Raw genomic sequence first — 72,089 nt, 5'->3', positions numbered from 1 at the left:
ACGTAGGGCAACCGAGCGCTCAACGTTAAAGCCCAGCTGCACGGGGTTTTCCGGTCATGAATCCACGGGTCCGCCTGTAGTCCCTCCTCCTACCACTAGGACCCAGAGCTTCAACGTTGGAAAGTCTGCCTGCCCCCTTGGTTGGCATCAGGGTTGAGACACACACCTGGATCTCTTGTCCACTAGTCTCTTCCTAACCTTTTAGTCTAGTTTTTGTTTGTCGACGAAATTGTCAGTATATTTAGTCTTAGTTTTAGTCATCATAGCTTAGTTTTCATTTAGTTTCCATTCGTTTTAGTCAGTGGAAAAAGGTAGTCGACGAAAATGTTTCGTCTTAGTTTTAGTCGACGAAAACAACACTGCCCTGAAATCAATCTGACTTAGTTCTGCTAACACACACACACACACACACACACACACACACACACACACACACACACACACACACACACACACACACACACACACACACACACAAAACAAAACAACCTCAATCCAGCGCGCCGTACTGTCTGTCTGACAGGTTGAACATTCAGGTCGTCTCCGATCTGACAACCAACCGATCCAGTGGATCAAATGGACCTACAAGCTCACATTGTGAGCTTGTAGATCTGCTATAGGTCCACTAGTTTGTGTCCCCCGGGGGGGAGACATCACATGTCTCTGTGTCCCCGGACACACACACGTGCACACGCACACACACGCACACACACACACACACACACACACACACACACACACACACACACACACACACACACACACCACATGACATGTCTCCTCTGGGTCGCAGGCTAAAAAAACAGAAGTTTGGGAACCACAGAATTCTAACGCAGCTCGCCAAGAGATACATATAAGGACTCTACCGACACACAGGTGGACAGTACAGTACAGTACAGTACAGTACAGTACAGTACAGTACAGTACAGTACAGTACAGTACAGTACAGTACAGTACAGTACAGTACAGTACAGTACAGTACAGTACAGTACAGGGCAAAGTACCTGAAGTTGAAATCTTTCATCAGATGTCTTGTTGTCCTGTGAATCCAGAGAGAGAGAGAGAGAGAGAGACACACACACACACAGAGACCCTGTCTCTAATGTGCGTTGGGGTAGCTCGTCCCCAAAGCCCCCTCCTGAACACAATAGTCTGCCCCACACACACACACACACACACACACACACTGACAGCTCACCTAGGCAACACGGGCCGTACCAACGCCCTCTGTGACAACAGAGGGGTGTGTGAGCCCAACCATCTCATCCACTCCTCCTTCAAACAACCTGACTTTACCTGACTGAAGCTCAGCGCAAGTCTTACTTTTTATTAACAACTTGTAAATTAAGTATTTGTTTCGATAGAGTGAAGCAGCGCTCCCCCCTCCCCCCCATGCTCCCCCCTCACTGTGCCCCCCCCCCCCCCCCCCTCCAGCCATTGGCTTTGTCCATTCCACAAAGCCGAGCCCACGTATGGCTTTACTCCGCTGATAATTGGATTGAGCTGTTAATCCGTTCTGAACGGGAACCCCTGTTGGTGTTTTAAGCATCGTGTTATGCTTTAGCTATTGAAAAATAGCAGATCTACAAGCTCATAGCGCGGCACAGAGTGCCGCGCTATGAGCTTGTAGATCTGCTATTTTTGAAAAATCGTGAAAATGTGGCGCAAATTTGGAATATATATTCTTTCAGAGTTTTTAACTCTGAAAGAAATCTTGTTTCTGGGGAGGGGGGGGGGGTTCCTGGAACAACATATTTTCAGATGGGGGTCGGCGGCCGAATACATATAATTTTTGAAGTCCTTGACATGAAATAGTTTGAGAACCACTGACAGAAACATGAAGGTTTTTCAGAAAACTGTCGTGATTTAGAAGAGGTTTTGTAGAAGGGTTCCCATCAGGTCTAAATGGTTCCCTTTCAGGTCTAAAGGGTTCCCATTAGCTCTGGATAAATTCTGGCGTGGCACAGCGTAGCGCCATCTGCAGGCCGGTCGGTGTCAGAGACCTGTTGTTTGTGTCTGACTGTGTTTATGTGTGTGTTGTCACTGTTGGACCACTAGGGGCATTCATTCAGAGACCTGTTGTTTGTGTCTGACTGTGTTTATGTGTGTGTTGTCACTGTTGGACCACTAGGGGCATTCATTCAGAGACCTGTTGTTTGTGTCTGACTGTGTTTATGTGTGTGTTGTCACTGTTGGACCACTAGGGGCATTCATTCAGAGCCACTGTTGTTTGTGCCGCGCTACGAGCTTGTAGATCTGCTATTTTTCAACAGCTAAAGTATAACATGATGCTTAAAACACCAAAAGGGGTTCCCTCCCGGAATGTGTCACACCTGGGGCGAGGCCTCTCGTTACACCTGCTTATTTTAGTCTTCTTCAAAACATCAGACGTCAATCATCTGCACGGTGTGACATGTTTATGTTTGTGAAGAACCAACCCTTCCTCATGGACTGAATAGCGTGTCTGTTTTAGGACTATTGACGCATCGCTGCCTCCCAAACTCTCTCTATGAGAAACCCCCCCGGCACCAGGAACAGTCTCTAATGAGAGAAACCCCCCCCGGCACCAGGAACAGTCTCTATGAGAACCCCCCCGGCACCAGGAACAGTCTCTATGAGAACCCCCCCGGCACCAGGAACAGTCTCTATGAGAAACCCCCCCCCCCCCCCCCCCCCCGGCACCAGGAACAGTCTCTAATGAGAGAACCCCCCCCCCCCCCCCCCCCCGGCACCAGGAACAGTCTCTATGAGAAACCCCCCAGACGCATCGCTGCCTCCCAAACTCTGGCTCGGGACCCAATGTGGGTCGCCGTTGATTTATTTCAGACATTTCAGACAAATACATGTCACTAAATTTGACTGAAAGCAGGGAATCATAGCTTCAAATTGACATATTGGTTGTTCAGTTTGACCCACCAGTTTTGGAGATATGGCTTAGAGTAATGCCTTGCAGAGAAACAGCGAGTTGAGAAAACAGGCTTGAAAGGTTCACTTCTGTGGACTCTAACATTACACCTAGCTACATGTTTAAGCATTTATTTCATATTTACATGTCTTCTGTGGACTCTAACATTACACCTACAGGTAGCTACATGTTTAAGCATTTATTTCATATTTACATGTCTTCTGTGGACTCTAACATTACACCTACAGGTAGCTACATGTTTAAGCATTTATTTCATATTTACATGCCTTCTGTGGACTCTAACATTACACCTAGCTACATGTTTAAGCATTTATTTCATATTTACATGCCTTCTGTGGACTCTAACATTACACCTAGCTACATGTTTAAGCATTTATTTCATATTTACATGTCGATCTCAGCTCTGACACTTATTTCAGACATGCTCTAGTATGTGAAGAGTCTGCCTGTGATATTAACTCTTTTTTTTTTTAATGAAAAAAATAAAAGTTTTTCTCCTCTGGTGAAAAGCTGGATTTTGCGCGATGGCAGGCTCTCAGTCAAATCTGGTCACAAATGTCAGAGCTGAAATCGACATGTAAATATGAAATAATTGCTTAAACATGTAGCTATAGGTGTAATGTTAGAGACCCCCCCCCCCCCCCCTCTAAGGACTGAAACAACAGACAGGGCAGGTTTGGGGGAGGACTGAGTGGACAATGACCCCTTTGTCTCGTCCCCCCCAGGCCAAACAGACAGCAAGGGGCCCGTGATCTGTGTGTGTGTGTGTGTGTGTGTGTGTGTGTGTGTGTGTGTGTGTGTGTGTGTGTGTGTGTGTGTGTGTGTGTGTGTGTGTGTGCGTGCGTGCGTGTGTGTGTGCGTGCATGCATGCAATGGTGCGTGCATGCAATGCAATGCATCATCCCTGATGATGTCATAGTGATGTCACAAGACCTGGGCACAATATACAGTATGGGGGCTTTCCCCATGTATGGGGATTCTGAGTGACGAAAAACGCAAGATTCCAGAGATAACTGTTTAACTATGTTAAACTGTTATGTTATAGATCCCATAGTTAACTATGGGATCTATAACACATATATAGGTGTGGTGGTGTGTGTGTGTGTGTGTGTGTGTGTGTGTGTGTGTGTGTGTGTGTGTGTGTGTGTGTGTGTGTGTGTGTGTGTGTGTGTGTGTGTGTGTGGCCCTACCTTCGGACCACCAGGGCCAGCCCACTCTTCACCAGACAGACGGCCTGCTGCCTGGAGCCGCTCACTGGGACAGAGTTCTGTCTCACTGGGACAGAGTTCTGTCTCACTGGGACAGAGTTCTGTCTGGAGCTGCTCACTGGGACAGAGTTCTGTCTCACTGGGACAGAGTTCTGTCTGGAGCTGCTCACTGGGACAGAGTTCTGTCTCACTGGGACAGAGTTCACACTCAGCATCTCCTCTCCGGCCTGGAGAGCCTTGCTGTCCTCCTCCACCTGGACACACACACACACACACACACACACACACACACACACACACACACACACACACACACACACACACACACACACACACACACACACACACACACACACACACACACACACACACACACACACACACACACACACACACACACACACACACACACACACACACACACACACACACACACACACACACACACACACACACACACACACACACAGTAAGTCCCCGACGACACACTGCATCCGTTACCCTCACTTCACGTCAAAAGTCCTAACTATTACTCGAAGTATATTTTTTAACACCGTAGCTTCCACTGTGTATTTTATGAATTAAATTATGGAAGAATCCCAACAGGTGATTTAGTCGACTAAATTGTATTTTGGCAGGCCATGATGCCGTCGTAATGACTGATTTTACACTAGCTGAAAATAGCTCTGCTATTTTCAGCATGCAACCAAGTGTAAAATGACTTATACTGGATCTCTTGTCCACTAGTCCCTTACTAACATTTTAGTCTAGTTTTTATTTGTTGATGAAATTGTCAGTATATTTAGTCATAGTTTTATATAGCTTAGTCTTCATTTAGTTTCCATTTAGTTTTTGTCAGTGAAAAAGGTAGTCGACGAACATTTTTCGTCTTAGTTTTAGTCGACAAAATCAACACTGACTGAAACCCATAGAACTTTAGTGTGTACTGTTCCTGGTCCCGGTGAGTCGGTGAGTGGTGAGCAGTGAGTCGGTGAGCGGTGAGCGGTGAGTCGGTGAGTCGGTGAGCGGTGAGTCGGTGAGCGGTGAGTCGGTGAGCGGTGAGTCGGTGAGCGGTGAGTCGGTGAGTCGGTGAGCGGTGAGCGGTGAGTCGGTGAGCGGTGAGTCGGTGAGCAGTGAGTCGGTGAGTCGGTGAGCGGTGAGCGGTGAGTCGGTGAGCGGTGAGTCGGTGAGCGGTGAGTCGGTGAGTCGGTGAGCGGTGAGCGGTGAGCGGTGAGTCGGTGAGCGGTGAGTCGGTGAGCGGTGAGTCGGTGAGCGGTGAGCCGGTGAGCGGTGAGTCGGTGAGCGGTGAGTCGGTGAGCGGTGAGTCGGTGAGTCGGTGAGCGGTGAGTCGGTGAGTCGGTGAGTCGGTGAACGGTGAGCGGTGAGCGGTGAACGGTGAGTCGGTGAGCGGTGAGCGGTGAGTCGGTGAGCGGTGGTTAGGTGACCACCGAACTACAACAGTCACGAGCCGCGGTGAAGTAGTGATGGGCAAAACGGATCATTTCAGTGAGTGAGCGATTCACTCGACTCCTATACAACCAAGTTACCATTCAAGGCTATACACGGCCAGAACTAGTCTACTCTACTGTTGCATATTTGCATCTCGAGTCGTTGGCAGATCTAGTAGCTATGAGCTTGTAGATCTGCTATTTTTCAATAGCTAAAGTATAACGACACCAGGCCTCTGTGGTTCCTGGTACGGCCATATTAGAACGACACCAGACCTCTGTGGTTCCTGGTACGGCCATATTAGAACGACACCAGGCCTCATGTGGTTCCTGGTACGACCATATTAGAACGACACCAGACCTCTGTGGTTCCTGGTACGGCCATATTAGAACGACACCAGGCATCTGTGGTTCCTGGTACGACCATATTAGAACGACACCAGGCTTCTGTGGTTCCTGGTACGACCATATTAGAACGACACCAGGCCTCTGTGGTTCCTGGTACGGCCATATTAGAACGACACCAGGCCTCTGTGGTTCCTGGTACGACCATATTAGAACGACACCAGGCCTCTGTGGTTCCTGGTACGACCATATTAGAACGACACCAGGCCTCTGTGGTTCCTGGTACGGCCATTTAGAATGACACCAGGCCTCATGTGGTTCCTGGTACGGCCATATTAGAACGACACCAGGTCTCTGTGGTTCCTGGTACGGCCATATTAGAACGACACCAGGCCTCATGTGGTTCCTGGTACGGCCATATTAGAACGACACCAGGTCTCTGTGGTTCGTGGTACGGCCATATTAGAACGACACCAGGCCTCTGTGGTTCCTGGTACGGCCATATTAGAACGACACCAGGCCTCTGTGGTTCCTGGTACGGCCATATTAGAACGACACCAGGTCTCTGTGGTTCCTGGTACGGCCATATTAGAACGACACCAGGCCTCATGTGGTTCCTGGTACGGCCATATTAGAACGACACCAGGTCTCTGTGGTTCCTGGTACGGCCATATTAGAACGACACCAGGCCTCTGTGGTTCCTGGTACGGCCATATTAGAACGACACCAGGCCTCTGTGGTTCCTGGTACGGCCATATTAGAACGACACCAGGCCTCTGTGGTTCCTGGTATGACCATATTAGAACCCCTTCTTCTCACCTACGTATGTCAGCCTCGACAATAGAGGCGCATGATGACATCATCATCATACCCGGGAGTAAAACGCCTACCGAGTGGCAAAAAACGACTTTCTGGTCTTGACAGCCCCGTACATCCAATCAGAAAAGTCCTATCTGATTGACAGCCCATACATCCAATCAGAAAAGTCCTATCTGATTGACAGCCCATACATCCAATCAGAAAAGTCCTATCTGATTGACAGCCCATACATCCAATCAGAAAAGTCCTATCTGATTGACAGCCCATACATCCACACAGAAAAGTCCTATCTGATTGACAGCCCATACATCCAATCAGAAAAGTCCTATCTGATTGACAGCCCATACATCCAATCAGAAAAGTCCTATCTGATTGACAGCCCATACATCCAATCAGAAAAGTCCTATCTGATTGACAGCCCATACATCCACATAGAAAAGTCCTATATGATTAAACGACATTAAACAACGTTAACCATTCCAGGTAAAAGGTGGGGGGGGTCCTTGAAATGAGAGGGTTTAATTGAGACCCACACTGAGGTAGAATCATGGGTGTGATTTTTGAGTGGTGCAACCACTCCCTTACGGAGTTATGTGTGTGGCTTGGTGGCTGGCTGGCCGGGTGGGTGGCTGCCTGGCTGGGTATGAGCACGAAAACAGCATGGTTGTTTTTCACCACCTGTGCGCAACCTAACACACACACAAACACACACGCACATATTAACTGTATATATGATGATTTCGGGTGTGCCAGTACAGTACAGTGACAGTACAGTACAGTACAGTAGAGGGTACAGTAGAGGGACCGGCACACGGTAACTCTTTTTCATTCTCTTTGTCATTTCTCAACCGTTTCGGACGTGGGGCGGCTCGCCGGAAACCGGCCCGGCAACCTGTGCGTTCCTGTGGGTCTGGAACCCCCCCCCCCCGGAACCCCCACACGGAGTTGCACCACTCACTTCACACGGGTGTGATTGTTACCTTAGTGATGAGCAGGGCCTCCCGGTGCTCGCGGCCTCCTCTCAGAGTGAACCCCCAGGGCGCCCTGCCCTTCGGACGCACCTCCACCAGCTCTCCTCCTCCTCCTCCTCCTCTTCCTCCTCCTGCCTCCTCCTCCTCCTCCAGATCTCCTGATGTCCTCCTGCCTCCTCCTCCTCCATGATGAAGATGTGTTCCTCCTCTTCCTCCTCCTCCTCCTCTTCCTCCTCCTGCCTCCAGATCTCCTGATGTCCTCCTGCCTCCTCCTCCTCCATAATGAAGATGTGTTCCTCCTCTTCCTCCTCCTCCTCCTCTCCACTTGTCCTCGTCCACCTTCAGCCACTTCATCCTGACCGCCGACAGCCTCAGGTCAGCCCTGTAGTCCACCAAGTCCATGGTGTGTTTCTGCTGCTGCTGCCAGTAGTGAACCTATAGCCTCAAACATCATTGGGAAGAGCGGGAACCCCTTTTGGTGTTTTATAAGCATTATGTTATACTTTAGCTGTTGAAAAATAGCAGATCTACAAGCTCATAGCGCGGCACCGAGTGCCGCGCTATGAGTTTGTAGGTCTGCTATTTTTGAAAAATCGTGAAAATGTAGTGCAAACCGCAAACGTTTTTAACTCAAATCTTTGCTTCTGGGGGGTCCCTGGAACTACATATTTTCAGATGGCGGTCGGCGGCCAATTACATATATTTTTTGAGGTCCTTGACATGAAAATGTTTGAGAACCACTGACACAGAAACATGAGGTTTTTCAGAAAACTGTCAGGATTTAGAAGGTATTTGTAGAATCGTCCTCAGGTCTAAATGGGTTAAGTTGTATCTACAAGGAAGTACTTCGGAAAAAAGCTGTCAAGATAGCAAATGACCTCCTCCATCCACCCTGCAGGGAGTTAGAACTACTTGATTGATTGATTGATTTATTAACAGTTTGCAGAATTACAGTACATTTCAAGTACAACTCAATACAAAAGACTGTTAACTGTGAGTGGACGACACCATAAAGCATTACACTTGTTTACAATAGGGCCCACCATTTTCAATTCATCAAAACAGGAAATCATCATAGAGGAGGTAAAAAGGGAAAAGAAACATATACAGTGAGGGGAAAAAGGGGTGGTGGTTGATGTTTGTTGTTATGAGACCGAAGACACATTTCCACATTGTGGACAATGAATGAAACTAACTAACTAACTAACTAACTAACTAACTAACTAACTAACTAACTAACTAAATATACTATAGACTGCTTCATTCACAGACTCAGTCAGGAGTTACTATTATCATATAATGGTCCTCCAACCCAAGTCTCGCGTTACCAGACTGTTGTTGCCTCTGCACTTTTCAAACGCTTCCGTTGGAGATTGTAGAAATGAAATGAAATGAAATGAAATGAAATGAAATGAAATCTATATTTACCCAGGGTATCTGGGCTAAGCTCAAGAACTTGTTTCCAGCCAGGCCCTGCTCATAGAACACATTTCATCGTAGTGGTTGATGCCTTGTTCAAGGGCATTTCAGCGGTGGTAATTTTAACGTGTCGGACGGCTGGTTCGAACTGGGAACCTTCCGGTATCTAGACCGCGCCGCTATCCGTTCGGCCACCGCTGAACAGTTGTCTGGCTAAAGTAACGCGAGACTACATGTGGTACTCCTAACTGGACGTGTTAAATGGGTCGTTTTACGTCCCGTCCTGATCGAATCAATGCATGTAAATCAGAGCCCCCCCCCCCCTGCAAACATGATCGCATCATCAATATGGCTACTTTGTTTTTAAACGTATCAAGTGTGAATGAATCCAACTATAATCTACTCACCATGTCATTCTACACGTATACATTATATACGCTTCTTCCACAGACATCCATGATGATCACATAGTTTGTAAACTAGTTTGTAAACAAAAGGTTTATAATAAATCCTTGTGGAAATGTTTCCTCCATCTGTCTGTGTGTGTGAGTTTCAGTTCAACAACAGGTGGATGTGTTGTGACACACAGCAAGTCTTATCCTTTAATTAGTTCCTTCTTTTCTTCATTGACTCATCGAGTCAAACTGATTGATTGATCGCCGCGCGTCACGTGTAGCTTATTATGTTGTTGTTGTTGTTGTTGTTGTACGACTCGAGGATAACAGTTAACAGTAGCCTATAGTCTCTCTCTCTCTCGCTCTCTCTCTCTCTCGAGTCGAGCTGCAAGTGGCATCAATCACACGCACACGCACACACACGCGCACGCGCACGCACGCACACCCACATACACACGCGCGCGCACACGCACACTGGCTACTTTGTGTCTGTTAGTACCAGTGGACACCCCATAGCCCAGAGGGACAGGCGCGCTGCTATTGGCTAGTTACGTTTCCAATAGTTTTATTTATGATGAAAGTTTGGAATCAGCCAATCAGCTGCCTAAGGCTATTGTTAATGAATGAATGAATGAATGAATGAATGGATGAATGAATGGATGAATGAATGAATGAATGGGTGAGTGAGTGAGTGAGTGAGTGAGTGAGTGAGTGAGTGAGTGAGTGAGTGTGTGTGTGTGTGTGTGTGTGTGTGTGTGTGTGTGTGTGTGTGTGTGTGTGTGTGTGTGTGTGTGTGTGTGTGTGTGTGTGTGTGTGTGTGTGTGCGTGCGTGCGTGCGTGTGTGTGTGTGTGTGTGTGTGTGTGTGTGTGTGTGTGTGTGTGTGTGTGTGTGTGTGTGTGTGTGTGTGTGTGTGTGTGTGTGTGTGTGTGTGAGAGTGAGTGAGTGAATGCATGCATGCATTTACTCATACATACATACATACATACATACATACATACATACATACATACATACATACATACATACATACATACATACATACATACATACATACATACATACATACATACATACATACATACTTAGGTATGCGGTCTAGTCTAACTTGGACTCAGGGGGGTGGACGCCTCTGCCTTGCATAGTCCCCAGTGAATAGGCAGGTTGCCCTTCACTGGTAACCTTACTTTGGATTTTAAATATATTAAGGTATTGTAGGCTGGGATTTTACAAAAAAGCCCCCCTTTTAAATACATACAGACATACAGACATACATACATACTTATAAGGTATGCCATCTGGTGGCTAATGAACCAAACACACATTCTCAGAAGTTGAAGCAGTTTTAGAGGACCCACTTTTAGGCCAGTGCAACAGAGCATGCTTTTGCCTTTTTTAAAACCTTACCCATTTTAACCAAATACATACATACATACATACATACATACATACATACATACATACATACATACATACATACATACATACATACATACATACATACATACATACATACATACATACATACATACATACATACATACATACATACATAGAATGAATGAATGAATGAATGAATACAATAAATTAATATAGATTGATCGACTATGTCATATAGTGGATTACACTATATTAATGTATTGTATGGAGTATGGACCATATATTACACTATATTAATGTATTGTATGGAGTATGGACCATAGATTACACTATATGAATGTATTGTATGGAGTATGGACCATAGATTACACTATATTAATGTATTGTATGGAGTATGGACCATAGATTACACTATATTAATGTATTGTATGGAGTATGGACCATAGATTACACTATATGAATGTATTGTATGGAGTATGGACCATAGATTACACTATATTAATGTATTGTATGGAGTATGGACCATAGATTACACTATATTAATGTATTGTATGGAGTATGGAGCATAGCTGCATGGTTACAATGACAGATATAATATATAATATATGGCCATGCATCAATCAATTATAACAAAGAACATTTGTTTTAGGTAACCATGGAGATGGGCTGGCATCTGATCTGGGTAAACGGGTTGGTCACCAGGGCAACCAACGGGCCGATCACAGCGCCTGAGCGGCCAGACCATGGGATCTCATCTCGTCCCAGTCCACACCGTAAATGGTCCACACCATAGATATAGTAGTATTGGGCATAGATATATATATAAACTCGAGATGGCTCAAGGCGGAATTTCTGACGTCGTTCACCCGGCAGCCATCTTACTTCGGGGCTACAGTACAGTATGTTCAATGGCAGCTCAAACAGAAACAGTCATAACTCCCTCAAATCTTGACGGATTTACAAACGGGTTGGTTTATTACAAACGTTGTCAACGTGGCTATGATATCATGATTCTCATGATATCTGCTTATTTTTTTTGTTTTATATGAAGGTCGTATAAAAGCATATAAGTATGCGGACGTCTCTGACGTTTATAACAAACCAAACCGTTTGAAAATCGGTTGAAAATGTAGCAAGTTATGGTCATTTAAGAGTACATGCCCCATAGACACAATGTTATGTGGCCCGAGGTAAGATGGCCGCCACGTAACGACGTCGCTCTCCATTGGCCAACAGCGCGGGTGAGCTATCTAGAGTTTATATATATCTATGGTATTGGGGGTCCACGCCTATATATATACTCTATGGTCCACGCTGGTGTATATGAGCGGCCAGACCATGGGATCTCACTCGTCCCAAGTCCACTGGTGTATATAATATACATCACTGGTGCCCAAACTTGTTCATGTCAAGGACCCCCAAATTGACACTAATCAGCCCGCGGACCCCCAGTGGAAGACATATGCCAGGGACCCCCATAAGAGAAGGTTTTTACAGCTCTAGCAGTGATTCTCAACCCGTTTAATTTTCTCTCTCTCTCTCTCTCTCTCTCTCTCTCTCTCTCTGTGTGTGTTTGACTGTCTCTCCACCACCCAGTTTCCCTGAGGCAGCAGCTCCCCCTGCTGGATGCAGCGCGGTAGAGTCGGTGCTGAGGCTGGTTGACGCCATAGAAACATGAGAAAGTAATAAATCAGCAAACTACAATTTATTTTCATAGGGATTATTCTATGCATTACAATTAAGTAACAGAGAAATCCTTCCGAATTGTACTTATTGCCAGTCCTTGAGTAAATGTAATGTAGTCACGTCACGTTTTTGGTTTACGACTCCAGTTAAATTCAGCCGGGACGTTATAATTACCCCCCTGGTGGGGGGTGGGGGCCCTCAGTTTTAATAAACCTTTCGCACAGCTTTCCAGCTTGCATGGCTTTAATCTCGCAGACGCTTACATTATTTTAATTACAGCAACAATTTCAATAATTTGTAGCCAACTAATGACCGAGAGGAGAAAGCGTGACTGTCGCAGTGTTCATTTGTTCAAAGCCATATAAGGAGCTTTGGCTCCCCATTTGAACGGTGACCAAATCATGGTCACTGATTTGGAATTTTGGAGTCAGCGATTTGGAGACAGTGCAAGCTTTTTCCTGTAGTTTCCTCCTGAAGCCAGGATGGCTGTAGTTTCCTCCTGAAGCCAGGATGCTGGCTGTAGGTTCCTCCTGAAGCCAGGATGCAGGCTGTAGTTTCCTCCTGAAGCCAGGATGGCTGTAGTTTCCTCCTGAAGCCTGGATGGCTGTAGTTTCCTCCTGAAGCCTGGATGGCTATAGTTTCCTCCTGAAGCCTGGATGCTGTGGCTGTAGTTTCCTCCTGAAGCCAGGATGCTGGCTGTAGTTTCCTCCTGAAGCCAGGATGCTGGCTGTAGTTTCCTCCTGAAGCCAGGATGCTGGCTGTAGTTTCCTCCTGAAGCCAGGATGCTGGCGGTAGTTTCCTCCTGAAGCCAGGATGCTGTGGCTGTAGTTTCCTCCTGAAGCCAGGATGGCTGTAGTTTCCTCCTGAAGCCTGGATGGCTGTAGTTTCCTCCTGAAGCCAGGGTGCTGGCTGTAGTTTCCTCCTGAAGCCTGGATGCTGTGGCTGTAGTTTCCTCCTGAAGCCTGGATGCTGTGGCTGTAGTTTCCTCCTGAAGCCAGGATGCTGGCTGTAGTTTCCTCCTGAAGCCAGGATGGCTGTAGTTTCCTCCTGAAGCCTGGATGGCTGTAGTTTCCTCCTGAAGCCAGGGTGCTGGCTGTAGTTTCCTCCTGAAGCCTGGATGCTGTGGCTGTAGTTTCCTCCTGAAGCCTGGATGCTGTGGCTGTAGTTTCCTCCTGAAGCCAGGATGCTGGCTGTAGTTTCCTCCTGAAGCCAGGATGGCTGTAGTTTCCTCCTGAAGCCTGGATGGCTGTAGTTTCCTCCTGAAGCCAGGGTGCTGGCTGTAGTTTCCTCCTGAAGCCTGGATGCTGTGGCTGTAGTTTCCTCCTGAAGCCTGGATGCTGTGGCTGTAGTTTCCTCCTGAAGCCAGGATGCTGGCTGTAGTTTCCTCCTGAAGCCAGGATGCTGGCTGTATGGTATACTCAGGTCAGGTATACTCCCATCATACAGTTGAGCTCATACTTGTTTAACTTATTCTCATACAGTTACACCCATACATATTACTCTTTTAAAAATCTTGCAATAGGTGACCAATCTCTAACAAAGTCAGTAAGATTGCCTCTTAATACATATGATGACCTCTCCATTGGCAGTATCGACATGAGTTTTTCGTACCATAATTTTATGTCAGGGGGATCCTCATCTAACCATTTTTGTAGAATTGTAAGCCGTGCGACATATAGGGCTATTCGTAAAATGTATCTATACCTTAAGTCATAATCAAAGTCTAAGCCCAGTACCAAATTCACTGGGTTTAACTGTATCCTAATCTCAAACACTTTTAATATCTCCCTTTGAACACTTAACCAAAATGTTTTAATTTTACGGCATGACCACATCAAATGGCTATATGTACCAGCATTATTTTTACACTTAAAGCACTGCCCAGAACATGTTGGATCATATTTACTGCGTATAGCTGGGGTGGGGTGCACCCACCGTTACATGTAACCTGTGAATGATCTTGTACTGTGTCTCATGAGTTCTGTTAGAGCTTGTAATTTGTTTTGCATTTAACAAGATTCTTTTCCACTTTGTATCATCAATTTGGAACCCAAAATCCTCTGCCTAGAATGTTTTACTACTTATATTTGGGGTTTTAATGAACATTTGAGAGTATATATAGCTTATCACCGTCTTCTTTAAGGAGGAGGCTTTCATTAATATTTGTTCCAAATTGTTTTCCCTCGTCTCTCTTTTGTAAAATGGTACGGATATAACTCCTAAATTGTAGATACCTGAAGAATTGTACTTGAGGCAAATTAAATTCATTCCTAATTTGGGCAAAGGATTTTAAGGTTCCAACCAGAAAGAGATATTGTATTTTTAAAATACCAGCCTCTTTCCAGGCTCTGAACCCAACATCTGAACATGATTGAGCAAAGTCAGGATTACAAAAAACAGGAGCAAGAACTGAATATGTGTTAGTAATACCAAAATGTTTACGTATTTGATTCCAATATTTCAAGGTATTTCTCACAATAAAGTTCTCTCTTCCCTTGGAGTGAAATGGCTCCGTTTATAAATGGCAACTCAGAAAGAGCGGACAAACATCCAACACCCTCCAAATCAAGAAAAGATGAATTTGTATCATTTTTTACCCACTCTGCTATGTATCTAATTTGTGATGCCCAGTGGTAATACATTATGTTTGGGAGCGCTAATCCCCTTTCTATCTCTGGTACCTGTAATTTCTCTAGTTTAAGCCTAGGACGTTTGCCTTTCCATACAAATTTGCGAATCATACTTTGTATTAGTTTAAAATACTTATTTGGAAAATAATTAGGCAACATCTGCATTGGAAAAGCCTCGGTAATATATTCATTTTGACAATAGCAACCCGTCCAAGTAGAGATATCGATAAGGGGCTCCATCTTTGAAGATCAATTTTTATTTTGCTTACCACTGGGTCTACATTAAGTTTTATTTACTCAAATTTAAGGGAAACATGTATGCCTAGATACTTAAAGCCACTGGGAGTCAATTGAAACGGGATATGTCCTAATAATTCTGTGCATGTTGTGCTTCCAAGAGGAAGTGCTACGGATTTACCAAAATTAATTTTATATCCAGAGAATACTGCAAATTCATTAATAATCTCAATAACAGCTGGGACTGAGGATAAAGGATTATTTAATCTTCATCTTGTCCCTAACACAAACATTAAATGCCATTAACAATACATTTGCACCGTCTGTTTTACATCACCATTACATCACCTATAATCAACATGAGTTGAATATATTAGCGCCCCTCACTTCACATGGGTGTGATTTCTTTTCCTATATATGTTTAACAATAATTTAACTCTTGAGAGCGTAAAATTAAACCAAATGGGGTCCATTTGGTTTCATTTTACGCTCTCAAGAGTTAAAGAAAAGATCTATAAGGGTCCATTTGGTTACCAACTCTCCATTCAGCTGGGGACCACCTGGAACCCCCTCAAGGACCACTGGTGGTCCCCGGACCACGGTTGAGAACCACGGACTGTAACCCTGCAAATAAACAAGTCATGCAGCACCCCTCCTCCTAAACAGCAGGTGGCAGCACCGCTCTAGAAACGGAGAGTTTAGCCCAGTGTTGCCATGTCCGCTTGTTATAAGCGTTATATGTTACTTGTTGTGTTCTATAAAGTTGCTTGTAATTATTGGTAGTTGCTGGTTGCGTTTTTTTGGGGGGCTTGTTTCTAAAGTATAGTTGCTGATTTGGGACTTGCTTCCTAATGGCGTTTAAACCAGTTCCATGTCTTGTCAAGGACCCCCATTAATGTAATAATTTAATAATTGTAATAAAATAATAAAAGGACCCTTAGCCTACATTAACATCTAAACAATTAGTTTGTGCCAGGGACCCTCCAGACCAGCTCAGTGGCCGTGTGGTTAGAGTGTCCGCCCTGGGACTGGGAGGTCGGGGTTCAATTCCAGTGCCTCCCTGCTTGGCACTCAGCATCAAGGGTTGGATTGGGGGGGTCAGTCCCTGCTTGGCACTCAGCATCAAGGGTTGGATTGGGGGATTTTTTCTCACCTAACCTGGCAACGGCCCTGGCTTCGCCCCGGAACAACAACACCAGTCAGAGGTCAGAGTTCACCAGGTCATTCTGCAGTGCGGTGGTATGTCTGTCTGTGTGTTTATTAAATGCTCATCTTTATTCTCTCATCTTTACTTTTACACTCGCTATTTAATGTCGTCTAGTGTTTTTTACCCACGGGACGCGTCACCGTTATTATCGTTATCGTTGTTGTTGTCGTTGGTTTTTATTTGCGCGCCGTTCGGTGTTGTGGAAAAAACGGAAGCTAAAGCTAATGCTAACACGCTGCTGCAGTGATTGAACATGTCTGTGTGCGTGTGCGTGCGCGCGTGTTTGTATCTGTGTGTGCGTGTGTGTGCGTGCGCGCGCGGCGCGTGCGGGGGTGTTTTTTTTGTTTTGTATTTTTTGTTTGTTCCACAATGTGTTTTAATATCAGTGGTTTCACATCATAAGGCCCTTCATTTATTTATTCACTATTTAATCCACGGACCACCGTTTGATGACATTTAGCCTCTCAGACCCATTTGAGCCACGGACCACCATTTGATGACATTTAGCCTCTCAGACCCATTTGAGCCACGGACCACCATTTGATGACATTTAGCCTCTCAGACCCATTTGAGCCACGGACCACCGTTTGCTGACATTTAGCCTCTCAGACCCATTTGAGCCACGGACCACCATTTGATGACATTTAGCCTCTTAAGACCCAAAACTAATATTTTGTTGTCATTGGATAACATTTTGTCCACAGTTCCATCCATGCTGTATTGATGTTGGTACCATTAGGAGAGATAACAGGCAAACACTGATAAAATAACAATTCTTAAACATTCTCTAGTTGTGTAACTTCTGGTTTGTTAAGTAATGCAGATGTTTAACAATAATTTAACTCTTGAGAGCGTAAAATGAAACCAAATGGACCCGTAAATAAGATTTATAAGGGTTAAATATCTAATAATGGTCCATTAGTCCATTTAGTTACCAACTGTACATAATTTAGCTGGGGACCACCTGGAACCCCCTCAAGGACCACTGGGTGGTCTCTGGACCACCTGGAACCCCCTCGAGGACCACTGGTGGTCCCCGGACCACCTGGAACCCCCTCAAGGACCACTGGGTGGTCCCCGGACCACCTGGAACCCCCTCAAGGACCACTGGTGGTCCCCGTACCACCTGGAACCCCCTCAAGGACCACTGGGTGGTCCCCGGTCCACCTGGAACCCCCTCAAGGACCCCAACAGGAACCCCCTCAAGGACCACTGGTTCATTGGTATTTTTCCAGTTTCCAAAAAGGTCCTGATGAAAATGTGAAATAAAGTTTATATTAGCAACAACATTAACCCATTTTGGCCTGACGCCCATTCTAAACCGCCTTCTAAATCCTGACTTAAGTTTTCTGAAAAACTTCAAATATTTATATAGCAGCATCTAATATTTTTAATTTTCGAATACTGTACATACTGTACAGAACCCCAAGAGGGGTTCCCGCCCAGAATGGGTTGAGCAAGACTTTCACAAAGACAAAGCAAAAATACTGTAGACACTAAATTGAAATGAAATATAAAATGGGATAATTATAAAAAAAAATAGACTGAATCTAAAAATATAATAATCTATTAATACTACTAGTCTACTACTACTACTAATAATAATAATAAAAAAAAAAGATATATATATATATATATATATATATATATATATATATATATATATAAAATGCTACTGCCTGTATTCTTCTTGGACAAATAAAAAGATACTCCTATGGAAAGGCTGTATTATTTAATAGTTTAATTTAAGTTTCAACACCAGAGTAGTAGTTGCAGCAAACTGGACATTGGGACTGAATGTCTCCTTCATCCTCGTGTTGAGCTTCTGTTTTCGCCCAAGGTTTTATTTGTGTCGTTTCTTTCAACACGTTTTGCTTCACGGTTCCACAGCCGTCTGCCTCACCTTCTGTGTGCGCCGACTGTGGCGGGCACGGCCCCTCCCTCACTGGGCACGCTGTGAGCTAGCCCCTCCCCTCACTGGGCACAGCCCCTCCCTCACTGGGCACGCTGTGGGCTAGCCCCTCCCCTCACTGGGCACGCTGTGGGCTAGCCCCTCCCCTCACTGGGCACGGCCCCTCCCCTCACTGGGCACGCTGTGGGCTAGCCCCTCCCCTCACTGGGCACGGCCCCTCCCTCACTGGGCACGCTGTGGGCTAGCCCCTCCCCTCACTGGGCACGGCCCCTCCCTCCCTGGGCACGCTGTGGGCTAGCCCCTCCCCTCACTGGGCACGGCCCCTCCCTCACTGGGCACGCTGTGGGCTAGCCCCTCCCCTCACTGGGCACGGCCCCTCCCTCCCTGGGCACGCTGTGGGCTAGCCCCTCCCCTCACTGGGCACGCTGTGGGCTAGCCCCTCCCTTCACTGGGCACGGCCCCTCCCTCACTAGGCACGCTGTGGGCTAGCCCCTCCCCTCACTGGGCACGGTGTGGGCTAGCCCCTCCCCTCACTGGGCACGCTGTGGGCTAGCCCCTCCCCTCACTGGGCACGGCCCCTCCCCTCACTGGGCACGGCCCCTCCCCTCACTGGGCACGGCCCCTCCCCTCACTGGGCACGGCCCCTCCCTCACTGGGCACGGCCCCTCCCTCACTGGGCACGCTGTGGGATAGCCCCTCCCCTCACTGGGCACGGCCCCTCCCTCACTGGGCACGGCCCCTCCCTCACTGGGCACGGCCCCTCCCTCACTGGGCACGCTGTGGGCTAGCCCCTCCCCTCACTGGGCACGGCCCCTCCCTCACTGGGCACGCTGTGGGCTAGCCCCTCCCCTCACTGGGCATGGCCCCTCCCTCACTGGGCACGCTGTGGGCTAGCCCCTCCCCTCACTGGGCACGGTGTGGGCTAGCCCCTCCCCTCACTGGTGCGAAACTGGGTAGTAAAAACAGGGACGCGACCACTGACTAAATATGCAATTTAAGCCTTTTTTAATGCATCTGTGTTGTCACCTTAGCTTTCAACCACTTTTAACCATTATTTTACACTATAGTTGTTGAAAAATAGCAGAACTACAAGCGTGTAGATTTGCCATTTTTGCAATATGGTGAAAGTATGTGAATATAATATATTAAGTCAAACGTTTTTAACTCCTCCTTTTAACAACAGGGTTTTTGGAGTCCCAGAAGTCCACCCGATCCACAAGCTCACAGCGCGGCGCGCTTCTGTGTGCTTCTGTAACGAGCGGGACGCGGGTCCATATGGTTACACCCCCAATGTTAAATTACCTGTGTACTTTTTATTTATTCACTATTTATATATATGTGTACTTTTTATATCGATTATAAATATAAATAACCCATTCAGGGCAAGAACCCCTTTTGGTATTTTAAGCATTATGTCATACTTTAGCTGTTGAAAAATAGCAGATCTACAAGCTCATAGCGCGGCGTGAAAATGTGGCGCAAATGTTTGAATATATATTCTTTCAGAGCAAACTTTTTAACTCAAATCTTTGCTTCTGGGAGGGTCCCTGGAACAACATATTATCAGATGGGGGTCCGCGGCCAATTATATATATTTTTGGGGGTCCTTGACATGGAAATGTTTGAGAACGTTTGACACAAACATGAGGTTATTCAGAGAACTCGCCACTATAGACTGAATTAACCTTCCACTCCTCGCCACTATAGACTGAATTAACGTTCCACTCCTCGCCACTATAGACTGAATTAACGTTCCACTCCTCGCCACTATAGACTGAATTAACGTTCCACTCCTCGCCACTATAGACTGAATTCACGTTCCACTCCTCGCCACTATAGACTGAATTAACCTTCCACTCCTCGCCACTATAGACTGAATTAACCTTCCACTCCTCGCCACTATAGACTGAATTAACCTTCCACTCCTCGCCACTATAGACTGAATTAACCTTCCACTCCTCGCCACTATAGACTGAATTAACCTTCCACTCCTCGCCACTATAGACTGAATTAACCTTCCACTCCTCGCCACTATAGACTGAATTAACGTTCCACTCCTCGCCACTATAGACTGAATTAACCTTCCACTCCTCGCCACTATAGACTGAATTAACCTTCCACTCCTCGCCACTATAGACTGAATTAACGTTCCACTCCTCGCCACTATAGACTGAATTAACCTTCCACTCCTCGCCACTATAGACTGAATTAACCTTCCACTCCTCGCCACTATAGACTGAATTCACGTTCCACTCCTCGCCACTATAGACTGAATTAACCTTCCACTCCTCGCCACTATAGACTGAATTAACCTTCCACTCCTCGCCACTATAGACTGAATTAACCTTCCACTCCTCGCCAGGTATAGCGACACAAAGTGTCAAATAGCTCTCTGAGTGAGTCCAACAGTCGAGCCACATGCGTACACTGTAGTGCGTAAATACCGTGACGCACACAGACAGCCCAATGGCCAATCAAACGGTGGTCCGTGGCTCAAATGGGTCTGAGAGGCTAAATGTCATCACATGGTGGTTCCGTGGCTCAAATGGGTCTGAGAGGCTAAATGTCATCAAATGGTGGTTCCGTGGCTCAAATGGGTCTGAGAGGCTAAATGTCATCAAACGGTGGTTCCGTGGCTCAAATGGGTCTGAGAGGCTAAATGTCATCAAACGGTGGTCCGTGGCTCAGATGGGTCTGAGAGGCTAAATGTCATCAAACGGTGGTCCGTGGCTCAAATGCTGAATAACTAAATAATGGACTTTGATGTGAAGAGGGTTGAAAACCAGTGGTGTAAAATAACTAAGTAATAAGTAATACACGTACAAATGTTGAGATGTTTGTGCTTCACGTGAATAATTCCAATGTCCATATTATGATACTAATAGACTAGTGCTGTTATTGTTAAATATATTATACATTCTGATACTAATAGTGTTGACTTGTTCCAGTTTGAAAGCAGCGCAGCAGCAGCAGCAGTCATGGACACCAGAGCCTTACAGAACCCCTACCCCGACTACGATGGCAGCCCTGCCTCCACACAGGCTCTGTTCGATGCCCAGGGAAAGGTAAGGAAGTGTGTGTGTGTGTCACTGTGTGCGTGTGTGTGTGTGTGTGTGTGTGTGTGTGTGTGTGTGTGTGTGCGTGCGGTGTGCGCGCTGCACATTAATCGTGCAACACTATTTGACTGTCCAATTCATTTTAGTTGCTACAAGAGAGAGACTTTAACCCATTCTGGGCGGGAACCCCTTTTGGTGTTTTAAGCATTATGTTATATTTTAGCTATTGAAAAATAGCAGATCTACAAGCTCATAGCGCGCCACCGAGTGGCGTGCTACCAGCTTGTAGGTCTGCTATTTTTGAAAAATCGTGAAAATGTGGCACAAATCTTTGAATATATATTTCAGAGCGAACATTTTTAATTAAAGTATTGGCTTCTGGGGGGGCCCTGGAACTACATATTTTGAGATGGGGGTCCGTGGCCCAATAGAGATAATTCTGGGGGTCCTTGACATGAAAAAGGTTGAGCACCGCTGACATAGAAACATGGGTTTTTCAGAAAAAAATTAGGATTTAGAAGCCTTTTTTAATCGACCTCAGTCCAAAATGGGTTAAGGCTCGATGCAATCAATGCATAGACATGACAGGAATAGTAACAACAGAAACCAGTGTGATGAAACGTTGGTCTCCCCCCCCCTCCCGTCCCCTCTACACACCCCCCCACGCCCCCTCTACCCCCCTCCCTCCCCCCACAGCTCACGGCGCCGTTCGCCCGCCAGCTGAGCAGCAAGGTGAGCGAGCTGCTAGCGGTCATGGAGAACGGGCTGAAGTCTGCCGACCCCAGAGACTGCACCGGATACACGGGCTGGACAGGTGAGTTACAGACCCGTAAGGGTCCATTTGGTTCCATGTGTTACACTCTCAGATTTACAGACCCGTAAGGGTCCATTTGGTTCCATGTGTTACACTCTCAGAGTTACAGACCCGTAAGGGTCCATTTGGTTCCATGTGTTGCACTCTCAGAGTTACAGACCCGTAAGGGTCCATTTGGTTCCATGTGTTACACTCTCAGAGTTACAGACCCGTAAGGGTCCATTTGGTTGCTTAGAGAAGGAAGTGTCATGGACACTTTCATGGGAGCCAAATCTCGCACCGGAAGTTCCATGAATACAAAGCAGTGAATGGAGCCGGCTGGACCAGCTCATAACAAACATTATTTATGAACCATTGAGACGTTTTGTCATATAATCGGTTCAGGCATATAAAAGAAGACATAATTATCACAGGATGTTTTCTAATCACAGAGTGCACAGTATATCATTTTATCTGAGGATCTAAACGGCAGCAGGTATCGTTTCTGTTCCGAGGGTATCGCGAGATTTGGCTGCCAGGCAGGAAACGGTGGACAGTCTCGCGATACTTGGCACGTTCAGAAACGTACTTTTTGCTCTTTAGATACCTCTAAAAAAATTACACAGTGTACACATCGAAACGCAACACAGAAGACAACAATGTGTTACATGTCTTCTGTTATTTGCCAGAAGCAATTACTTTACAAAAGGTCTCAGTCATTCAGAAATAGTGTTTGTTCATGAGCTCTCATTGACTCCAGTGTATTTTATATATAAATAGAGCTGGTCACTGAGCTCTCATTGACTCCAATGTATTTTATATATAAATAGAGCTGGTCACTGAGCTCTCATTGACCCCAGTGTATTTTATATATAAATAGAGCTGGTCACTGAGCTCTCATTGACTCCAATGTATTTTATATATAAATAGAGCTGGTCACTGAGCTCTCATTGACTCCAATGTATTTGATATATAAATAGAGCTGGTCACTGAGCTCTCATTGACTCCAGTGTATTTTATATATAAATAGAGCTGGTCACTGAGCTCTCATTGACTCCAGTGTATTTTATATATAAATAGAGCTGGTCACTGAGCTCTCATTGACTCCAGTGTATTTTATATATAAATAGAGCTGGTCACTGAGCTCTCATTGACTCCAGTGTATTTTATATATAAATAGAGCTGGTCACTGAGCTCTCATTGACTCCAGTGTATTTTATATATAAATGGAGCTGGTCACTGAGCTCTCATCGACTCCAGTGTATTTTATATATAAATAGAGCTGGTCACTGAGCTCTCATTGACTCCAGTGCATTCTGCCGAACTTCCGGGTGCAGTTTGGCTCCCATGGTGTGACGAATCTGCCGTCTGGAATTGCGTGATAGCGAAAATGACGTTGGTGACCTTACCTCCACTTAATATATCTTGAATGAAGACAGGAAGTCTTTTTTACAAATCTCATGTCTCAAGTCATGACAATACAAACAAGACAAACACAAACAACAGAGTTATAAACCCATTTAGGCCTGACTTCAAAATTTAAAAAATGTCTTTTTAAAATGTATTTTTTTCTGAAAAACCTCATGTTTCTATATCAGTGGTTCTCAATATTTCATGTCAAGGACCCCAAAAATTATATGTAATATGCCGCCGCCCCCCCCCATCTGAAAATATGTTGTTCCAGGGACCTCCCCCCCAGAAGCAAATATATGAGTTAAAATGTTCACTCTGTAATGATATATATTCAAAGATTTGAGGCAGACCTACAAGCTCATAGCGTGGCACTCGGTGCCGCGCTATGAGCTTGTAGATCTGCTATTTTTCAACAGCTATGGCATAACATATTGCTTAAAACACCAAAAGGGGTTCCCGCCCAGAATGGATTAATACAACAATACAACATCAGAGCCAGGGGCGATTAGATTACTAACAGAAAACATTACAGAGTGAACACAAAGCAACAGTTCTCCGCAGCTTTCTTATTTAGAAGAGCTGAAGGCGTGGCTGCGTCGCTGCCCAAGTGACGTCACTCATGCGACTCCTCCTCCATGTCTCTCGCTGTCACTCAAGTGACTACTGGCCAATCACAGCGCGTATTTTCCGGGACTTATGTTACGCACGCAGGAAGCTTGACAAGCTTCCGCTCATTGAAGGCAAAACGCTTTGCGAGGAATCTCTGGAACATTGAGCCTTCAATTGTGACCCCCAGAGCCAGGAGGAGGTGTTACGTGTTTTAACCATAGAGTATATAAAGGATAGAGACCGAACTGGAGCACTAGCCCCGCCCCCAAGCTATTAATTTCGATGAAGTTGCTCAGTGGCGTTTTGAAGCACCCGGAAGACTGCCGGAAGTACCTCCTCCGGACCTCAAATTTGAGGTCTGGAGTGACGTATGGGTGACGTAGGGGAGTGATGGTCCTACGTGTCCGTGCACGGGTCCGCCTGCAGTCCTTCCTCTTACCACTAGGGCCCAGAGCTTCAACGTTGGAGCGCCTCACTGGCCCCTTGGTTTCAACCCATTCAGTGTTTTAAGTAGTGATGCACCGAATATTCGGCCGCAGAAAATATTCGGCAGAAAATGTATTTTCGGCCTATTCGGTTTCGGCCCAAATAGGCAAAATATATATATCACCGAATAGTGTATGCAATTAATGCATTCAAAAGAGCTGAATAAATGTTTTATGGACCCATAATAGTGATTATTATTTAAGTTAAGTTTTTTCCATAACCATTTCTTTTGCCATAAATCAGGTAGCTTTAAGGTACGGCCATGACAGCAATGGTAGGAAAAAATATATATATATTAATCATATTCGGATAACCGGCCATTCGGTTGCCTATATTCGGTATTCGGTTTCGGCCAAGAATTTCCCTTTCGGTGCATCCCTAGTTTTAAGCATTATGTTATACTTTAGCTATTGAAAAATAGTGAAAATGTGGCGCTAGGCATGTAACGATTCACTCAACTCACGATACGATTCGTATCACGATATGAGGTTCACGATACGATTTTTCACGATATTAAAAAAAATATATATTTTAATGAGAAATTACCGTTTTAATTTTTTATAATTTATCTTCCCCCCTGAGATTTTTTATTTAACTACATTGCAAAAGAAGTAGCATTACTTTTGACAGTGCAGAAACATAATTGCCTTCCTTGATGAGCATCAACGTGACATCATCACACACTAGCCCCCCCTAAATTGAAAATCGCAATTTTTTATTTCAATGAATCGATTCATATCGTCGATTAATATCGATATACAATATATCGTTACATGCCTATGTGGCTCAAATCTTTGAATATATATATTGTTTCAGAGCGAACGTTTTTAACTCAAATCTTTGCTTCTGAGGGGTTCCTGGAACAACATATTTTCCGATAATAATAATAATAATAATAAAACTTTATTTGTATAGCACCTTTCATGACATGAAATGCAGCTCAAAGTGCTTTACACAAAAAAGAAAAGAAAGGCAGGGCATAAACAATACAGTGAGGACATGAATAAAAAATTTTAAAAAGACAAATAAATCAATTAAAAGCAAGGGTGTAGAAGTGGGTCTTGAGCTGAGCTTTAAAAATGTCTACAGAGGCTGCCTGTCGAAGGTACAGTGGGAGTTTGTTCCACGCCGTCGGCCCGTAGAAGCAAAAAGCTGCTTCCCCGTATTTTTTAGTTGCCATTTTTTTAGGCAAAGCGAGCAGGCCAGCAGTGGAAGACCTTAGGGGGCGGTTTGGGACATATTTCGGCAGGCAGTCATGTAGGTAGGAAGGTGCGATGGGGGTCGGCGGCCAAATGCATATAATTCTGGGGGTTCCTTGACATGAAATATTGAGCACCACTGATAAAGAAACATGGGGTATTTCAGAAAACTGTTAGAAGACATATTTTAAATTTGACGTCAGGTCGGCGGTGGGTTAGCGGTAGAGTGCCTGGATGGTAACCATAAGGTTGCCAGTTCGAACCCGGGCTCCCCCAGAGTTACTGTCGAAGGGTCCTTACTCCTTGAGCAAGACACTGAACCCCTAATTGCTCCCGATGTGCTAGTTGGTGCCTTGCATGGTTTCCGCTGCCATCGGTGTGTGAATGTGTGTGAATGGGTGAATGTAATGCACAATCTATGTAAAGGTGTGTGTGAATGGGTGAATGCAATGCACACTATGTAAAGGTGTGTGAATGTGTGTGTGTGTGAATGGGTGAATGTAATGCACCATCTATGTAAAGGTGTGTGAATGTGTGTGTGAATGGGTGAATGTAATGCACAGTCTATGTAAAGGTGTGTGAATGTGTGGGTGAATGCAATGCACAATCTATGTAAAGGTGTGTGAATGTGTGTGTGAATGGGTGAATGCAATGCACACTCTATGTAAAGGTGTGTGAATGTGTGGGTGAATGGGTGAATGCAATGCACACTCTATGTAAAGGTGTGTGGATGGGTGAATGCAATGCACACTCTATGTAAAGGTGTGTGAATGGTTGAATGCAATGCACACTCTATGTAAAGGTGTGTGAATGGGTGAATGCAATGCACAATCTATGTAAAGGTGTGTGAATGTGTGAATGCAATGCACACTCTATGTAAAGGTGTGTGAATGTGTGTGTGAATGGTTGAATGCAATGCACACTCTATGTAAAGGTGTGTGAATGGGTGAATGTAATGCACAATCTATGTAAAGGTGTGTGAATGTGTGTGTGAATGGTTGAATGCAATGCACACTCTATGTAAAGGTGTGTGAATGGGTGAATGCAATGCACACTCTATGTAAAGGTGTGTGAATGGGTGAATGCAATGCACACTCTATGTAAAGGTGTGTGAATGGGTGAATGCAATGCACAATCTATGTAAAGGTGTGTGAATGGGTGAATGCAATGCACAATCTATGTAAAGGTGTGTGAATGTGTGTGTGAATGGGTGAATGCAATGCACACTCTATGTAAAGGTGTGTGAATGGGTGAATGTAATGCACAATCTCTGTAAAGCGCCTTGGATAAAGGCGCTATATAAATGCACCATTTACCATTTTAAATGGGTTAAGTCACTCTGCTAACCCTCCCTCCCTCCTCCCCCTCCAGGCATCGCTCTGCTGTACCTCCACCTCCACGAGGTGTTTGCTGAGTCGTCCTTCCTCCAGAAGGCTCTAGACTACGCCTGCCACAGCCTGAAGTGTCTGACGCAGCGTCAGGACGTCACCTTCCTGTGTGGCGACGCCGGGCCGCTGGCCGTGGCCTCGGTGGTCTACCACCGCATGCAGAGAGCCCAGGAAGCGCAGGAGTGTCTGAGCAGGTAGGAGGGGGGGTCCCCAGGGGGAGGGGGGGGGGGGGCTCGGGGGTCCTCGGGGGTCCAGGAGTGTCTAAGGAGTGTCACTGCACTGGCTTCCGGTTGTTTTTAGGATTGATTTTAAAATTATTTTACTTGTTTATAAAGCTCTCAATGGTCTCGCACCTTCCTACCTACATGACTGCCTGCCTAAATATGTCCCAAACCGCCCCCTAAGGTCTTCCACTGCTGGCCTGCTCGCTTTGCCTAAAAAAATGGCAACTTAAAAATACGGGGAGGCAGCTTTTTGCTTCTAGGGGCCGACGGCGTGTAACAAACTCCCACTGTACCTTCGACAGGCAGCCTCTGTAGACATTTTTTAAAGCGCAGCTCAAGACCCACTTCTACACTCTTGCTTTTATGTTTTATTTTTTGTTATTCATGTCCTCACTGTATTGCATTACTGCTCTTGTTTTTTAATGTTTATGCCTTGCTTTTCTTTTCTTTTTTTTCTCCATTGCTCTGTAAAGCACATTTGCACAGCTGCATTTCATGTCATGAAAGGTGCTATACAAATGGTTGTATTATTATTATTATTAAGCAGGTCAGTGAATCAGTGAAACATGTGTGAGAGAGAGACTAGAGAGGGAGATAGGGAGCGTAGACAGGGCAACTAGGTAGTCGCATTTGCTACTAAAAATAGCACCGTGCGAGTTGTAGAATTCAATCTGTAGCACCGGTGCGACTACAGAACTTGACCGTTCAATCGTGATAGACAAGGCTCATTTATATTTGTAGTACGGCGGTGTCGTTCGCCAAACAGAGCAGATCTACAAGCTAACAACGTGTCGAGGCTCGATGCATCCTTAGCTTGAAGATCTGTTCCCCTTGCTTCCACCGCCCCGCCCCGCCCTCCCCCTTTTAGCACTCTTTGCTTTGTGTCTGTTGTTCCCTCACAGGCAGTGCAGTCTGTGTGTCTGTTGTTCCCTCACAGGCAGTGCAGTCAGTGTGTCTGTTGTTCCCTCACAGGCAGTACAGTCTGTGTGTCTGTTGTTCCCTCACAGGCAGTACAGTCAGTGTGTCTGTTGTTCCCTCACAGGCAGCACAGTCTGTGTGTCTGTTGTTCCCTCACAGGCAGTACAGTCTGTGTGTCTGTTGTTCCCTCACAGGCAGTACAGTCAGTGTGTCTGTTGTTCCCTCACAGACAGCACAGTCAGTGTGTCTGTTGTTCCCTCACAGGCAGTGCAGTCAGTGTGTCTGTTGTTCCCTCACAGGCAGTACAGTCAGTGTGTCTGTTGTTCCCTCACAGGCAGCACAGTCTGTGTGTCTGTTGTTCCCTCACAGGCAGTACAGTCTGTGTGTCTGTTGTTCCCTCACAGGCAGTACAGTCAGTGTGTCTGTTGTTCCCTCACAGACAGCACAGTCAGTGTGTCTGTTGTTCCCTCACAGGCAGTGCAGTCAGTGTGTCTGTTGTTCCCTGCCAACGCATCATGATAGCGTCCCCGACACGTTGAATACTAAACTTATTTGTAAAGTCTGTTTGAACGCCAACTTTTAACACTCCCAACGCCCAGGACGAAGTTCTTTGTCCTTTCTATTAGTAACGGCCGACGCCCAGGACGAAGTATTGTCCAAAAGACGAAGTTTATTGATATGAGAACGGATCGCATGGCTCTATAGCCATGCGATCCTTGGTGGGCAATCGGTGGGCAATCCTCGGTGACGCGCAAGAGTGAGACGTCATCGAAAAACTCCCTCCCCTGTTTAGCTGATGAAAACGAAAATCTTAAAACGTTCATAACTCGCGATCTAAATCATCCCGTCTAATTATGAAAAAATATCCTGTGTTAGACGGTGCTCCGCGGTCCAGTCGCTAGTCGCGATAGATTTATTCTTGTCTCCCGTTGTTGTCGATCGACTCTAGAGTGGTGTGGCTATTATTAGCTGCTACACACACATCAACAACTTCCGCCGGTCCGTCCGGAAAAGGGGTCCGTGTTTATAAATCGAATGGGCTCTATAATGTAATGGAGTGTTAACCAAACGCGGGAGAAACACTGTGCGCGGCTGCACGCACAAATAAAGCGTGCACGCACACATGACGGATTCATATCGATCATTCAAAACAATCTTCAGCACATCGCTTACAAAAGCGCGTGTTGCACCGCGTGGATGATATTAGTAATCACCGACCTGGCTGGATAAATATCAATGGTCCATCCATTGTGTGACCTGCTTAACGGGATAGTTCATATTTTTTTAACTTAAGTTGTATGAAATACTTGCCATTATTATAGTGGTTGCAACTGTATTAATTGATTGCCCGAGTCCCATGGTGGGTGTTCTTCTCTGGTTTTGGTCAATATTAAGTAGTTCTGGTCATTTTGTGGGGGGCACTGGGGCCACGCAGTAAAAGTAAATTAATCCACAAAACGAACGTAATTTGTATTGTTGACCTATTTCTAAAATATTAGCTCGACTTTCGACTATTTTTTAGGCGTAGTGATATGAACACAAAAAACATAGTTCTGTGTGATAGAGGGGTAAAAAAAGAACGGAAGTTGCACTAATATTTTAGAAATAGGTCAACAATACAAATGACGTTAGTTTTGTGGATTCATTTACTTTTACTGCGTGGCCCCCAGTGCCCCCCACAAAATGACCGGAACTACTTGATATTTCACCAAAACCAGAGCAGAACTCCCACCACAGGACTCGGGCAATCAATTAATACAGTTGCAACCACTATATTAATGGCAAGTATTTCATACAACTTAAGTTCAAAAAATCTGAACTATCCCTTTAACGAGCAACGGTAGGCAGCCGTGGGGTGATTCCACCCAACACCCAAAGGACTGTCCCCGCAGTGGCCCCACGACCTCCACCACCACCACCAGCTTAGTAAATTAAATAGTCTACTGCAGCTGTGTGTCAGATGTTCTGTCTGAAGCAGTCAAAGCCAAGGAGAATGTTACAATTTAATTCACAATTGAGCATCTTGACCTGCACTGAATATCACACGATAGAACAGCAGGATAAAAACGGATAGTCCATCCATCCATCCATCCATCCATCCATGAGCAACATAGAAATTAATCTATCAGCATAAAAAACAAATTGGCTATATAGATTATATAAAAAACAAGCATAAAAATGATATCCTGATCAATATCAATATTTTGATAATTGCTGAAAAGATAATAATAATAATATTTTGCCATATGGCCCGCCCCTTTATTAAAGAAAAATCACACCTGTGTGAAGTGAGGGGCACTCATCATACATCATCATGAATCATCTCATACTGGCCAATCAGAATGCCTGTGATTGGTTAGCTGATTTGCACGTTTGCATATGACGTACATTTTCCTTTTTAATGTTTTGATGTTTAATTTACGTCATATTTAGTGGAATTTTGACCAAATTTCTCCGTTCATTGCCAATGGCAAAATATTGAGACGTGTGGGGACAAGATTTAGCAGACATTTGACCTGAATTCCCCGTTCATTGTCAATGGCAAATCTTGAGATGTGTGGTCACTAAAGCTGTATATAGGAGGGGCTAGCGCCTCAAAAACACAGTATTTGATAACTTTTCATCGTGTGCTCCTAAAATAATTGGTGTGCTACTAGATTTTTGAGGTGCAACCACTCCAAGGAACAGCAATGTCCGTGTCAACCGTGTGTTCATGTTTGTGTGTTTGTGTGTGACTCTGAGCACCAGTACCAATGAGTACCAAAAGTGGCGCTGTTGTGCCAGAAACGGAGAGAGAGAGATAGTGCTGCACTGTTGCCTGCTAATGAGAGAGAGAGAGAGAGATAGTGCTGCACTGTTGCCTGCTAATGAGAGAGAGAGAGAGAGAGAGGGAGAGATAGTGCTGCACTGTTGCCTGCTAATGAGAGAGAGAGAGAGAGAGAGAGAGAGAGAGAGAGATAGTGCTGCACTGTTGCCTGCTAATGAGAGAGAGAGAGAGAGAGTGAGAGAGATAGTGCTGCACTGTTGCCTGCTAATGAGAGAGAGAGAGAGAGAGAGAGAGAGAGAGAGATAGTGCTGCACTGTTGCCTGCTAATGAGAGAGAGAGAGAGAGAGAGTGAGAGAGATAGTGCTGCACTGTTGCCTGCTAATGAGAGAGAGAGAGAGAGAGTGAGAGAGATAGTGCTGCACTGTTGCCTGCTAATGAGAGAGAGAGAGAGAGAGAGAGAGATAGTGCTGCACTGTTGCCTGCTAATGAGAGAGAGAGATAGTGCTGCACTGTTGCCTGCTAATGAGAGAGAGAGATAGTGCTGCACTGTTGCCTGCTAATGAGAGAGAGAGAGAGAGATAGTGCTGCACTGTTGCCTGCTAATGAGAGAGAGAGAGATAGAGAGATAGTGCTGCACTGTTGCCTGCTAATGAGAGAGAGAGAGAGAGAGAGATAGTGCTGCACTGTTGCCTGCTAATGAGAGAGATAGAGAGGGGGGGGGGGGGGGCGTTTGCACCACTCAGTTCACACAGGTGTGATTTTTCAACTTAGTTGGAAAAATGCTAAGCGTGGAGCCCTGATCGTAGAACCTGGCCCATCCTATTCAGATATTATTAAACCCATTTAGGCCTGACGTCGAAATAAAAAAAAAAAGTCTTCTGAAAGAATATATATTCAAAGATTTGCGCCGCATTTTCACGATTTTTCAAAAATAGCAGACCTACAAGCTCGTAGAGCGCCACTCGGTGGCGCGCTATGAGCTTGTAGATCTGCTATTTTTCAATAGCTAAAGTATAACATAATGCTTAGTTAAAACACCAAAAGGGGTCCCCGTTCAGAATGGGTTTTTAACACAGGAGGAAAATGTCATTTATTCTTTGAATTGTTTTGTTTTTGTTCCATTCCTGAGTCAATAATGCTGCACAAGGTGGTGACGGGTGGTGCAGGTGGTGAAACAGCGCCACCACAAGGTGGTGACGGGTGGTGCAGCAGGTGGTGTAACAGCGCCACCACAAGGTGGTGACGGGCGGTGCAGGTGGTGTAATGTTCTCCTCCACCCCTCAGACTGCTGCAGCTCCACCACAAGGTGGTGATGGGAGCAGGAGGCCTTCCAGACGAGCTCCTCTACGGAAGGACGGGTTACCTCTACGCCCTCCTCTTCATCAACCAGCAGCTGGGCCAGGACACCATCCCTCTGCAGTACATCCAACAGGTACATCCATCCCTCTGCAGTACATCCAACCTCGTTAAGTTGGACACCATCGCACAGCAGGGTTCCCCTGGTTGGACGTTGCGCGTGGAAGGAACGCGTTATTCCGACCAGTTCCTTCCCCCTCCATCAGGTGCCCCGGCTGGCCAGGGGGAGGCAGTATAGAGACCAGTTCCTTTCCCCTCCATCAGGCGCCCCGGCTGGCCAGGGGGAGGCAGTTTAGAGACCAGTTCCTTTCCCCTCCATCAGGCGCCCCGGCTGGCCAGGGGGAGGCAGTTTAGAGACCAGTTCCTTTCCCCTCCATCAGGCGCCCCGGCTGGCCAGGGGGAGGCAGTTTTAGAGACCAGGATTACTGCATGTTTTTGTGAGGGTACCTACCCTAGGGGACACAGGGAGAACATGTGAGGTTACCTACCCTAGGGGACACGGGGAGAACATGTGAGGGTACCTACCCTAGGGGACACGGGGAGAACATGTGAGGGTACCTACCCTAGGGGACAGGGGGAGAACATGTGAGGTTACCTACCCTAGGGGACACGGGGAGAACATGTGAGGGTACCTACCCTAGGGGACACGGGGAGAACATGTGAGGGTACCTACCCTAGGGGACAGGGGGAGAACATGTGAGGGTACCTATCCTAGGGGACACGGGGAGAACATGTGAGGGTACCTACCCTAGGGGACACGGGGAGAACATGTGAGGGTACCTACCCTAGGGGACAGGGGGAGAACATGTGAGGGTACCTACCCTAGGGGACACGGGGAGAACATGTGAGGGTACCTACCCTAGGGGACACGGGGAGAACATGTGAGGTTACCTACCCTAGGGGACACGGGGAGGACATGTGAGGGTACCTACCCTAGGGGACAGGGGGAGAACATGTGAGGGTACCTACCCTAGGGGACAGGGGGAGAACATGTGAGGGTACGTACCCTAGGGGACACGGGGAGAACATGTGAGGGTGCCCCGCATGCGGCCCCCGGGCCACATTTTCAGTAGCCTGAAACACATTAAAGGACTTGAGCCTCCTCAGGAGGTACCGTCTGCTCTGTCCCTTTTTGTAGACAGCCTCCGTGTTGTTTCTCCAATCCAGGTGTTTGTTCCCTAACCTATGCTGTGTTCTCCGCCGCAGATCAGCGACGCCATCCTAGCGTCGGGCGACAGCCAGTCCCGGAGGTTCCGCGTGCAGGAGCAGACCCCTCTGATGTACGAGTGGTACCAGGAGCAGTACGTGGGCGCGGCGCACGGCCTCGCCGGAATCTACTACTTCCTCATGAAGGTGAGTGGTACCAGGTACTTCCTCATGAAGATGAGTGGTACCAGGAGCAGTACGTGGGCGTGGCCCACGGCCTCGCCAGAATCTACTACGTCCTCATGAAGGTGAGTGGTACCAGGTACTTCCTCATGAAGGTGAGTGGTACCAGGTAGGATAAAACTCTAATAAAACTATAGGATAAAACTAATAAAACTATAGGATAAAACTCTAATAAAACTATAGGATAAAACTCTTATAAAACTATAGGATAAAACTATAGGATAAAACTAATAACACTCTAATACAACTCTAATAGAACTCTAGGATAAAACTATAGGATAAAACTAATAAAACTAGGATAAAACTAATAAAACTATAGGATAAAGCTATAGGATAAAACTCTGATAAAACTATAAAATAAATCTCTAATAAAACTGATAGATCTATAAGATAAAACTTTAATAAAACTGATAAAACTATAGGATAAAACTAATAAAACTATAGGATAAAACTCTAGGATAAAACTCTAATAAAACCTAGCCTAGTGGGTCAGTTTTGGCACATGCCAAGGTAGGACTGGAAGCACTTTGGCGCCATCAAGTGGTTTGAAGAATACATTACATTCATTTGAAAAAGCAGGAAGTGGAGATGACAGCACATGGCTCTAGGCTGCCAGTGTAAGACTTACTGCCCAAATCTGAGATTAGTTGTGCTAAAATAAAAATACACACCAGCTAACTCGATGATTCAACTATAGAAATATTGAAGTAGATTACATTTGACCTTACTTTTGTCTGAGATATTTGGTCTGTTTGAGACAAATTTGACCCATCAGGCACTAGGACTACTGTCTGTTTGGGACAAATTTGACCCATCAGGCACTAGGACATGGCATCACATCATAGAGATAGTAGTAACTGTAATAGTGAAATAGTGTATTAAGTCTAATTTTGTAATAAGTGTAAAATTAATTCAGTCCAAAAGGGGTTAACACTAATTAACAGGATGTCCCCATCATGGTTATTTTGCTCCCGATCCGATTCCGATCATTTTGAGCATCTGCCGATGCCGATTTTTCCCGATCCGATATTTATATTTTATAGAACATGCTTACATATCACAACAGTACAATATCCAAAATCACAGACAATTTCTAGTCTAATATCATGATATGGATATAATATTGATATTTTGCTGCAGATCTGCTATTTTTGAATTACTCTTCAGTCTTCATGTGACCACCGCGCTCTGACTTAAAGGGGAAAACCACCCATTTTCAACATTTTACTATGTCATTAATATACCTTAGAGCTGTTGTGTGGAAATAATAAAACAGTCCCCCCCCCATTCTGTGTTTCCTAGAACTGTAATTATGAAAAAAATCATTAACATGGTGAAACACATCTTGATGACATCATCAAGATGTGTTTCACCATGTTAATGATTTTTTTCAGACCTCTAGTTCTAGTAAACACAGAATGGGGGGACTTTTTTATTATTTCCACACAACAGCTCTAAGGTATATTAATGACATAGTAAAATGTAGAAAATGAGTGGAATGCCCCTTTAAGTGACTGTGGGGGCCGCCAGTTGCCCATGTATGATCTGACTAATAACGCTGTATGAATCTACAGTTTGTCTGTAACGCTCTTCCTGTGTGTGTGTGTGTGTGTGTGTGTCCCGCAGCCTGGCGTGGTGGGCGGGGCCGAGCTGGTGCACCGCCTGGTGAAGCCCAGCGTGGACTACGTGTGTCGCCTGAAGTTCCCGTCAGGAAACTACCCTCCCTGTCTGGGAGACAACCGAGACCTGCTGGTGCACTGGTGTCACGGAGCCCCCGGGGTGGTCTACATGCTGCTGCAGGCCTACAAGGTGAGACCTGGGGGGGGGTGGTCTACCTGGGGGGGCGGGTCTACCTGGGGGGTGGTCTACCTGGGGGGTGGTCTACCGGGGGGTGGTCTACCTGGGGGGTGGTCTACCGGGGGGGTGGTCTACCTGGGGGGTGGTCTACATTAGGGTTTAATATTTTCCCGGATTTGGCTCATTTTAATTCCCGGGAATTTGCGGACCTTTTCCCGGGCTCCCGCGGGAATTCCCGTCAGAAAAAAAAGAAAGAAAGTGCCCACCAAAATGCATTTATATGTATAGATACTTCATATGTTCAATAGAATAGTGATATTTTTTGGTTTAAAACGTTTTATTTGAACGAAATATGAACATATAGCCTACAATAAAAGTATTACATTAAAATATTAATAATGTATTAGGCCTACTACGCTATTCAGAAAAAGGGACACAGGAGTTTGCACTAATGTGACTAAGCACGGGGAAAAAAATAAACGACCTCACGTCTTTCACATAGATACCTTAGCTATGGTCTTTCACCCTTTGAGCATGCAGTGGGTCCCCGGACCCCTTCTCCGCTGCAGAGAATGTGATCATCCCGCTTTGTACTTTATGAAAAGTCCGATTGGGTGTTAAATTAGCCAGCACGTCCAGTGCACAGCACACTGATTATTAGAGAGAGAGAGCGAGAGAGAGAGAGAGAGGGAGAGAGAGAGAGAGAGAGAGAGAGAGAGAGACGCTGCGTGCTGGTGGTTATTATAAAACAAAGTGTAGCCTACTCATCTTTGTTTGTGTTCCGTTTCACGTTATTGCTGCACACATGCAGGCAAAAGCAAAAAGTGACAATGTCCATCACAGAGAAAGGAAACTCCTCGCTCCGTCCGTAAAACACACAATTCTCACAGAGTGACTGATTAGGCTAATGATTGACAGGTGCAGCAGCTTTGGGAGCGTGCCTGAAGATGTCTGACTGTCAGACATTCATATTTTGCTAAAGTGTATATAAACTCGGTAGGCCCTATCTGATTAATTGCGGGAGGATGCAGGATTTGCGGGGTCCCACTGATTTCATCTTGACCGGCCGTGCCTGCCCGTCCGCAGGTAGGCTATTTAAATACCGCCCGCGCCGCCAACATTTACGTTGGGTCCCGCTGGCTCCAGTTCCCATTGCAGCCCTCGAGTGTAATCCATAATTCCATATAAATATCATCAAACATGTTTGAAAATGATGGGAGGGTTCAGATTGGACATTTGATCACTCATAGATAAGGGGAAAGAACGCGCACTGTGTGAAAACCCCTTTAGTGTAATTTCCCTACAAGAAAAAAAAAACTCCGGGACGACGGGTCCCGAAGAAATTTCCGGGCGGGAAATTGCGTGACCTATGCCCGGGAGACCCGAAATCCCGGGATCCCGGCATTAAACCCTAGTCTACATGCTGCTGCAGGCCTACAAGGTGAGACCTGGGGGTGGTCTGGGGGGGGGAGTCTACCTGGGGGGTGGTCTACCTGGGGGGTGGTCTACCTGGGGGGGGGGGGTCTACCGGGGGGTGGTCTACCTGGGGGGTGGTCTACCTGGGGGGTGGTCTACCTGGGGGGGGGGGGGTCTACCTGGGGGGTGGTCTACCTGGGGGGGGGGGTCTACCGGGGGGTGGTCTACCTGGGGGGTGGTCTACCTGGGGGGGGGGGGGGTCTACCGGGGGGTGGTCTACCTGGGGGGTGGTCTACCTGGGGGGTGGTCTACCTGGGGGGGGGGGGTCTACCTGGGGGGTGGTCTACCTGGGGGGGGGGGGGGTCTACCGGGGGGTGGTCTACCTGGGGGGGGGGGGGTCTACCGGGGGGTGGTCTACCGGGGGGGTGGTCTACCTGGGGGGTGGTCTACATGCTGCTGCAGGCCTACAAGGTGAGACCTGGGGGTGGTCTGGGGGGGGAGTCTACCTGGGGGGTGGTCTACCTGGGGGGTGGTCTACAAGGTGAGACCTGGGGGGTGGTCTACCGGGGGGGGGGTCTACCTGGGGGGTGGTCTACAAGGTGAGGTCTGGGGGTGGTCGCGGTGGGCGCCGGGAAAAATCCGGCCTAGGGCGCCAAATTGCTCAGGGCCGGCCCTGTGGACTATTTTACAGTGTTGTTAGATTTAGATGGACTATTTTCAGTTATTCGTTGTTTTAAGACGCAATTTCTTGACCCGGTTGGCCAAACCATACTTCTACATATTGTGCTAATTGTTTATAAATACTGAAACACAGGACTAATGTGGGGAGATCCTTTATTGTTTATAAATACTGAAACACAGGGCGAATGTGGGGAGATCCTTTATTGTTTATAAATACTGAAACACAGGACTAATGTGGGGAGATCCTTTATTGTTTATAAATACTGAAACACAGGACTAATGTGGGGAGAACCTTTATTGTTTATAAATACTGAAACACAGGGCGAATGTGGGGAGATCCTTTATTGTTTATAAATACTGAAACACAGGACTAATGTGGGGAGATCCTTTATTGTTTATAAATACTGAAACACAGGACTAATGTGGGGAGAACCTTTATTGTTTATAAATACTGAAACACAGGGCGAATGTGGGGAGAACCTTTATTGTTTATAAATACTGAAACACAGGGCGAATGTGGGGAGATCCTTTATTGTTTATAAATACTGAAACACAGGACTAATGTGGGGAGATCCTTTACTGTTTATAAATACTGAAACACAGGACGAATGTGGGGAGATCCTTTATTGTTTATAAATACTGAAACACAGGACTAATGTGGGGAGATCCTTTATTGTTTATAAATACTGAAACACAGGACTAATGTAGGGAGATCCTTTATTGTTTATAAATACTGAAACACAGGACTAATGTGGGGAGATCCTTTCCACGCTGTTTCACAAATCACATTTTAGGACTTTTCAGTCGTTCAGGTTGTATTTTGTTTTAATCCATGAACTTTCTGTGGTTTCCTGTGGTGTGGTGTCGCAGGTGTTCGGCGTGTCTCAGTACCTGGAGTACGCCCTCTGGTGCGGGGAGGTGGTATGGCGCTACGGCCTGCTGAAGAAAGGATACGGCTTGTGTCACGGCGTGGCGGGGAACGCCTATACCTTCCTGGCTCTGTACCGTCTGACCCAGGATCCCAAGCACCTCTACAGAGCCTGTATGGTGAGTACCCCTACCCAAAACACCTCTGCCAGGACCCCAAACACCTCTACAGAGCCTGTATGGTGAGTACCCCTACCCAAAACACCTCTACCAGGACCCCAAACACCTCTACAGAGCTTGTATGGTGAGTACCCCTACCCCACGACCACCACCCCTACCCCAAACCCCTCTACCAGGACCCCTACCACTACCCCAGGACCCCCACCCCTACCCCAAACCCCTCTACCAGGACCCCTACCACTACCCCAGGACCCCCACCCCTACCCCAAACCCCTCTACCAGGACCCCTACCCCAAACCCCTCTACCAGGACCCCTACCACTACCCCAGGACCCCCACCCCTACCCCAAACCCCTCTACCAGGACCCCCACCCCTCTGCACCACTACTGTGTCTGTGATGCACTCATAGTTCTCACTGTGTCTGTGATGCACTCATAGTTCTCACTGTGTCTGTGATGCACTCATAGTTCTCACTGTGTCTGTGATGCACTCATAGTTCTCACTGTGTCTGTGATGCACTCATAGTTCTCACTGTGATGCACTCATAGTTCTCACTGTGATGCTCTCATAGTTCTCACTGTGATGCACTCATAGTTCTCACTGTGATGCACTCATAGTTCTCACTGTGATGCACTCAGAGTTCTCACTGTGATGCACTCAGAGTTCTCACTGTGATGCTCTCATAGTTCTCACTGTGATGCTCTCATAGTTCTCACTGTGATGCACTCAGAGTTCTCACTGTGATGCACTCATAGTTCTCACTGTGATGCTCTCATAGTTCTCACTGTGATGCACTCATAGTTCTCACTGTGATGCACTCATAGTTCTCACTGTGATGCACTCAGAGTTCTCACTGTGTCTGTGATGCACTCAGAGTTCGTAGATACGTGATTATTTAGATTATTTTAAGATCAGAGCATTGAAGTGGTCAAACTATTCAATATGTTCAGAAGCTTCTTCCATAAAATCATCAGTCTTGGATATTTCACAGAAAAGTACGAAATCAGTCTGTGATTTCTGCAGCTGGTTGGAACAGTCCTTGCTTTTACTGTAACTCGCTCTGGATTAAGAGCGTCTGATAAATGACTAAATGGTAAATGGTAGGACTTCATGGTCATTAAATGGTAAATGGTAGGACTTCATACAAACGTTTTCAGTCTCAAGGTTGTCTTTGGTTTTCATCCTTGTCTTCTCTCTCTCTCTCTCTCTCTGTGTCTGCAGTTTGCTGATTGGTGCATGAACTATGGCAAACATGGCTGCCGGACCCCGGACACTCCCTTCTCACTCTTTGAAGGTAAAATCATATTAAAGCCCACCGACCACCCTGGCTTGACAGCGCGCCGCGTGTTCGAGTCCCGTTAATGACGACCTTATTGCTGCGTGTCTCTCCCCTTCTCTCTCTCTCTCTTTCTCTCTCTCTGTCTCTCCGCTTCTCTCTCTCTCTCTCTCTCTCTATCTCTCTCTCTCTCTGTCTGTCTCTCTCTCTCTCCTCTGTCCGTCGTCACTGTAACTATCAATAAAGGCACAAAAGCCAAAAACAAATCTTAAAAACGAAACTACAGACTCACTCCCAATCTAAACTATGGAATGAACTTCCCATTACAGTCAGAACTACAGACTCACTCCCAATCTAAACTATGGAATGAACTTCCCATTACAGTCAGAACTACAGACTCACTCCCAATCTAAACTATGGAATGAACTTCCCATTACAGTCAGAACTACAGACTCACTCCCAATCTAAACTATGGAATGAACTTCCCATTACAGTCAGAACTACAGACTCACTCCCAATCTAAACTATGGAATGAACTTCCCATTGCAGTCAGAACTACAGACTCACTCCCAATCTAAACTATGGAATGAACTTCCCATTACAGTCCGAACTACAGACTCACTCCCAATCTAAACTATGGAATGAACTTCCCATTTCAGTCAGAACTACAGACTCACTCCCAATCTAAACTATGGAATGAACTTCCCATTGCAGTCAGAACTACAGACTCACTCCCAATCTAAACTATGGAATGAACTTCCCATTGCAGTCAGAACTACAGACTCACTCCCAATCTAAACTATGGAATGAACTTCCCATTACAGTCAGAACTACAGACTCACTCCCAATCTAAACTATGGAATGAACTTCCCATTACAGTCAGAACTACAGACTCACTCCCAATCTAAACTATGGAATGAACTTCCCATTACAGTCAGAACTACAGACTCACTCCCAATCTAAACTATGGAATGAACTTCCCATTGCAGTCAGAACTACAGACTCACTCCCAATCTAAACTATGGAATGAACTTCCCATTACAGTCAGAACTACAGACTCACTCCCAATCTAAACTATGGAATGAACTTCCCATTACAGTCAGAACTACAGACTCACTCCCAATCTAAACTATGGAATGAACTTCCCATTGCAGTCCGAACTACAGACTCACTCCCAATCTAAACTATGGAATGAACTTCCCATTTCAGTCAGAACTACAGACTCACTCCCAATCTAAACTATGGAATGAACTTCCCATTGCAGTCAGAACTACAGACTCACTCCCAATCTAAACTATGGAATGAACTTCCCATTGCAGTCAGAACTACAGACTCACTCCCAATCTAAACTATGGAATGAACTTCCCATTACAGTCAGAACTACAGACTCACTCCCAATCTAAACTATGGAATGAACTTCCCATTGCAGTCAGAACTACAGACTCACTCCCAATCTTCCGCCGGTTTCATTACATAGAACATTAAACTCTTAGCCTCCTTATGACTCTTGATGACAACTTTGTATGTATTGTGTGTATGTGTTTTGAGCACAGCTCGTAGTCACGATGCTAGAAACTTTGTTGACCCAACGTTTCGGCAGCAGGTTGCCTTCTTCAGGGTATTTGATGTTACCATGTTTTTTTGTTCTTGCTTACTGTAAATCGCTCTGGATTAAATTAATCTAATTCATTAAATCTCTCTGGATTAAATTAATCTAATTAATTAAGTCTCTCTGGATTAAAGAGCGTCTGATAAATGTCTACTTCTTGTCTCTGCTCTCTAGGTATGGCTGGCACCATCTACTTCCTGGCTGACATATTGCAACCAATGAAATCAAAGTTCCCAGCCTTTGAGGTGTAAAGGTATCCGCCCACATGGCCCCGCCCCTCCCCCCTCCCCCCCCCCCCCCCCCACACCCGCGCCGGACAACATAAGACGTCCTGCACTCTGAGGCGTTCATAAAACGCTCTCTCTCTCTCTCTCTCTCTCACACACAACCCAAAAACACTCGTTATTCTGCATGATCCAAGCGGGCTCCGCATTCCTCATCGCCAGCCAGTCACTCTGTGTCTCTCTTGGTATATAGATCAATAGATCTGCGTTTCTGAAGATCGGTGGGTTTTGCCAAACCTCGTTGTGCCAAAAGCAAAGCGAAGCGCCAACTCAACGATGGGCAAGTCAAAAAAAACAACTAAAAAGTCAAAGACACAACAACCTGTATTCATGGCTAAAATAACCGATCTGCAAGCTAACGGCACTGCCACGCGTTGTGAGCTTGTAGATCGTCTGTTTTTTTGTTTCTTTTCTCTTTTTTTTTTGGTGATGAACATTACAAAAAATAAATTCTTGTCGATAATAAAATGCCCAAAAACTGACTGGGGACCTGACACCAGATTGAACCAAACTGGACGGACACCAGATTGAACCAAACTGGACTGACACCAGATTGAACCAAACTGGACTGACACCAGATTGATACAAACTGGACTGACACCAGATTGAACCAAACTGGACGAACACCAGATTGAACCAAACTGGACTGACACCAGATTAAACCAAACTGGACGGACACCAGATTGAACCAAACTGGACTGACACCAGATTGAACCAAACTGGACTGACACCAGATTGATACAAACTGGACTGACACCAGATTGAACCAAACTGGACGGACACCAGATTGAACCAAACTGGACTGACACCAGATTGAACCAAACTGGGGATTGACACCAGATTGATACAAACTGGGGACTGACACCAGATTGAGACAAACTGGACTGACACCAGATTGAACCAAACTGGAGACTGACACCAGATTGAACCAAACTGGACTGACACCAGATTGAGACAAACTGGACTGACACCAGATTGAGACAAACTGGACTGACACCAGATTGAGACAAACTGGACTGACACCAGATTGAACCAAACTGGACTGACACCAGATTGAACCAAACTGGATTGACACCAGATTGAGCAAACTGGGGACTGACACCAGATTGAACCAAACTGGATTGACACCAGATTGAACCAAACTGGATTGACACCAGATTGAACCAAACTGGACTGACACCAGATTGAACCAAACTGGACTGACACCAGATTGAACCAAACTGGATTCACACCAGATTGAACCAAACTGGACTGACACCAGATTGAGACAAACTGGTTTGACACCAGATTGAAACTGGTCAACAGAATGGTAGGGTCAGGTTTCCCTCTGAGCATTCCACAGGCTATCAGACGTCTAAACATGGGTTAGAACCGGGACTAAAACGGAATGTTGTTTTTAGTAGTAGGTCTAGGCTTAGATTAGACGTTTCAACAGCTATATAAAGACGGTCTATATATATATATTTATATATATGTGTATATATATGTGTATATATATATATATATATATATATATATATATATATATATATATATATATTTCGCTGTTTTTAAAAAACAGCGGAGAATGCAACAGGAAAAAGCACCTGGCCTCAATAATCCTATCATGAGGAACTAAACGATGCATCTTTTTAAAAAGGTTAATATTAACAGAGCTCATACGAAGCGTCACATTTGAAAACAAAGTTAACTCCAAGTATGGAACAGCTGTACTACTGGACTCTGTACAGATGTTTATAGAACAGCTGGACTCTGTACAGATGTTTAAAGAACAGCTGGACTCTGTACAGATGTTTAAACATCTGTACAGAGTCCAGCTGTTCTTTAAACATCTGTACAGAGTCCAGCTGTTCTTTAAAGAACAGCTGATGGCCGTCTAAGCTCGGCCTAGACGTCGCTAAGAGAACGTTCTCTTTCCGAGCAGTAAAAGGTCTCCACAAACACACCGAGCGCCGCGGTTTTTTTCCCCCGGATTTTTACCGGCGTTTCTCCATCGGTTTTCCCGAAAAACGCGTCCCATGTGCGGACCACCTTAAAGGTCCCTGCTGCGTTTTGTCAGATTTTTAGCAGCGTTTTTTTCCGCCAGTTTTCAGAAAACACGCGTCCGGTCTGCCTGGGCGGTTTCACATGGACGTCTGATAGCCCCACCCGGTGCTCAGTGGGACGGTGGCGTAGCCCCGCCCGTTGCTCAGTGGGACGGTGGCGTAGCCCCGCCCGTTGCTCAGTGGGACGGTGGCGTAGCCCCGCCCGTTGCTCAGTGGGACGGTGGCGTAGCCCCGCCCGGTGCTCAGTGGGACGGTGGCGTACCCCCGCCCGGTGCTCAGTGGGACGGTGGCGTAGCCCCGCCCGGTGCGCAGTGGGACGGTGGCGTAGCCCCGCCCGGTGCTCAGGGGGACGGTGGCGTAGCCCCGCCCGGTGCTCAGTGGGACGGTGGCGTAGCCCCGCCTGGTGCTCAGTGGGACGGTGGCGTAGACAGTAGTGCACAAAGTACTTCTATAGTAAATTAAAAGTTATTTCACATAACTTGTATAGTTGTAAATACTGTGTGGTTGTCAATAAATTCCCCTGCAGGCACACCGGGAGACTCGTTGCACTGTTTCAGATCCTCTAACGCTGGAGAAGACCCCCCCCCTTCCCCCCCCACCCCCCCCGGGGGACCCCCAAACTGAAGTGGAAATAGCAGATCTACAAGCTCACAACGCGGCGCGAAGCGACGTGTTGTGAGCTTGTAGATCTGCTATTCTCACTACTGCTACTTAAACATTTGTTTTCTAATTTATGGGATTTATTAGATTATTATTTTTTCTTTGATTTCTTCATGAGATTACTGAAAAAAAAAAAAAAAAACATTGAATTTTGTCTTTAAATCAATCATAAACATCTTTGCTTTTTTGGGATATTTTTTTTTTTTTTTTTTTTTTAATAATACTTTAATAAATAAGTAAAACTTTAAAATAATAATAATTAATAACAAAATGTAGGGAACCAAAATGTATGGGACCCTTAAAAAAATGTGTGCCCGCGACCCGCAGATGGGTCCCGACCCAGTGTCTGGGTACCGGTGCTGTGTAGACCAATCACAACCCAGTGTTTGGGAACCGGTGCTGTGTAGACCAATCACAACCCAGTGTTTGGGAACCGGTGCTGTGTAGACCAATCACAACCCAGTGTTTGGGAACCGGTGCTGTGTAGACCAATCACAACCCAGTGTTTGGGAACCGGTGCTGTGTAGACCAATCACGGGTGCGATGTGCCATTGTTTTTCTCCTCTCTGCTTTAGTTAGAGAACGTTGAGCCACATGTGTGGCAAATCTGCACAAAAAAACAATGCTTACCACTAGCGTTCTCCACAGACGTGTCCATACAGGTGTCTACAGTCACAGAGAGGGCCATAAAGTTGTCTACCATCACAGACAGGTCCATAAAGTTAAAGTTGTCTACCATCACAGAGAGGTCCATAAAGGTGTCTACCATCACAGACAGGTCCATAAAGGTGTCTACCATCACAGACAGGTCCATAAAGGTGTCTACCATCACAGAGAGGTCCATAAAGGTGTCTACCATCACAGACAGGTCCATAAAGGTGTCTACCATCACAGACAGGTCCATAAAGGTGTCTACCATCACAGACAGGTCCATAAAGGTGTCTACCATCACAGAGAGGTCCACAAAGGTGTCTACCATCACAGACAGGTCCATAAAGGTGTCTACCATCACAGACAGGTCCATAAAGGTGTCTACCATCACAGACAGGTCCATAAAGGTGTCTACCATCACAGAGAGGTCCATAAAGGTGTCTACCATCACAGAGAGGTCCATAAAGGTGTCTACCATCACAGAGAGGTCCATAAAGTTGTCTACCATCACAGATGTGTTCATAAAGTTGTCTTCCATCACAGAAACAGTTGTTCCAACCCAACTCCACTGGGACACTTTGTGACAGCTGCTGAAAGTTGCTAAGTTGCCATTTGCCCAGATGTGGTGACCTCATCACATTTGTGAGGTTTTTTTTTCCTGTGTAAAACGAATGCTTGCGAATGCATTCAGAATCATGAAAACCCCCTAGGTTGACTTGACACGTCACATGCTACTTAAAGCATATTGAAATTTTGCCTTATTTTGGTTTCTACAAACGATTCTACAAATATAGAATATGACAACCACTGACAATATGTCAGTGGTTCTCAAACATTTTCATGTCAAGGAACCCCAAAATTATGTATTTGGCCGCCGACCCCCATCTGAAAATATGTTGTTCCATGAACACCCCCCCCCCCCCAGAAGCAAAGATATGAGTTAAAAACGTTGGCTCTGAAAGAATATATATTCAAAGATTATTATTTTTTCTTTCAAAAATAGTAGACCTAGATCTGCTATTTTTCAATAGCTAAAGTATAACATTACGCTTAAAACACCAAAAGGGGTTCCTACCCCAAAATTTCAGCGGCTGTCACACGGTTTCCAGCGGGAGATGGGTTCGAACACTTTGATAAGTGAAGGTTTCCAGAGGGAGACGGGTTCGAACACTTTGATAAGTGAAGGTTTCCAGAGGGAGACGGGTTCGAACACTTTGATATGTGAAGGTTTCCAGAGGGAGACGGGTTCGAACACTTTGATATGTGAAGGTTTCCAGAGGGAGACGGGTTCGAACACTTTGATATGTGAAGGTTTCCAGAGGGAGACGGGTTCGAACACTTCGATAAGTGAAGGTTTCCAGAGGGAGACGGGTTCGAACACTTTGATATGTGAAGGTTTCCAGAGGGAGACGGGTTCGAACACTTCGATATGTGAAGGTTTCCAGAGGGAGACGGGTTCGAACACTTTGATATGTGAAGGTTTCCAGAGGGAGACGGGTTCGAACACTTTGATATGTGAAGGTTTCCAGAGGGAGACGGGTTCGAACACTTTGATAAGTGAAGGTTTCCAGAGGGAGACGGGTTCGAACACTTTGACATGTGAAGGTTTCCAGAGGGTGACGGGTTCGAACACTTTGATATGTGAAGGTTTCCAGAGGGAGACGGGTTCGAACACTTTGATATGTGATGGTTTCCAGAGGGAGACGGGTTCGAACACTTTGATATGTGATGGTTTCCAGAGGGAGACGGGTTCGAACACTTTGATATGTGAAGGTTTCCAGAGGGAGACGGGTTCGAACACTTCGATATGTGAAGGTTTCCAGAGGGAGACGGGTTCGAACACTTTGATATGTGAAGGTTTCCAGAGGGAGACGGGTTCGAACACTTTGATAAGTGAAGGTTTCCAGAGGGAGACGGGTTCGAACACTTTGATAAGTGAAGGTTTCCAGAGGGAGACAGGTTCGAACACTTCGAAAAGTGAAGGTTTCCAGAGGGAGACGGGTTCAAACACTTTGATATGTGATGGTTTCCAGAGGGAGACGGGTTCGAACACTTTGATATGTGAAGGTTTCCAGAGGGAGACGGGTTCGAACACTTTGACATGTGAAGGTTTCCAGAGGGAGACGGGTTCGAACACTTCAATAAGTGATGGTTTCCCAGAGGGAGATGGGTTCTAACACTTCAATAAGTGATGGTAGACACCTTCATGAACACATCTGTGAAGAAAGCTAGTGGTAATTATTTTTATTTTTTGCAGATTTGCCACATTTGGCTAATTTTCCCTTATTAGCTGGGACGTCGACCCCTTAGTGAAATGATCACGTTTAACTCAGAAAGTCTGTTTTGGTGTCCAGATAACAGACTTAATGCGTTTAACTCTGTCTGTTGTTTTGGTTCCAGATAACAGACTTAATGCGTTTAACTCTAAAAGTCTGTTGTTTTGGTCTCCAGATAACAGACTTAATGCGTTTAACTCAGTCTGTTGTTTTGGTCTCCAGATAACAGGCCTAATGCGTTTAACTCAGTCTGTTGTTTTGGTCTCCAGATAACAGACTTAATGCGTTTAACTCAGTCTGTTGTTTTGGTGTCCAGATAACAGACTTAATGCGTTTAACTCTAAAAGTCTGTTGTTTTGGTCTCCAGATAACAGACTTAATGCGTTTAACTCAGTTATCTTGGTTTTTCAGATAACAGACTTAATGCGAGGGCTGACTGCACATCTTTTTGTTAAGTTGATGTACATTAACGGTTGATATTTTTGTATGTTCATTTTCGCAAATGTTTTTTGAATGAAGTTTACGCTAAAAGAAAAACAAAAAAAAAACAACAACGAATGAATGTGACCGACTAAAACGGTCGCAAAACTTCTCAAAGGACATACAGTAGTAATCATAAATGAAACTTATACAGTGTTGATGTTTAATTGGAATACTATGACGTGTTTGGAAAACGGTTGACATTAGTTTAATTCTTGTGACTTGTAGTAGTGTTTTCTTTTTTTAAGTTAAACTTAGTGAAAGTGTTTAGAAACAACATGATGATTTGTTGTGAGTGACGTCGTATGCTGTTGCTAAGCTGCCTCCCGTAAGCATTAAACAGTGTATTTTTGTAGCGTTTGGTATATTGTCAAATGGAGTTTTCTGTTCCCTTTTTTTCCAGACGTTGCTTTCTTTTTTTTTTTGCAATGACAGACGACATCCACAGAGTGGCAGCAGAGAGCTGAGGTGTTGTCAGTCCCACACTCTTAACCCATGTTGACCTGAGATCAGATTCTAAAAATGTCTTCTAAATCCTGAATTCTGAAAAAGCTATGTTTCTTCGATTCGTTCTTCGATTTTTCAAAAACAGCAGTTCTACAAGCTCGTAGCGCGCCACCGAGTGGCGCGCTACGAGCTTGTAGATCTGCTATTTTTCAATAGCTAAAGCATAACATAATGCATAACATAACACCAAAAGGGGTTCCCGCCCAAAATGGGTTAACCCATTTATGTTGAAATTTAAAAAATGTCATGACAATTTTCATGTTTGTAATATCAGTGGTGAAAAGGAAGGGATGTCCGCACACTGTTTCACTGCTCCCAGGAAAACTCTTTATTTATTGAACAACGTTTCGACCCTCGTGGTTCTTCGTCAGGTATGAGTACAAAAGAGGCGTATTATTGGTAGTGCTGTCGCCTCACAGCTAGAAGGTCCTGGGTTCGATTCCCGCTCTGGACGCTGTGGGTGCTGGCGGCGTGTTTCCTCCTCCGCGTCATCAGTGCCCATACCCGAGGTGGGGTTGGCAAAAGAGCCATTCTGTGTGGAGTTTGCATGTTCTCCCCTGTGTCCCCTAGGGTAGGTACCCTCACATGTTCTCCCCGTGTCCCCTAGGGTAGGTACCCTCACATGTTCTCCCCGTGTCCCCTAGGGTAGGTACCCTCACATGTTCTCCCCGTGTCCCCTAGGGTAGGTACCCTCACATGTTCTCCCCGTGTCCCCTAGGGTAGGTACCCTCACATGTTCTCCCCGTGTCCCCTAGGGTAGGTACCCTCACATGTTCTCCCCGTGTCCCCTAGGGTAGGTACCCTCACATGTTCTCCCCGTGTCCCCTAGGGTAGGTACCCTCACATGTTCTCCCCGTGTCCCCTAGGGTAGGTACCCTCACATGTTCTCCCCGTGTCCCCTAGGGGAGCATATGGGCAGGTCAACATGGAACATTATTATATACAACAGCATATGGGCAGGTCAACATGGAACATTATTATATACAACAGCATATGGGCAGGTCAACATGGAACATTATTATATACAACAGCATATGGGCAGGTCAACATGGAACAAGCTCTGTTGAAATGAGGAAAATCAAGCAAGACTCTATTTATATTGAGAATAGTGGCTCCAAGGCCAACTCTTTAGAACCCAAGTAAGTAGAAGTAAGAATGGACAAGTTGGTCTCTTAGATTAGGGGAGCGTCTAAAAAACAATTTAGGGGGTTCTTTGAAAACTTGTTTAAGTTTAGGATCAGTCTGAACGTTCAATAAATAAACGTGTTTAAGTTTAGGATCAGTCTGAACGTTGTTCAATAAATAAACTTGTTTAAGTTTAGGATCAGTCTGAACGTTGTTCAATAAATAAATAGTTTTCCTGGGAGCAGTGGAACAGTGGGTTAGGGTTTCCTGGGAGCAGTGGAACGGGTTAGGGTTTCCTGGGAGCAGTGGAACGGTGCGCGGACATCCCTTCCTTTTCATTGTACGTATATTTTTGACCGGCGACTGTAGAGTTTCTGGAGATGTGCTTCCTGTTGGATCCGATCCTTGAGATGTGCTTCCTGTTGGATCCGATCCTTGAGATGTGCTTCCTGTTGGATCCGATCCTTGAGATGTGCTTCCTGTTGCATCCGATCCTATCAGTGGTGCTCAATATTTCATGTCAAGGACCCTCAGAATTATCTGTATTTGGGCCGCCGCCCCCATCTGAAAATATGTTGTTCCAGGGACCCCCATCTGAAAATATGTTGTTCCAGGGACCCCCATCTGAAAATATGTTGTTTCAGGGACCCCCACCTGAAAATATGTTGTTCCAGGGACCCCCACCTGAAAATATGTTGTTCCAGGGACCCCCACCTGAAAATATGTTGTTCCAGGGACCCCCACCTGAAAATATGTTGTTCCAGGGACCCCCACCTGAAAATATGTTGTTCCAGGGACCCCCATCTGAAAATGTGTTGTTCCAGGGACCCCCATCTGAAAATATGTTGTTCCAGGGACCCCCATCTGAAAATATGTTGTTCCAGCGACCCCCATCTGAAAACATGTTGTTCCAGGGACCCCCACCTGAAAATATGTTGTTCCAGGGACCCCCATCTGAAAATATGTTGTTCCAGGGACCCCCATCTGAAAATATGTTGTTCCAGGGACCCCCATCTGAAAATATGTTGTTTCAGGGACCCCCACCTGAAAATATGTTGTTCCAGGGACCCCCATCTGAAAATATGTTGTTCCAGAGACCCCCATCTGAAAATATGTTGTTCCAGGGACCCCCATCTGAAAATGTGTTGTTCCAGGGACCCCCATCTGAAAATGTGTTGTTCCAGGGACCCCCATCTGAAAATGTGTTGTTCCAGGGACCCCCATCTGAAAATATGTTGTTCCAGCGACCCCCATCTGAAAACATGTTGTTCCAGGGACCCCCACCTGAAAATATGTTGTTCCAGGGACCCCCATCTGAAAATATGTTGTTCCAGGGACCCCCATCTGAAAATATGTTGTTCCAGGGACCCCCATCTGAAAATATGTTGTTCCAGAGACCAGAAGCAAAGATTTGAGTTAAATTGTTCGCTCTGAAAGAATATATATATTCAAAGATTTGAGGCACATTTTCACGATTTCACTCTGAGGCGGGTGCGTATAGACCATAGAGTATATATATAATAGAGACTGAACTAGCGCGAAGCTCCGCCCCCCCAGCTATTCATGTCAGTGGAAGTTGCTCAGTGGCGTTTTGAAGCACCCGGAAGACTGCCGGAAGTCCCTCCCAGGACCTCAACTTTGAGGTCCTGAGTGACGTAGGGCAACCGAGCGCTCAACGTTAAAGCCCAGCTGCACGGGGTTTCCCGGTCATGAATCCACGGGTCCGCCTGTAGTCCCTCGTCCTACCACTAGGACCTAGAGCTTCAACGTTGGAAAGCCTGCCTGCCCCCTTGGTATAGACTCCTTATCAGACGACGTCACACTGATAAGAAACGGCATGCGCGCGCATAAAGGCAGCAGAAGAACACCACCTCTCATAAGATGCAATGGAAAAGTTCTAACTGCACTCAAGTGTAAAAAATGCCCCATCAAACTTTCAGATGCTGTTTTTCTCCCAGTGTGGAGGAAGAATGATTAGGATTTTTATTGGGATCTCTCGCCCTTGAAATATATAATCCTTGGTTTCTGTTGTGTTTGAACAATAATAGCAATTCAAAACAGTTGTCCTCAAAACCACACCTCCAGTCGCTGTCATAAGAACGGGAGGTGCGCTCATGATCACGGCAGCAGAGCCCTTAGATATATATAAACTCTAGATAGCTCACCCGCGCTGTTGGCCAATGGAGAGCGACGTCGTTACGTGGCGGCCATCTTACCTCGGGCCACATAACATTGTGTCTATGGGGCATGTACTCTTAAATGACCATAACTTGCTCAATTTTCAAACGGTTTGGTTTGTTATAAACGTCAGAGACGTCCGCATACTTAAATGCTTTTATACGACGTTCATATAAAAAAAAATAAGCAGATAAGCGTCCTGAATCATAGCCACGTTGACAACGTTTGTAATAAAACAACCCGTTTGTAAATCCGTCAAGATTTGAGCGAGTTATGACTGTTTCTGTTTGAGCTGCCATTGAACATACTGTACTGTAGCCCCGAAGTAAGATGGCTGCCGGGTGAACGACGTCAGAAACTCCGCCTTGAGCCATCTAGAGTTTATATCTATGGCAGAGCCTGTTTGTGCACGGCTGCACGCGCACCTGCAGCCCATCAAGTATAATGTATGCTTCGTCCCGCGATGGTGTCGCGCACGCAGACCTCTACGCTCACAACAGTCGCATATGCGATGTGAGCTTGTATATCAGCTGTTCTCTGTGCGCAACACTGTTGGGCTTTGAAGTATAAATGTCTCCTAGGGTGCATCTCGCTAGCCAACTCACAAGAGGAGGTTGAATGGACTGAAACCAGCGCTCCCCAAAACAGGTTTGGAGATCTGTTGGGAATTGATTACATGAAACCTGTGCGTGCGCCCAGTCCCAATGTCTGTAAACAAATAATTGGTCTATAGGCAGGGCTCAATGTATTCAGAAAAATGCACATAAAGTGCACAAAGATCTACAAGCAGATCTATAGCTCATAGCAGCTCTACAAGCTCATAGCAGATCTACAAGCTCATAGCGCGGCACCGAGTGCTATTTTTCAATAGCTAAAGTTTAAAATAATGGTTAAGACACCTAGATTCAGACAGTAATGCTAATGATACTTGTCTTTTTCTACAGGGAACAAATATAATATGGCTTTGTTCCTAATAATAATACAAATAATAATACTTTTATTTGTTTAGCACCTTTTATGACATGAAATGCAGTGAGCATTAGAGAGAAAGAGAAGCAAAGGCTTATAAAATAACAGTAAAATAATAAACTCACTCCGGTGCTTTCCCGTTCTTCCTCCCGGAGTTTTCCCCAGTGAGGGGGACAACGTAATAGTTTTCCCCAGTGAGAGGGACAACGTAATAGTTTTCCCCAGTGAGAGGGACAACGTAATAGTTTTCCCCAGTGAGAGGGACAACGTAATAGTTTTCCCCAGTGAGAGGGACAACGTAATAGTTTTCCCCAGTGAGAGGGACAACGTAATAGTTTTCCCCAGTGAGAGGGACAACGTAATAGTTTTCCCCAGTGAGAGGGACAACGTAATAGTTTCCCCCAGTGAGAGGGACAACGTAATAGTTTTCCCCAGTGAGAGGGACAACGTAATAGTTTTCCCCAGTGAGAGGGACAACGTAATATGCCTCTGGCTGTTTATATTGTTTTTGGAAAAATATGAAAAGATACTCCTATGGAAAGGCTTCATCATTTTACTGTTGTTGACCCTATAAACTATTTCGTATAATTTAAGGTTTTTTGCCGACTAAATTGGTACAATGCCTAAATTTACAATTTAGGCATTTATCAGACGCTCTTAATCCAGAGCGATTTACAATAAGCAAAAAAGCATGGCAAAACATCACATACATAAAACGTAGTTATCATGAAACATGTGTAAGCTAAGAACGTAACAGTGGAATATGTTACGTTCATTCCATAGTTTAGATTGGGAGTGAGTCTGTAGTTCTGACTGCAATGGGAAGTTCATTTCATAGTTTAGATTGGGAGTGAGTCTGTAGTTCTGACTGCAATGGGAAGTTCATTCCATAGTTTAGATTGGGAGTGAGTCTGTAGTTCTGACTGCAATGGGAAGTTCATTCCATAGTTTAGATTGGGAGTGAGTCTGTAGTTCTGACTGCAATGGGAAGTTCATTCCATAGTTTTGGAGCCAGAAGGGAGATGTATATATAATATATATAAGATCTATATAATCCCCACATAGCCTACAATACAACCACCGTGAACCCACTTCACTGTAGTGAAGACATACATTATGTTTGTACTTATTAAGGCTGTTCTGCCTTCTGCGTTCAGCTGTCTGCCGTCCAGCCTCTCCCACCAACCCCTCACTGGGGAAGATTCCGGGAGGAAGACAGAAGAGGGGTGAGTTGTCCTGTTACCTGAATGAGGCAGTACAGTGGCGACATGAATAAACACACAGATTTGAAGCAATAATACATACAGTTTTATATACAGTAGCGCTTCTCAAGATACTCAAAGTCGCTTTACAGAACAGAATAACGTAAACAATTGTATTCGAAAAATATAGTTTAAAAGGTGAAAAAACTAGAAAACAAGGTAGACAAACCAAGGATTTATGTATTAGGGAAAGCAAGTCTGAAAAGGTGGGTTTTTGAGTGTGCTTTAAGCAATAGATAGATAGAAGTAGGTCTTGACCTGTGCTTTAAAAATGTCTACAGAGGCTGCCTGTGGAAGGTACAGTGTTATTAAACTACAGAGGCTGCCTGTGGAAGGTACAGTGTTATTAAACTACAGAGGCTGCCTGTGGAAGGTACAGTGTTATTAAACTACAGAGCCTGCCTGTGGAAGGTACAGTGTTATTAAACTACAGAGGCTGCCTGTGGAAGGTACAGTGTTATTAAACTACAGAGGCTTATAAAATAACAGTAAAATAATAAAAAACTCACTCCGGTGCTTTCCCGTTCTTCCTCCCAGAGTTTTCCCCAGTGAGAGGGACAACGTAATAGTTTTCCCCAGTGAGAGGGACAACGTAATAGTTTTCCCCAGTGAGAGGGACAACGTAATAGTTTTCCCCAGTGAGAGGGACAACGTAATATGCTTCTGGCTGTTTATATTCTTTTTGGAAAAATATGAAAAGATACTCCTATGGAAAGGCTTCATCATTTTACTGTTGTTGACCCTATAAACTATTTCGTATAATTTAAGGTTTTGCCGACTCAAATGGTACCTCGTCAGATAATCAATTTACAATTTAGGCATTTATCAGACGCTCTTAATCCAGAGTGATTTACAATGAGCAAAAAAACAAAAAGCATGGCTATACATCACATACATAAAACGTAGTTATCATGAAACATGTGTAAGCTATAAAATGCAAGTCTGTATAAGTCTGTATAAAATGCTATCTAAGTCTACATAAAGTTCTAAGGGGCTATATGGTAAGTGCTACAGGCCATGATGGAGTCTGAAGAGGTGGGTTTTCAGACTATGGCGGAAGATTGGGAGTGAGTCTGCAGTTCTGACTGCAATGGGAAGTGCATTCCACAGTTTAGATTGGGAGTGAGTCTGTAGTTCTGATTGTAGTGGGAAGTTCATTCCATAGTTTAGATTGGGAGTGAGTCTGTAGTTCTGACTGTAATGGGAAGTTCATTCCATAGTTTAGATTGGGAGTGAGTCTGTAGTTCTGACTGTAGTGGGAAGTTCATTCCATAGTTTAGATTGGGAGTGAGTCTGTAGTTGTCTCCACCAGGCCGAAGGCATGGGGAGAGAGTATGTTTTGCACTCCGTCCGTCCGTCCGTCCGTCCGTCCGTGCGTGTGTCCGTCCGTCCATCCGTCTGTGAACAGCTAATCTCTGGCACCGTTGGCTTGATCGCAGCCATACTCTGCACACACACTCCCTGAATGCCAGAGCTGAACCTCTGCCCCAAAGTTTTCACATTGGCCTGTTATAGCGCCACCAGGAGGCCGCTTTGTGCAAAACAAATGTTTTGACAGTACACCTACAGATTCTGTCCAAACATTACGCAAATTGGTACACAGTCTCTCTAGAGCCATTCAACGAAACGGGTCTTTCAGATTTTTCAGACTCCATCCTGATTGGCTAAGATTGGCTTCCAAAGTTTGCAGGAGTGCTCAGTTTCAAACAAAATGCTGCAAATCATGAACACATCGTCTGATTTCCGTGAAATTGCGCACGCACATTCCCACTAGGCCGAGGAAGAAATGCCACGTTAACATTTTCAACTCAGCCTCATGGTGGCGCTATAACTGTCCGAAAAGTGTTTTTACCTCCAACTGCACGGATTTGTGGATAACTTTGTATGCCAACTCCCTAGAGGCCAAGGAAAAACCTTTGCCTGGAATTTTTCACATCTGCTCTTTATAGCGCCACCAGGAGGCCGACATATGTAAAACACATTTTCTAATATTACTCCTTCAGATTTTATCCAAATTTCACGCAAATCGGTACACATGCTCTCCATAGTCATGTGATCAAGACAGGTTTGTTTGATTTCTCATAATCCACCTTCATTGCCTACGATTGGCTTCTAAACTTTTCAGGTTCAGGAGTAGCCCGCTTTGTACCCGTTTTGTACAAATCGTCACAACTACTCAACGCAACGTCCGATTGTGGTGAAACTGTGCATGCATATTCCCACTAGGCTGAGGAAGAAATGCCACTTGACAGTTTTCAAATCAGCCTCATGGTGGCGCTACAACAGGCCAAGCCGTGTCGCGCGCACACACACACACACACACACACACACACTTATATTACTCCTAAACATTTTGACAAACATCACACACACTCCTATCCTCCTGGTGGAGACCTGTGCCCAGAAGGGCACTTTCTCTAGTTCTGACTGTAATGGGAAGTTCATTCCATAGTTTAGATTGGGAGTGAGTCTGTAGTTCTGACTGTAATGGGAAGTTCATTCCATAGTTTAGATTGGGAGTGAGTCTGTAGTTCTGACTGTAATGGGAAGTTCATTCCATAGTTTAGATTGGGAGTGATTCTGTAGTTCTGACTGTAATGGGAAGTTCATTCCATAGTTTAGATTGGGAGTGAGTCTAGTTATGACTGTAATGGGAAGTTCATTCCATAGTTTTGGAGCCAAAAGGGAGATGTATATAATAAAATCACACCCGTGTGAACTGAGTGGTGTAAGGTCTTATATAGCCTGTCTGACGTAATGAAATCATGTCTGACGTAATGAAATCACACCCGGGTGAACAGAGTGAACATAGCAACCATGCTCATTTTTTCTGCACAGACTAACAATGTCTGTCTGACGTAATTAAATCACACCCGGGTGAACAGGGTGAACATAGCAACCATGCTCATTTTTTCTGCACTAACAAAGCCAGTTGTAGGAGTGGTTTACACCACTCAATAAGATCTATATAATCCCCACATAGCCTACAATACAACAACCGTGAACCCACTTCACTGTAGTGAAGACATACATTATGTTTGTACTTGCTTTAAGCAAGAGTATAGATAGAAGTAGGTCTTGAGCTGTGCTTTAAAAATGTCTACAGAGGCTGCCTTTTTCGAAGGTAGTTTATTAAACTACAGAGGCTGCCTTTCGAAGGTAGTTTATTAAACTACAGAGGCTGCCTTTTTCGAAGGTAGTTTATTAAACTACAGAGGCTGCCTTTTTCGAAGGTAGTTTATTAAACTACAGAGGCTGCCTTTCGAAGGTAGTTTATTAAACTACAGAGGCTGCCTGTGGAAGGTAGTTTATTAAACTACAGAGGCTGCCTTTCGAAGGTAGTTTATTAAACTACAGAGGCTGCCTGTGGAAGGTAGTTTATTAAACTACAGAGGCTTCCTGTGGAAGGTAGTTTATTAAACTACAGAGGCTGCCTGTGGAAGGTAGTTTATTAAACTACAGAGGCTGCCTGTGGAAGGTACAGTGTTATTAAACTAAAGAGGCTGCCTGTCGAAGGTAGTTTATTAAACTACAGAGGCTGCCTGTGGAAGGTACAGTGTTATTAAACTACAGAGGCTGCCTGTGGAAGGTACAGTGTTATTAAACTACAGAGGCTGCCTGTGGAAGGTACAGTGTTATTAAACTACAGAGGCTGCCTGTGGAAGGTACAGTGTTATTAAACTACAGAGGCTGCCTGTGGAAGGTACAGTGTTATTAAACTACAGAGGCTGCCTGTGGAAGGTACAGTGTTATTAAACTACAGAGGCTGCCTGTCGAAGGTACAGTGTTATTAAACTACAGAGGCTGCCTGTGGAAGGTACAGTGTTATTAAACTACAGAGGCTGCCTGTCGAAGGTACAGTGGGAGTTTGTTCCACGCCGTCTGCCCGTTGAAGCAAATAGCTGCTTCACCGTAGTTTTTAGTTAGTTAGTTAGTTTTTTTAGGCACAGTGAGCAGGCTTGGGAAGGTTTGGGACATATTTAGGCAGGCAGTCATGTAGGTAGGACGGTTTGGGACATATTTAGACAGGCAGTCATGTAGGTAGGAAGGTTTGGGACATGTTTAGGCAGGCAGTCATGTATAGGTAGGAAGGTTTGGGACATATTTAGACAGGCAGTCATGTAGGTAGGAAGGTTTGGGACATGTTTAGGCAGGCAGTCATGTAGGTAGGAAGGTTTGGGACATATTTAGACAGGCAGTCATGTAGGTAGGAAGGTTTGGGACATATTTAGACAGGCAGTCATAGAGGGGTATGAAGGTGCGAGGCCATTGAGCTTTATAAACAAGTAAAATCATTTTAAAATCTACCCTAAAAACAACAGGGAGCCAATGTAGTGAAGCTAAAAATGCAAACGGGTTTGTGACTTTTCACAGCTGGACCTGTGGAGACTGGAGTTGTCTTATATACTAACTAAGCCCCCGAGGTTTATTATACCAAATCTCTTCTGCGGAAATAGACGATCACGACGTGTCGGCTATTTTCACCCAAGTGTTTGCCTCAGAAGTTAGAACAGGGATTTAGAGACACTATGGGGTTAACATAATTGCGCCGTTGGCACAGCGTGTGATGATCGTCTTTCATTCGGACACGATGCCGACACTTGTTCTAATCCCAGCGTCAACAAACCAACGGCTCAGCTGTGTGACTCTGTCCATCGTGGTGGTAGAACGGCGTGTGACCAAAACGCCACGCGATGGAAAGGTTGAACAGCTATGCAGCAGTGGTGATTCCATCGACTAAAACTAAGACGAGAAATGTTCGTCGACTACCTTAAGTTTTTCCACTGATGAAAACTAAATGGACACTAAATCAAAACTAAGCTATGATGACTAAGACATAGACTAAATATACTGACAATTTCATCAACAAATACAAACTAGACTAAAATGTTAGGAAGGGACTAGTGGACAAGAGATCCAGTATAAGTTATTTTACACTTGGTTGCATGCTGAAAATAGCAGATCTACAAGCTCACAACGCGTAGCCGCAAGCTTGTAGATGGGCTATTTTCAGCAAGTGTAAAAACAGTCATTACGACGGCATCAAGGCCCTGCCAAAATACATTTTAGTCGACTAAATCAACTGTAGATTTGGTCAACTAAAATCTTATGACATTTAGTCGACTAAAACTGGACTAACACTAAAACATTCCAGGTGACTAAAATGTGACTAAAACTAAATGAAAACTATTCAAAAGTCTAGGACTAAAACTAAAATCTAAGTTTGCTGCCAAAAACAACACTGCTATGAGGTCACACAACGAGGTTGAAATTAAAAGCATATACATTGTTTATGGGTTTAAAAAGGCTTTCCTATAAAAGTGGGTCTTTAATTTAGTTTTAAAAATAGCCAAGGAGCTAATATAGATCTCAGGTCTGATGGCAGGCTGTTCCAGAGCCTGGGAGCCCTGCTTGAAAAGGCCCTAAAAGGCCCTTATATCCCCCTTTGTCACCATGTGTGTTCTAGGCACCTCTCGGCTGAGATCAGATTCTAAAAATGTTTTCTAAATACTGACAGTTTTCTGAAAAAGCTTTGTATCTATGTCAGTCGTTCTTTGATTTTTCAAAAATAGCAGACCTAGTGGCGCGCTACGAGCTTGTAGATCTGATATTTTTCAATAGCTAAAGCATAACATAATGCTAACACCAAAAGGGGTTCCCGCCCAGAATGGGTTAAGAAGATCCGCTATGTATTGCGGTGCCAGGCCATTCTGAGCTTTAAAAGTCAGTATTAAAATCTTAAAATCAATTCTAAAATGTACCTGTAGGCAGCCAGTGTAGTGAGGCCAGTATACCGTACTGGTGATGTGTTCAGATTATCTTGTTCCAGTGATGAGTGTTGCGGCTGCGTTCTGTACCAACTGTAGGCTGTGTATGGATCTGTTCTGTACTGTAGGCTGTGTATGGATCTGTTCTGTACTGTAGGCTGTGTATGGATCCATCCTGTACTGTAGGCTGTGTATGGATCTGTTCTGTACTGTAGGCTGTGTATGGATCTGTTCTGTACTGTAGGCTGTGTATGGATCTGTTCTGTACTGTAGGCTGTGTATGGATCTGTTCTGTACTGTAGGCTGTGTATGGATCCATCCTGTACTGTAGGCTGTGTATGGATCTGTTCTGTACTGTAGGCTGTGTATGGATCTGTTCATGGATCTGTTCTGTACTGTAGGCTGTGTATGGATCTGTTCTGTACTGTAGGCTGTGTATGGATCTGTTCTGTACTGTAGGCTGTGTATGGATCTGTTCTGTACTGTAGGCTGTGTATGGATCTGTTCTGTAGGCTGTGTATGGATCCATCCTGTTCTGTAGGCTGTGTATGGATCCTGTAGGCTGTGTATGGATCTGTTCTGTACTGTATGCTGTTTATGGATCCATCCTGTACTGTAGGCTGTGTATGGATCTGTTCTGTAGGCTGTGTATGGATCCATCCTGTACTGTAGGCTGTGTATGGATCTGTTCTGTATTAACTGTAGGCTGTGTATGGATCCGTACTGTACTGTAGGCTGTGTATGGATCCATCCTGTACTGTAGGCTGTGTATGGATCTGTTCTGTATTAACTGTAGGCTGTGTATGGATCCGTTCTGTACTGTAGGCTGTGTATGGATCCTGTAGGCTGTGTATGGATCCTGTAGGCTGTGTATGGATCCTGTAGGCTGTGTATGGATCTGTTCTGTATTAACTGTAGGCTGTGTATGGATCTGTTCTGTAGGCTGTGTATGGATCTGTTCTGTAGGCTGTGTATGGATCTGTTCTGTAGGCTGTGTATGGATCCTGTAGGCTGTGTATGGATCCTGTAGGCTGTGTATGGATCCGTTCTGTACTGTAGGCTGTGTATGGATCCGTTCTGTACTGTAGGCTGTGTATGGATCCGTTCTGTACTGTAGGCTGTGTATGGATCCTGTAGGCTGTGTATGGATCCTGTAGGCTGTATATGGATCCGTCCTGTACTGTAGGCTGTGTATGGATCCTGTAGGCTGTGTATGGATCCTGTAGGCTGTGTATGGATCCTGTAGGCTGTATATGGATCCGTCCTGTACTGTAGGCTGTGTATGGATCCTGTAGGCTGTGTATGGATCCTGTAGGCTGTGTATGGATCCGTTCTGTACTGTAGGCTGTGTATGGATCCTGTAGGCTGTGTATGGATCTGTTCTGTAGGCTGTGTATGGATCCTGTAGGCTGTGTATGGATCTGTTCTGTAGGCTGTGTATGGATCCTGTAGGCTGTGTATGGATCCTGTACTATAACTGTAGGCTGTGTATGGATCCTGTAGGCTGTGTATGGATCCTGTAGGCTGTGTATGGATCTGTTCTGTAGGCTGTGTATGGATCTGTTCTGTAGGCTGTATATGGATCCTGTACTATAACTGTAGGCTGTGTATGGATCCTGTAGGATGTGTATGGATCCTGTAGGCTGTGTATGGATCCTGTAGGCTGTGTATGGATCTGTTCTGTAGGCTGTGTATGGATCTGTTCTGTAGGCTGTGTATGGATCCTGTAGGCTGTGTATGGATCCTGTAGGCTGTGTATGGATCTGTTCTGTAGGCTGTGTATGGATCTGTTCTGTAGGCTGTGTATGGATCCTGTAGGCTGTGTATGGATCCTGTAGGATGTGTATGGATCCTGTAGGCTGTGTATGGATCCTGTAGGCTGTGTATGGATCCGTTCTGTACTGTAGGCTGTGTATGGATCTGTTCTGTAGGCTGTGTATGGATCCTGTAGGCTGTGTATGGATCCTGTAGGCTGTGTATGGATCCTGTAGGCTGTGTATGGATCTGTTCTGTAGGCTGTGTATGGATCCTGTAGGCTGTGTATGGATCCTTTGCTGAGTGATGAATAGAGGAAGTTACAATAGTCCAAACGGGATGAAAGGAGTGCATTGACAACTTTTATAAAGTTAGGGCCGGGGTGGAAACATGGGATTTTAAACTGTATACTGTGTATTTATTATTTATGTATTTCATTTTACGCTCTCAAGAGTTAAAGATCTATAAGGGTCCATTTGGTTACCAACTCTCCCATCATTCAGCTGTATGAGGACCACCTGGAACCACTGAGCTTGTAGATCTGTTTATTTTCTTTATTTTTTAGATTCTTTGGCCTATTTTCTGCTGCTTCTCGTTTTGGAGGAGGGGAAATTGAACCAAATAATTACTGAGTCAGTAAATTAGTAATATAAAATAAGAATTGAACTCTAGTTAAAGAATGATTGATCCAGGAAATAATGATGTAGGTTTGGCCTTAGCGTGCGTGCGTGCGTGCGTGCGTGCGTGCGTGCGTGCGTGTGTGTGTGTGTGTGTGTATACGGCGCTCTTGGCTCTGTTGCCAAGTCTACTATTCCAAATAAGGCTCAGGTAACATGGGTTAGGGGTGGTAAGGGGGTGGGTTTAGGGTAACATGCTGAGAATCCGTTCGGTGACAACGCTGCCACTGCACTGCTTTTTTAAGCCCCTCGTGGAGGTCCGGCCCGGTGGCTTTACGACCCCCAGACCCTGGGGGGGGGGGGGGGGGGGGGGGGGGCTATATGACCCCAGACCCTGACCTCAGTGCCATCTGTGCGGGGCGGGGGGGGGCAACATGGGGGGTGGATGTACTTTGGAAGCTGCTGTATTTCTCTCACTCACGCAGACTTGGCAACCCTGAGTCCAAGCAGAGCAGAAAGTGAGCCTCCGTCAACCAGCGGTAAAAATAGAGCTCATCTGTCCAGGGGGCATGGCCTCTGTCCAGGGGGCGTGGCCTATGTCTCCGGCATGTCTTCCAACTCCTGTCTGTGTCTCTCTCTGTCCCTCTCTCTCTTTCTCTGTCTCTCTATCTCGCTCTCTGTCTCTCTATCTCTCTCTCTGTCCCTCTCTCTCCCTCTCTGTCCCTCTCTCTCTCTCTGTCTCTCTCTCTCTCTGTCCCTCTCTCTGTCTCTGTCCCTCTCTCTCTCTCTCTCTCTGTCCCTCTCTCTCCCTCTCTCTCTCTGTCTTTTTTTAGGAGCTTTATTGGCGTGAGAAAACATACGTTTACATTGTTGCCAAAGCGAGTGTTAAAGTAGTAAACATAGTTATGTCATACAGAGCGCCGAAGTCCTGACGTCACTCGCTCATCCCCTCGATTCCCCTGGTTCTAAAGTCCTGACGTCACTCGCTCATCCCCTCGATTCCCCTGGTTCTAAAGTCCTGACGTCACTCGCTCATCCCCTCGATTCCCCTGGTTCTAAAGTCCTGACGTCACTCGCTCATCCCCTCGATTCCCCTGGTTCTAAAGTCCTGACGTCACTCGCTCATCCCCTCGATTCCCCTGGTTCTAAAGTCCTGACGTCACTCGCTCATCCCCTCGATTCCCCTGGTTCTAAAGTCCTGACGTCACTCGCTCATCCCCTCGATTCCCCTGGTTCACAGAAGTAATTTCTCTAAGGAGAATAACATGGGCTCATCTTAATATCGTCTACTATAAGCATTGTGGTCCAAAAATAAACAAGCTGTCTCTGCGTTATTGTCAGGGAGGTGTCTCTGTATCGTTATATTGTCAGGGAGGTGTCTCTGTATCGTTATATTGTCAAGGAGGTGTCTCTGTATCGTTATATTGTCAAGGAGGTGTCTCTGTATCGCTATATTGTCAAGGAGGTGTCTCTGTATCGTTCATATATGATATAGTCTGTTTCTAGCGAAAATGGAACTAATTCAGCAGCAGTAACAATAGCGTTTTCTCTCAGTCAGTTGATTCTTCATATCCATATAGCTATTTAACACTGTTACTGAACACACTCTCTATAGCAATGACTCACAACAATAGCTCACAATATAGAGCTATTTAACACTGTTACTGAACACACTCTATAGCAATGATTACTGTCACAATATAGAGCTATTTAACACTGTTACTGAACACACACTCTATAGCAATGATTACTGTCACAATATAGAGCTATTTAACACTGTTACTGAACACACACTCTATAGCAATGATTACTGTCACAATATAGAGCTATTTAACACTGTTACTGAACACACACTCTATAGCAATGATTACTGTCACAATATAGAGCTATTTAACACTGTTACTGAACACACTCTATAGCAATGATTACTGTCACAATATAGAGCTATTTAACACTGTTACTGAACACACTCTATAGCAGGGGTTCTCAACCCGTGGGTCGCGACCCCTCGGGGGGTCGCCAAATTATTTTGGGGGGTCCCCAATTTTTTTTATGACAGTAATCATTGCTATAGAGTCTATAGCAATGATTACTGTCACAATATAGTTGGTCATTTTAACCAACACAACTCACTCAAAGCCTTAACTTGGCCACTGGAACATGTTTCTGAGAATTGGGACAATGCCAGCAGGGAATGTACTCTCTGTCCCTCCACACGTGCAAACCCGCGATGCTGTTATGCAGTGGTGGAAAGTAATTAGGTACTTTTACTCAAGTACTGTACTTAAGTACAATTTTGAGGTGTTTGTACTTTACTTGAGTATTTCCAATTTCCAGTACTTGTACTTCTACTATCACTACATCTCGGAGCCAAACTTTGTACTTTTACTTCAATACAATTATTTGAAAACTTTAGTTACTAGTTACTTTGGCGATTTTACTTTTGATTGGAAAACATGCATTGACCACGTCAACCCTATACATTTCGGCCAATTGAAAATAGCCGATCTATAAGCTCACAATGCGTCGTGTTGCGATGCATTGTGAGCTTGTAGATCTGCTATTTGTGTCCTAGTACTATACTATATCCTAGTACTATAGTGTAGTGTAGTATACGGTCTAGTACCATCATCCTAGTACTATACTATATCCTAGTACTATGGTATTTTTTACTTTACTTTATGTGTTTATTTGGACAATGCATATTAATGGACGTCACATGGACGTAAATACACCGGATATAGCACAGTTGCTAATTTTCATCCGCGAAAATTATTCCTGACCTCTGACCTCAGCCCAGCACCTGCTATTTAGTGAGTGGATGTGTGTGCTTTGTCTGTACTCACAATAGGGACACACAGACGAGACAGATCTGTGAATTTATTATAAAGCGGTGGTTCTCAAACTGAGCTCCGGGGGTCCCTAGGGGTCCACCCATATGGAGTTACAGGTCTGTTACTCTTGAGGGCCCTAAAGTATTTTGTTGAGACTCTGAATTAATATTGTGTAGCAACATCAATCGAAACGTTTACGCTTTGCATGGGTTCAATACTTGCGATTTCCAGCTTGGCGTGAGCCGCTGGAAAACTGGGATGTTGATGACGATAATTTGACAAAAATCTAGTAGCCGCGCCAACGCGTATATCTAATGATGGAGCGGGTGCACAAAGACCCGCCCGGCAGCACTGTTTAATGCAATTAATTTGTGCGAGTTATACGTATTTCTTTTTTAATGTTTTTTTGTGGCTTTCGCCTTTATTTTATATATTTTAAGGAGGGACAGACAGTAGGCTGACAGGAAATGGGGAGAGAGATGGAGGGGGGGTGACATGCAGTAAAGGCCATCGGGATCGGGAGTCAAACCCGCGGCACACTGCCAGACTGGATTACCAGACAAGGTGCCTGGACCTCTGAGCCCCAGGATGGACCGCTGAGCCATTATAAGTATTTTTAAAAGTCAATGGACCATAAAATAAGCAAGCAGCACGTGCAGACAATACACTAGTTCTATATTTCAATAATTGTATTATTATTATTCATTATTATATTTTCACAATCTGATACAACGCCGGCTAGCCTACTTTCTAATGTTTTGATAATTCGTGCGACAGATGTATGCATATGACGGTAGAGTTTCAATATAGTGTATTTAAGAAGAATTAAGATGATCAGGTAATATAATTGTGAAAAATAATAATAACGAAATGATTGAAACAAAGAACTAGTGAATAGTGTGCTAGCGTGCTGCTTGTTTATGTTATGGACATACATACTGTACAACTTTGTCATGAATAATTCCACAAAAAATAAATCGCACAAATAAATTGCATTAAACCGGGCGGGTCTTTGCGCAACCGCTCCGTCATTTATAGATATATGCCGCGCCAACGCTGCACCGTGAACTTCTCAAACTGAGCTCGGGGGACCGTAGGGGGTCTCGGGGGACCGTAGGGGGTCCGTAGGGGGTCTCGGGGGACCGTAAGGGGTCTCGGGGGACCGTAGGGGGTCTTGGGGGACCGTAGGGGGACCGTAGGGGGTCCGTCCACACACAGTTACAGGTCTGTATAACTCTTGGAGTGTGAAAAATGTATTTGAGTACATTTTGCACTCAGGGATTTATTTGTGTCTAGATCTCGGGGTCCCAGAGATAGAAAACGGGGTCCTTGAAATTCCAAAGTTTGAGAAGCCAACTGTGGTAGATATTTGTGGACAGCTGCTGATCTGACCGGCACGCCTCTCCCTCGGACCCTCCTCGATACTATCTGGACTGGTGAGACGTAGGAGACCACAGTCCTGTAGACCTCCCGGTGCCTGCAGTCCCCCAACAACACACACACAGGTTGACCCAGGGTGACCCCTCCAAAAATGCAGTGTCCTTTAATTAAGTGGTTCTCAGAGTGGGGGTCCGGGGACCCCCAGGGGTCCTTGAGGGGGTTCCAGGGGGTCCGGGGACCCCCAGGGGTCCTTGAGGGGGCCCAGGGGTCCTTGAGGGGGGTCCGGGGACCCACAGGGGTCCTTGAGGGGGCCCAGGGGTCCTTGAGGGGGGTCCTTGAGGGGGTTCCAGGGGGTCCGGGGACCCACAGGGGTCCTTGAGGGGGTTCCAGGGGTCCTTGAGGGGGTTCCAGGGGGTCCGGGGACCCCCAGGGGTCCTTGAGGGGGCCCAGGGGTCCTTGAGGGGGTTCCAGGGGGTCCGGGGACCCCCTGGGGTCCTTGAGGGGGCCCAGGGGTCCTTGAGGGGGTTCCAGGGGGTCCCCAGCTAAACGTGTTCAAGGACCACTTTTCAACCTAACTGGTCCTCACTAATGATCATTATAAAATAGCACGATTGTTTTCTACTCGGTCTGTGTCTCATAGGAGGGCTGTCCGTCCACAGTGTGTCTCATAGGAGGGCTGTCCGTCCACAGTGTGTCTCATAGGAGGGCTGTCCGTCCACAGTGTGTCTCATAGGAGGGCTGTCCGTCCACAGTGTGTCTCATAGGAGGGTAGTCCGTCCACAGTGTGTCTCATAGGAGGGTAGTCCGTCCACAGTGTGTCTCATAGGAGGGCTGTCTGTCCACAGTGTGTCTCATAGGAGGGCTGTCCGTCCACAGTGTGTCTCATAGGAGGGTAGTCCGTCCACAGTGTGTCTCATAGGAGGGCTGTCTGTCCACAGTGTGTCTCATAGGAGGGCTGTCCGTCCACAGTGTGTCTCATAGGAGGGTAGTCCGTCCACAGTGCGTCTCATAGGAGGGTAGTCCGTCCACAGTGTGTCTCATAGGAGGGTAGTCCGTCCACAGTGTGTCTCATAGGAGGGCTGTCCGTCCACAGTGGGAGGGTAGTCTGTCCACAGTGTGTCTCATAGGAGGGCTGTCCGTCCACAGTGGGTCTCATAGGAGGGTAGTCTGTCCACAGTGTGTCTCATAGGAGGGCTGTCTGTCCACAGTGTGTCTCATAGGAGGGCTGTCCGTCCACAGTGGGAGGGTAGTCTGTCCACAGTGTGTCTCATAGGAGGGCTGTCCGTCCACAGTGGGTCTCATAGGAGGGTAGTCTGTCCACAGTGTGTCTCATAGGAGGGCTGTCCGTCCACAGTGGGTCTCATAGGAGGGTAGTCTGTCCACAGTGGGTCTCATAGGAGGGTAGTCTGTCCACAGTGTGTCTCATAGGAGGGCTGTCTGTCCACAGTGTGTCTCATAGGAGGGCTGTCCGTCCACAGTGTGTCTCATAGGAGGGCTGTCCGTCCACAGTGTGTCTGATAGGAGGGCTGTCTGTCCACAGTGTGTCTCATAGGAGGGCTGTCCGTCCACAGTGGGTCTCATAGGAGGGTAGTCTGTCCACAGTGTGTCTCATAGGAGGGCTGTCTGTCCACAGTGTGTCTCATAGGAGGGCTGTCCGTCCACAGTGTGTCTCATAGGAGGGTAGTCTGTCCACAGTGTGTCTCATAGGAGGGCTGTCTGTCCACAGTGTGTCTCATAGGAGGGCTGTCCGTCCACAGTGTGTCTCATAGGAGGGCTGTCCGTCCACAGTGGGAGGGTAGTCTGTCCACAGTGTGTCTCATAGGAGGGCTGCCTGTCCACAGTGTGTCTCATAGGAGGGCTGTCTGTCCACAGTGTGTCTCATAGGAGGGCTGTCTGTCCACTGTGTGTGTCTCATAGGACGGCTGTCCGTCCACAGTGTGTCTCATAGGAGGGCTGTCCGTCCACAGTGGGAGGGTAGTCTGTCCACAGTGTGTCTCATAGGAGGGCTGCCTGTCCACAGTGTGTCTCATAGGAGGGCTGTCTGTCCACAGTGTGTCTCATAGGAGGGCTGTCTGTCCGCAGTGTGTCTCATAGGACGGCTGTCCGTCCACCGGTTATATCATCGTTAGGCAGATTTGTTTTTAAACCAGATTTTAAAATATATATATTTAGATTTGTATCATCGTGAGAACGATGGCTTCCATTTTCACATTGCAACTTTTCACCATGGATTCCCATCGATGATGTCACTGGTGGACGGCAGGTTTCTGGACTGCCCACAGCCCTCCTATGAGACACAGACTGGTTTCTGAACTGCCCACAGCCCTCCTATGAGACACAGGCTGGTTTCTGAACTGCCCACAGCCCTCCTATGAGACAGACTGGTTTCTGAACTGCCCACAGCCCTCCTATGAGACACAGACTGGTTTCTGGACAGCCCACAGCCCTCCTATGAGACACAGACTGGTTTCTGAACTACCCACAGCCCTCTTATGAGACACAGACTGGTTTCTGAACTGCCCACAGCCCAGACACAGACTGGTTTCTGGACTGCCCACAGCCCTCCTATGAGACACAGACTGGTTTATGAACTGCCCACAGCCCTCTTATGAGACACAGACTGGTTTCTAAACTGCCCACAGCCCAGACACAGACTGGTTTCTGGACTGCCCACAGCCCTCCTATGAGACACAGACTGGTTTCTGGACTGCCCACAGCCCTCCTATGAGACACAGACTGGTTTCTGGACTGCCCACAGCCCTCCTATGAGACACAGACTGGTTTCTGGACTGCCCACAGCCCTCCTATGAGACACAGACTGGTTTCTGGACTGCCCACAGCCCTCCTATGAGACACAGACTGGTTTCTGGACTGCCCACAGCCCTCCTATGAGACACAGACTGGTTTCTGAACCGCCCACAGCCCTCCTATGAGACACAGACTGGTTTCTGAACTGCCCACAGCCCTCCTATGAGACACAGACTGGTTTCTGAACTGCCCACAGCCCTCCTATGAGACACAGACTGGTTTCTGAACCGCCCACAGCCCTCCTATGAGACACAGACTGGTTTCTGACCTGCCCACAGCCCTCCTATGAGACACAGACTGGTTTCTGAACCGCCCACAGCCCTCCTATGAGACACAGACTGGTTTCTGAACTGCCCACAGCCCTCCTATGAGACACAGACTGGTTTCTGAACTGCCCACAGCCCTCCTATGAGACACAGACTGGTTTCTGAACCGCCCACAGCCCTCCTATGAGACACAGACTGGTTTCTGAACTGCCCACAGCCCTCCTATGAGACACATACTGGTTTCTGAACCGCCCACAGCCCTCCTATGAGACACAGACTGGTTTCTGAACTGCCCACAGCCCTCCTATGAGACACAGACTGGTTTCTGACCTGCCCACAGCCCTCCTATGAGACACAGACTGGTTTCTGACCTGCCCACAGCCCTCCTATGAGACACAGACTGGTTTCTTTACTGCCCACAGCCCTCCTATGAGACACAGACTGGTTTCTGAACCGCCCACAGCCCTCCTATGAGACACAGACTGGTTTCTGAACCGCCCACAGCCCTCCTATGAGACACAGACTGGTATTTTGGTGGTATTTTATAATGATCATTAGTGAGGATCAAGTATATGAAAAGTGGTGAAGTGGTCCTTTAATATTAACCACTTCAACCCAATTTACGCTGTGTTGAACAACTCAGATCTTGTGTTGGGTTCTCTCTCTGTGGCATAAAATATGTTCTGATGCGTCCGCAGCCAAAACCATGGCTCCAAAAGTTTGAGACCCACTGCTTTCATTTTGTATAATTATTCTGATATCACTGCATTAACTTTTCTATTTTCAGGTAACAGACTTCTCAGCCGGTCAGATATTGTGGCCTATCCTCAGGTCAGATACTGTACTGGCCTATCCTGAGGTCAGATACTGTACTGGCCTATGAGGCTGATTCAGGGTACATGTATGTTGGGACAGGATTATAGGCTGATTCACGGTACATGTATGTTGGGACAGGATTACAGGCTGATTCAGGGTACATGTATGTTGGGACAGGATTACAGGCTGATTCAGGGTACATGTATGTTGGGACAGGATTACAGGCTGATTCAGGGTACATGTATGTTGGGACAGGATTACAGACTGATTCAGCGTACATGTGTTTCCTACACTCTCAGAAGCTGCTTTTACACTGACTTTTTGCCTTCCGTCTATTAACCATATGAGGAGGTCAGCTCTCTCACAGTTTAAAAATATCTTTCTGACTTGAGTCCTAAGTCTCAAATAGCCAAGGAGTCCAGGAGCTAGACAGATCTATGGCTTTTACAACCTTTTGGTGTTTAATTCATGTCCTGTCCCCCCCCCCCCCCCCCCCCTACCACCGTAGACATCTGTGCACGCGTCGGAGACGATAATCAACAGTGTTATTTTCAATGTCAGTGATTAGGAGTGACTTTCAATGCTGCCCTAAGGAGTCTTGAGTTGACACAGTTTAAAAATAACCCCGTCCCCTTCTAGAGGCCTCCCTGTCCCCCCTGCTCGAGGGGGGGGGGGGCGTCTCCCCTTACTGTTTTGCCCTAAGAAAGATATGGATGGTTCCAGGCGGTCACCGGACCCCACCCTGCTACGGGACCCCCCCCTGTGGTGACATCACAGCCCTGGGATACATAAGAAGGGTGTTCTGAGCGGGGCTCAGGACCACTCTCTCTTGGGACTCCGGCTTCTGTTCTCCTTTCTTTCCCCTGCGTCGACGTCCACCTTCCACTCTCTCCAAAATGGTGTGTACCCCCCAAAACAACATGGTGTATTTCATGGCGTTTTTGTTTGTTTCTTGAGGAGGTTTTCTGGGTGCTGTCTGTGGTGTGTTGGGGCTCGCGGTTACCACACTTGGATTTACTACTTTTTTTTTAGATTTGATTTTAATCAGAGCAGTTCTTTGTGGCATTGTTTTTCAACAACCCCCCCCTTCCGCCCAAATGATGACTTCATTGAGGTTTCTTTGGTAGAATGGATAAATCAAGACTGGCTTTTTTTCTCTCCTCATTGCATTTATAATTTATAATTCAGTTCATTTCTCTGAGGATTGTTTGTGAAGAAAAACCCTTTGGAATATATCAATTTCTCCTTATCGTTCCTGTAGGCTTATATATATATATATATATATATATATATCTGGACGGATGGATTTAATGTATATTTGATTCACCGTCTCAGCGCGTTTTGCATCATCTAGTTAACATGGTTTAGAGACTTTAGACAGTCTCTAAACCATGATAATATGC

General features: G+C 45.7%; 1 protein-coding gene across 2 annotated transcripts; it reads left to right on the top strand.

The window, feature by feature from the left end:
- Nucleotides 1–16,554: 16,554 nt before the first annotated feature.
- lancl1 (LanC antibiotic synthetase component C-like 1 (bacterial)) lies at nucleotides 16,555–44,865 on the top strand. 2 transcript variants are annotated; one of them, XM_079495956.1, is made up of 10 exons: nucleotides 16,555–16,667; nucleotides 21,530–21,646; nucleotides 22,334–22,451; nucleotides 27,509–27,719; nucleotides 32,719–32,866; nucleotides 33,997–34,143; nucleotides 35,806–35,988; nucleotides 38,944–39,120; nucleotides 40,342–40,414; nucleotides 42,180–44,865. In XM_079495956.1, exons 2-10 carry the CDS (start codon nucleotides 21,560–21,562, stop codon nucleotides 42,254–42,256), a joined length of 1,221 nt encoding a protein of 406 aa, XP_079352082.1. In that variant the 5' UTR covers nucleotides 16,555–16,667; nucleotides 21,530–21,559; the 3' UTR covers nucleotides 42,257–44,865. The 2 variants fall into 2 exon arrangements, with proteins under 2 accessions (XP_079352082.1, XP_079352081.1); XM_079495955.1 differs by having other exon boundaries at nucleotides 16,585–16,701.
- The last annotated feature ends 27,224 nt before the right edge of the window (nucleotides 44,866–72,089 follow it).

This window comes from Electrona antarctica (assembly GCF_951216825.1).
Source record: "Electrona antarctica genome assembly, chromosome: 24".
NCBI lineage: Eukaryota > Metazoa > Chordata > Actinopteri > Myctophiformes > Myctophidae > Electrona > Electrona antarctica.
The sequence above is the reverse complement of the archived record's forward strand: the minus strand, read 5'-3'. Positions and strand labels throughout refer to the sequence as shown.

What these genes read in the sequence shown, in the direction of transcription:
- lancl1 (XM_079495956.1), top strand. Translation starts at nt 21,560, where the DNA reads ATGGACACCAGAGCCTTACAGAACCCCTACCCCGACTACGATGGCAGC. An exon ending in TGTTCGATGCCCAGGGAAAG is followed by an intron (nt 21,647 to 22,333) that starts GTAAGGAAGTGT and finishes CTCCCCCCACAG; the next exon opens with CTCACGGCGCCGTTCGCCCG. An exon ending in TGCTGCTGCAGGCCTACAAG is followed by an intron (nt 35,989 to 38,943) that starts GTGAGACCTGGG and finishes GTGGTGTCGCAG; the next exon opens with GTGTTCGGCGTGTCTCAGTA.